Genomic DNA, 63,630 nt, shown 5'->3' with positions numbered 1-63,630 from the left:
GGAACCAGCAGGACCTGCTGGGTGTCCCTTGTAGGCCATCAGCAGGCCGCTCGTGGGTCTTTGTCCTGCCTGCCTACAAAGCCTTGGGAGGTGATCACAGAATAATTTGTGTGGGAAGTGACCTCTAAGCTCTAGTCCAACCCTCTAGACGAAGGCAAAGGGAGAGCCATGTCAGCAGGCACAGCCAGTGATGCCGGCAATAAAGATGGTTGTGACAACAGAGAGGTTTCTGTCCCTGTCCCAGTGCAGCCTGCCAGGGAAGTGCCTCTGCTGTGGCTCCAGCCAGGGAACGTGCAAAGTGGATGTAAGGGAGCTGAGAAGATCCTTCAGCTTTCTATGGTGAAAATTTTGAGGGTATTGACATTTCATGTCAGCTGCATTCACCAGGGTTAATTAAAGTCTGTGTTTTATAGATTGCCCATGGCCATAAGCGGAAAAGCTGCCTCAATTGGAAATCAATAGAGTAATCTTTAAGCTCTTTTATTTTATTAGATATAGAGTTCTAATTTGAAGAAATTGAGGAGCCATAATGAATGGTGCCAGAGAGGTCCTGAGGTACATGTTTAAAGTTTCCTCAGGAGAGTGCTTTGCTGTAGGCAGTGTGCTGGAGGTGCCCAGCATGCTGGGGCACACCACTGAGGCTGGGGAATGCTCTGCTGAGGGAGCTCCCAGGAGCACTACAGAAATACAACAGCAAATCAATAGCCAGCACTCTGCCCAAAAATTGAAGAGAAGGCTGTGAAGGCAGTCCTGCCACCACTGGGCACAGCAGAAAAGCCAAATTCTGGGCTGCTGACAACCAAGGAGTCTCACAGATGCTGCTGATGGCCTCCCTGTCCCGAGCCAGAGAGACTGATGTGCATTATGCCTTTCTCTAAGTCTACTGTGCACTGGTATGCAGTGAAATGATTTGCCCCTCTTCAGTGGGGTGGAGTCATTCCAAACCCACAGATGCCTCTGGGGGTTTTGGAAGGTGAAGTATCCTGACAGTGTTAGTGCTCTGCCCCTTGGAACAGCCTTGCTGGCAGGCCGTACAACTTTCCCACAACAGACAGACCAAGGAATATTTTTCATTTAAACAGCTTTCTAAGCAGTGCCTGTAAAACAATTCTGTCCACAGACAATGGAGTGTCACAGGCCAGAATGATCCCTGTGATCCAATAAGCAAAATAAACCCCAAAAAGACCAGCCCATTCATGAGCAGCCATCATGAGGCCCTCAGCCAAACTTGTGAGAATATGTAAGTACTTAGAAGGCTAATAAGCTGCTTGTGCTTGAAAAGCACTTAATGCCTACCTTTTCAGCATCTACCTTTTAGAAATAATTATTTTCAACTTTTCTATGTTGTTTTTCTCATTTCTAGACCTTTTCACTGTAAATAGTGATGAAAATATTTTTCTTTCTATGAGTCAAATAACTTACTTGATACAGCATCTTAGAGTAGAAAGCCAATTGCCAGTAGAATGTGGCACACCTTTTTCTTGTGCTGCGTTGGCTCTTCTTCTTCAGTGCCCACTTGTCTTGTTTGGGACTGTGTCCAAAATCCCAGCATGCTGCAAGTGGTCACTCCCAGAATATTGCAAATCTTTGTACTGAGCAGGGTTAGACTCTGGGAAGAGGTCAGGGAAATTTTCTGTGCTTGAAGACAGTGACTCTCCTTCTCAAGTTAAGCCTGAGATGAGCAGTGCTGAAAACACTTTCTCCTGGCAAACCTGGGCCCTGCACACTTTGCTGGCAGTGATTAATGATACCCCAAAGTCTTTGCCAGCCAAATATGTTCTGTAGTCTTGGATTGTAACATGTAGATCAGAATCATACACTCGACCTACAAACTTGTTTAACAAGTAACTCATGAGCTGAACTAATTTGTAAGCAGATCCAGTTTAATTACATTTCTATGGGCATGTTCATTCCACAGCGAAGTGGATATCATTCACTTCTTTAGCAAATTAGGACACAGAAGCTGAAGAACATTAAATTTAGATGGGATTGTCCACAGAAGATTTAGTCCAACTTTGGTGAGAAGACTTTTACAAATCTAGATTCATTTTCCTAGTATTCTCATATAGGCAAACCTCACAGTGGAGGATCAACTTAAACTTTTGGGGATTTTTGATATACTAGTGAGGAGAAAAACTCTACTGTCTCTTTTAGACACATATTAACAGTGGAGCTGTTGAGCCAGACAACCTGAATGGATTTTTCATTTCTTTTTCACCTATTTAAGCCATTGCATGTAACTTCTCTAAATACTGAGTTATCTCTGCAGACAGTTCAACATCTCCCATTAAAGGCAAATTCCAGTACCTTCAACTCTGCAGAAGAAAAGTGCCCTAAATATTCTTCCAAATCCTTTCTGTGCTTTACAGATATCCTTCAAGCAAATCTGTCTTCTCTCCTTCATATAAACATCAATTCCCTTGTGATTCTTAAGAACAGAAGTTCATATTGTCTCCCTTTACCACAAGTTTTGTCATTTCAGGGGTTAAGAGGAGCTCAGGCTCTTATTTCTGCTGTCCACTGAACTCACCTCTTTTACTTCATACACACTCAGCACAAGCCAGTCCGTTTGAGAGATGTTTCCCAGCCTTCTGACAAGCGCTTGGTTGTCTGCCATGCCCCTTATCACAAAGAGCACAAACACCTTCCCTTTTTTGTTGTTTTTCACTTTTCCAGTATCATGATTTGCAGAGAGGCCTGTCCTCTTCCCATCACTGATTCTAATGAGGAGGAGTTTCCATTTGTCACCTCCAGCATGCCTTCTGCAAGGTTTCATGGAGCCCCTGCCACCACCATGCCCAGAATATCTAATGTCTGCTCTCCAGGCTTGTCATAAAGGGTCCACCTCATTCTGTGAAACAGGAATGTGGAGTAATGGACAATAGCTGTGCTAGACATGTGCAATGGATTGCATTTCTGCAAACAGAAAAGCATAGCTACTTAATAAAGATAATAAATTTTAATAGGCAGTAAATTTTTTTCTTGACACAACATGGTAGTTTCTGAACAGATTTTGCACAAAAACACAAATAGGTATTTCACAATATTTCTCTGCTTTTCTATACTGTCCTTTCACTATGATACAATATACTACAAAATACCTTGGGTTTTTAATCAACATGAAAATCCACAATGACTACTTTTTTTGGAAGGAAACCTCATCAATCAGGAACCAGAATAGTTGCAGATGCCAACTAGCCTATTTTAGATGGCCTGACCTTTCCAAAGTAGGCATCCAAGACTTCTCTGCTCCCGAGGAACACAAGCTATCCAGGAATACCTGAATGAACCACGTAAGTTCAGCTGCAGCATGGACACTTGTTAGTTTCCCATCTTTTATTGAGCTTCACCAAAAGTCTCTCGTGGTGCCACTAAGAAAGATTATCAGACCCACCAAGGCAGAAGTAAGAGCAACGGCCAGGCACAGGGAAATAAACACTTTTCAGATTTGTCTATAGACATGAAGTAATAAATCTGCTCAATCTCTCACCATCATGCTAAGCAAGTTTTAATATTTCAGAGAAGGAAATTGGAGAGAAAAGTTCCTCAAAAGCATTCTATCAATAGGTATCAAAACTTAGATGATTGTCCCAGATCTCAGCCCTGCACTTAGACCACCAGTTGTCTTCCTTCCATTTCCCAATTTAAAAAAATGTAATGCTTGGAATGCTACAGTCAGTGGATTGAGACTGAGCAGATGCTCACAGTAATACAACTTTCAAACATTTATAGTTCTAGAAAGGTACGGTACATGCAGGCAGAAGCACTACTTGATATTTTGGAACTGCCGGCTCTGTACAAATTAAGAGTGTCTGTAATTAGCACTTGAAACACTCTTTGAACTTCCAGAGTTATTCAATAACCTGCAGGAATCCCATGCATTACTCAGAACACTGGCAAGAAGGTTCATCTGTGAAATTGCTTACCTTGCTGATTCCCACTGTGTGCCTCAGGCTATATGGGAGTCATATTTGCAGCACACAATGCAATTAGCCAAGGAACAGGTGAAAACCAGCTATTGCCTGCTACATTGCAAGGATTATGTTCAGTAATTTACAGAATTTCAAAGAGCCTCAGTGCAAGGTATATTCCTCCCTTCACAGAAAAGGAGCACACACTTCAGCATCTCTGCCAGGCATCCCACCCTGTAAACATTTATGACAAGCAAAGCATGTGCTACAGTGAGGAGTCTCATGCAAATCACTGAATTAATTTTCATAGTGGCTGTCTGCCCAGTCCTGTTTCAAGGGTCAGGTCCTGTTTGTATTCTGCTACATACAACTAAAATTTCCCTAGCTATCATAAGTCCAACAAAGTATTGCTGACTTATTCCTTCCTGTGTGTGCAGAAAACATTTTTAGTAGCTACTATGCGAACATCACCAAATTTTTACATCATCTTCACTCATCTCTTTACATTCTTTTCAACCTTGTTCCCTTGCTTTTACTATATGTGAAAATAATAAATATACATGGTATACCAGTTATTAAGGCATCAAAAAATTACATGTCATTCCAGAAGGGAAAGGAGATGCTTGAAATTTAGAAGTCAAAACCTGGTCATCAACACAAGTGGCCTGGTGGTAAAAAGCTTCAGCTTCTCCACATTTCCCATTGAAACACAACTTTGGTGAGATGTTCTTGCATATTGTGATAAAACAGGCTGCTTCACATCTGAAATGACAAGAGCATCTCAAGATTATTATTCCAGGTAAGGTTGTTCAGGAACATAAGAGTAAGCTAAAATGGAAGACAGAATAAATCCAGTATGGGATAGACAATAAGGATTAAATTTATTGTCCAGGCCCTTGTCCTGGGTCCACACAAAATTGAACCACCTCTGGGTTTTCAGTAATGTAGGCAAAACTCTATTCTGCTGCTCTAATTCAAGGAACAAAGGAGGTCATTTTGTCCTTACTATTGGCATCAGGAAAGCTCAGTCTCTACCTAGGGGAAAGGAGAATAGGTCAAAACCATCAAAGGTGTTCCTCACATTTCTGGCCAACCATGTATTTCTCAATGGAGGCTGATGGGACCCATTCTAGCGGGGCTTCATTCTTCAGTGCTGGGAGGAGTCTGGGCCTCACCAGAGCCTCTGTGAGGTCCATCCCACGCGTGCTGTGACACCCAGTTTCTCAGGACATCCTTGTCCCCTGCCTCCTGCTCCACCCTGGTCATACAGGGCCCTTCCACCGCTGCTTCTTTCTCCCACACTCAGCAATGGACCACAGCTCTCCACAGTTCTCCACAAATGAGAAAAGCAGCTCCATGGGAAGTGGATATTGTGGTGCCTGAGAAAGCTTCATATATGAAGGAAAATTCAGCACCCACATAAAAAACTGTGTTTCAGAGTGCTCTGATGGTCTCTGCCCTCTCACACATAAAATTACCATCCAGCACTTGCTATAATTTAACCACCTAGGATTTCAAGCCATAATAAACCACCTCAATAAAACTCCTGGCTTTTGCATGAAGTGAAAAGATTCAGATTTTTCACAGAAAAAAAAAAAAAAAAAAAAGGAGTAAAAAACTTCTGGTACCAAATTTTTTTTTTTTTTTTTTAAATAGGTATCTGCCCTTAAAAATCTATCATTTCTCACACGAACAGAAAGAAAATTCACCCAGGGGTTTACATCCAGGGAATGCTGAACAGTTAAAGTCACATGCTCTTCCCTATGAATATCTGTCTCTACGAGCTGGCAGCTTCTTCAGCCCCTCAGTTTGCCTGTGAATCTGGTCACCATGGGGTGCTCCAGCTGAGCTTTGTTTAAGCCACTTTTCCTTGAGGCTGCTGCCAATTATAAAGTAATTTCTCTTTTTGGCTTGCATTTTTAACCCTTTTTTTTTTTTTTTGTTACATGGCACAATACTGACACTAAGAAGTATTAAAAGGATTAACAAACACTAATGTTACAGGATGAAAAACAAAGGCAATAAACTTACACATTTATTGCTGAGATGTGAAGATTTGCCGAGTTTTATTCTTCCCGTGAGATGAGTGCTCTCCTAAGAAACAGAAAATACATTTGCATCAGATAAACATGGAAAGACAGATAAATATGGAAATGAGTCTAGCAGGAACACATCACTGACCAGTGTACAAACTAACCAGTCTCCTTGTCAGATTTACTTCACAGCAAAAACTGTTCACAAAATAGATTTTTACCACTCTTCCTATTTTATAGATTATTTCCCCTGTGATTTGCTCATTAATGCTGGGCTGCTACCACAAAGTATTTTCCAAGGCAGTTCTCAAGGGGGTTGAAGAGGAATAAGATTTTAATTAATTTATAGCTATGATTAGAACATTGAATTATAAAAATAAGAAGATAGAACTATACAATTAATTTTTGCCAGTAACATTGACATAAGCTCAGTTCCATTTAAGAACTTGACACAGTTCTCAATATTCCTTCTCTGGAGAAGCCAGAGCCACATGTAACCAGGCATGTGGAAACAGGAAACCCACATATCTCCTTCTGCCTCCCTGCTCACCTGCAGGAGACAATTTAATTTCTCATGTCCACATGAGAGGCAAGGAAATGATGTATTACATTCCAGGAGAAATGAATATGTATTAAAATCCTACAAATGATCAATGGCCTAGGGTTGCAAATTGTAATACAAATTAGGATTATGAAAAAAATCACTGATTAGGCATTTAAATAATTAGCAGCCAAATTAAATAGTTGCACTTCTGAAGACAATGGAAAAGACATCAATAGTTTTCAGACAGTTTTTCTTCACAGCAAAAAAAGGCTCTTTAATTGAGTGCAGCTTTTTGGGGATGAGTAAAAGACTTAGTATCTGCTGAAAACTGTTAAACAATAGTGTGCTGAAATGGTGTTCACTTCCCAAGTGTTCAATTTTGGAAAAAAAATATTTTAAAATAATTTTGAAATGTTGTTAAGATGGAGTTTCAGAAGCTCTTATAATAAATTTCAGGTAGGGCAAACCAAAACACAAGTTTTTGTTAGGAAAAAACTGGAATATCTTAACAAGACATATTTTTGGTAGGTGAAACGTTTTTGCTAGATAAAAATCTTGTACTGAAAAGTTAAAATAAAATGAACCAGCTCAAATATCGCACAGTTTCATACTAGCAAAGGAGTGAGATTTTCAAGAATTTTCGTTTCTTTTTTTATTTTTATTTTTGCTTCTGCATGTTTCTACTTTCCTTTTTTAATATACAGAAATAGAAGATTAAATAGGGGACAGAAGAGAGGAATTGGCAAAACTGTTTAAAAAATAAGGTGTTGGAGAAATTAATTGAGAAATATATTATGATGCAGAAGATAAAATCCAGTAGTAGTAATAAATATCAGTACTTTGTTATCAGTTCCACTCTCAGCTGGTTGTTCTGCAGACAGATTTACATGGAAGCACCCCAGGAAAATTACACATCTAAGGGCAGGCTCCCTAGTAAGGTAGCTCCCTGGGTAACATCCCATTTGTGCCAATAGACCATGGATCAGAGCATGGAGAGGGGAGCAGCACTGGCTGCAGAAGAGAGTGCTTGAGAGGCACCTGCCAGCAGTGGTGGCCGGGCCAGAGGGCTGACTCTGCCTTTCTGAGAGCCTGAGACAGTGGCACACAGACACTCACACGCCCTATCCCGATGTCCTGGTGCTCTACCCCTTATCTCTGGACCAGGGAACTGCCCCCAGCTATTGTCTGGGGCAATGCCCCCTACAATAGCAGTGTCTGCTGAGGGATGGATGCAGGCAGGGGTGTTCTACGTTGCTTTGCTGCTGCACTTCCAAGAGGGCAAGAGCCTGCAAGCCTTGGGAAACAAAAGGAAGTTAAGGCTACTCCATGGTTGCAAAAGTGCCCGAAGACAATTGCATAGTAATATATGTAATATAGTAATTGGTCTGTAATCATTAGTGCCAGCCAACAATTCAGTGACGAAGAGATGATGATTACACACCAGAGAAGGAGTGATCACAGATGCTGTCTGTTCAAGAAATAAAAGGTGGTGGGTGGGTTTAGATACAGGGCTGCAGTACACCTGGAGACTGCACAGAGAAGTGCCCAGATCAATTTTGGAGTTCAATGGTTCAGCAGTTTGATATTCTGCTAAATACCCCGTTGCAACTCAAAGGGCAAACAAAGAACATTCAGATTAGCTGCAAGTAAGAAAACATTTATATTGATCTCAAAACAGCCTTAACTGACACAAATAGATTCCAAGACTGGGATTCCAAGACCCAAACTTGTCCCCTAACCATCACCCACCAAAACAAATGGACTGAACCTTGCTTCCCATAAGGGAAATGAAAAACCAATACTTGTGTTTAGTATTTTGTTAGAACAGATGGCATTTTAGTAGATTGAAGAAATAATTTCACACTGAATTTTTTGATGACTGAGAAAATACAGGGTGTGGTGGAAGTGCTCAACCAGTCCAGATATATCACTGAAGGGGTATTGAGAACACTTAAATGTGATATAGACATTTTATTATTAGAAGGTATAAAAAGACACTTTGTTATTAGAAATCTACAGTTTTTATAGAAATAATGGTGGACTTAATACTTGATTCATCTTTAGGAATTTTGGTGAACTATGAATAGCACACTCTGGAGAACTATATTGATAAACAATGGTTACAGAAAGAGAGATAATAATTGTTTGAATTTTTTCTTTTAAGTTTCCCACAGCTTCTAAACTTCTGGGAGAATTACGTCTCTCTCTGTTCAGAAGATATATAATTACTACACAGATACATTACAAGGCCTTGAAGGCTGTCACAGGATCATATATCTGTTGAGTTTGGAAAAGACCTTTGAGATCATCAAGTCCTACTGTCAACCCAGCAACATCTCCATGTTCACCACTAAACCTTGTCCTCAAGTGCCACATCCACACATTTTTCAAACACTTCCAGTAATGATGACTTTACCACTGTCCTAAGCATGCTGTTCCAATGCTTAACAACCCTTTTTGTGAAGAAGTATTCCCTAATATCAATCTAAACTCCCTTGGCACAACCTGAGGCCATCATTGAAAGAGAAAGGCTATAGTTCCACAAAATAAACCCACAAGAGCAAAATTGCTGCACAACGTCATCAGTAAAAAACTGTGATCTTATTTATTCTGGATTATGCATTTAGGGAAGGATGACACACAAACTCTAGTGTTATGCACCAGGAGATGGAAGATATCAGGAGAAACTTGAACCATCAGCTTCTCACAATATAAGTACTCAGTGTCTTGCATAAGGTAGTAGTTGATCCAATCTGACAGCTTCTATGGCAATAAATTTCCAAAAGGGAATGAAATCTTGAAATTGGAGGACAGAGTTGAACAAATACTCAAGAAAGGAGATATGGTCAATAAAAAATGAAATTGAAAATCCAGAAAATCTGAAATGGAGTGACTACAACCAATTGTACTGAGATGAAATGTGATGCAGGGAAAAGGACCAAAACTTGCCCAAATCATTCCCTTTGAAATCCTTAAGATCAGGAAAGAAATGAAAACATAGACACAGAAGAGAAACAGAAGAATTGAAATTTCAAAAGAAAAAAAAAAGCGATACCAGGTGAAACCAAGGGAAAGCCAATGGGATGACCTGAAGTGCAGGAATTTGGCCCAAATCTTTCCCAATCAATCTTCATTAAAATCACAAGATTTTATTCCCTTTCATGAAAGGGAAAATCAGAAAAAATCAGATTCTGGCATGGAAGTTTTAGGTGACATGAAAAGCCTGCCATTACACCCTATATTCTCTTCCTGATCTTCCAGTGTTGCATCTGTTTGTTGATTTTTGTCTGAAATTGGATTGCAAAAACCAAGGCGTAGGCATCATAAAGTCTCTATTACTGTCATATAACAGACAGATCTGTAGTTAAACTGTCAGGTTTATTGCTGCAAGAGGCTGCAGGTACCACAGCAAACAAGACAAATCTGTGGAATTAATGGCCACTGAAAAGTATGAAACACCAAGGATAACTAGCTTGATTAAGGACGTCTCCAGCCACATGCTGCTGGAAGACTATGGTGCAGGACGCATTTCTGGACTCCTTTTCTGTTTGTCACACTTCCTTTCACCTCATGTGATCCACCCTCTTAAGAAATCCTTTTTGACTGGATTTGAGCCTACAGAGATCCAGGGTCCCAGCAGGTACAGCTGGCTCAGCTGATGGTTCCTTGGCCTCAATACTGAAGGAGGTGGGGCACTGACAACTTGCACAATACAGCACTGATCTTTCATACACACAGCCTCCATGTGGCACCCTTTGAACACTTCTGCCACAGCCTCAGTAACACTGATCCTCCCAAAGAAATTGGCAGTGTGGGCACTGGGTCTGATCCAATATGTCCTGCACACTTCCTCCTCTAAAACATGGTCATGTATTACCACACCTGAGTGGGCGCAGCTGGTGAGAGAGAGACGGTGAATCTTGTTTCTTGAATCAGAAGGCTTGATTTATTAATATATTATATAATATATTATAGTTATACTAAAAAGAATATAGAGAGAGGTTTTGCAGAGCAGCTAGGCTAGCTAGGAAGAGATAGAAAAGAATATACAACAAAGTTGTGTTCAAGGACTCGGTCCCCTAGCTTGCACTGGTGATTGGCCCTTAATTATAAACATAGGAAATGAGCCAATCAAGGTGTCCCTGTTGCATTCCCCAGCAGCTGATAATTGTTTACCTTCTCTTCGGGGGCCTCTGGCCTCCCGAAGACGCAGAAATCTGAAAGAAAGGATTTCTGTGGAGAAATGTCTGCGACAGTCATGGTTCAAAAGGATAAAGACAAGGAAGATGGACAAGAAAAAAATAATTTTACTCATAAATCCTCATCCTTCAACATATTTGTTTTAAGTGCATGGAAAGTACACTTAGTACCCAGCTACTGAGGGCTCTTCCAAGCCGAAAGATAATCAGAAAAGAAAGAATGCTGCAGTGAAAATGTGTTTTCTTCCTAATTAAAATTTTACTTGTGCAGTATTTGTTTTGATTTTTCACTCGCAAATATACTCATTTCCAACTATTACTGTTGCATTCTGATGCCAGTGTATGTGAATAAGTAATGGGTACAATCAGCTGAAATTACAGATTGCAATAAGATCAGTTTTGAAGCTCTGAAACAAACATTACTTTGTCTTACTGTTGTAGAAGGTTATTGTAATAATCTCATTGCAATTTTCCCTCTCCTCTTGCCTCTCCACATTTGATTCAGAATCTGAATATATTATTCAGAATACACATACACTGCAGAACACCATGACATAAAAGAGAGTATAGACTGAGTACTATGAGTACAGAGCGTCTTTGACCTGGGTAAAGCCCTCTGACATTATTGGGAAAGCTGCAAGAAAAAGGATGTAAGAACAGTCTTTCATATAAAAAATAGGTTGTGCAGCATCTCAGATTACATTGTCTGAAAGAAGAAATTAGTTGTGCTCTTATTTCACTGTAATATCTGCTGCTGAGAAATTGCTTGTAAGTGGCAATCAGATTTGGAGCAAAGAATTAAAGCAAGCTTTTAATAAAATCTGATTGCAGAAGCCTATCTTTTATAAAAGTATAAAACTACCTCTGCAGACACAGGAATCAAAATGTCTATTTTTACCAGACTGAAATAAAAGAAAGATGCTGGAGAGCAGCATTGAGTGGGAACCACTGGCTGGGTTTGGTGTGGACCAGTGGGTCCAGCACCTGCGATGTGCTGCAGCTCCCCTGCCACACACTTCACCATTTTCCTGCAAACTGCTCCTCACCTCTGCCAGCACAACAGAAGGGTCTGAACAATCCACCATGGCAAGAGAGGGTGTGTGGAAACGTTCAGGTGAAGTTCAGGAAGGCAATTCCTGCTCAACGGGCAGCAAAGGGCAGGAGATGGCTCCCTCACAAGGAGCATCTCAGAAAGCTGCAGGCTGGAAAGTCAGCAAATGCTTCACAGGGGAAAACATCACCTGACCATCAGCAGGCTGAATGCAAGAGACTGCTTAAAAGAACCCTTGAAAATATGCACAGCTCACAAACCAAATTAGAAATACAGAGGGAAACATATGCTATTTTGACTACAGTTTGACTGTGTTTTTGACAACATTTTTGTCCAAAAGTTTCAGCTGGAAGTTTGTGCAGTCAGAACTTTGTGGTGTGAGTAAACACAAACAGAGTCCAACCACAAGCTAAGAAAGTTTATTCTACAGTTCCTGTGAAGAAGAAACAGAACTTCAGGCTATTATACAACACAAGGTTAAAAAAATAGAGTATCAGCAAATGAGAAAGAAAAGGAGAGGGAGTGAGGTACTTGGTACCTTTCTCTGTGGCAAGGGGACTGTAGGAATGTGCCCCCTGTTGATGGAATGACCAAATTATCCTTTGTCTCCTTAAAAAGGAAAAAGGCCCAGAAGTTTCTCTCCTCAATTTGGTAATAAAACACCTCATAGGACTTTGGGGACTTCACCTCAAACTTAAGGATAGCCAATTGGACAGAAGCCAAAAAGTCTCGACTAGGCAATTTACTAGAAAAAGAGGACAGCAAAAGAATTAATTGCTTTTGTGAGGTGTTTTACCAAGAGCAAGAGCCTCTTGCCCTGGCTCAGTTTTTCTCTGTAAAGAGCTTTGTTATTTTGCCTTTTATTAAAACTTTTCTGTTTCAAACACTGCCACAGAAGCCGTCCTGCTGATTTTATGCCATCTGAGTTGGCTGAGCTATCTCAGGTGTGATATAGATCTCCAAGAACTTACAACACCTGGCTTGAAGAGACCCTTATATCAGGGGACCCTTTTTTATAAAGCAGCTTCTAGGTGTTCCATGTGCAGGGAAAAAACATAAGACCCTGAAACTACATCTCAGACTAGGAAACAGAAATAATCAATATCATAACCCTATCATAACTTTAGCAGGAGCACCTGCTCTTACCACTCCTAAGCACACAGCATGACAGCAGACTGCTCTTCACTGACCTACACTGCTTATCCTGCAAGGAAGTGGAAGAGGCAAAGGGATTTCCATTGACAGAGTGACTCATCTAGGGACTCAGATTCTTCACCTGCTCCTAGAGACATCCATACAGACCCTAGACATAATGAGAAAGAGGTCAAAGTCCCAATGCATGATAAGGAACCTCATGGCTCACCATGGAGTCATGCTCCCTCACAGGGGTAAATTTCCCTGGGTTGGTTCCCTAATGAGGTAAACCCCAAAGATTTCTTACCTACTTAAATGCCATGGCCCATGCCCAGACGTACTCAGCATAACAGGAAACAAGGTCTGCACCAGCTCCTGATTTGTCCCATTGTACCAAAACCACATCTATGGTTTGATGAGTGAGGCAGAACAATTAGTCTCAGCACTTGCAGAGTTGTGGAAAGCAGTGATGAAGACACTGTCATCCCACACTGTTTCAGAACACCACAGGATTTTCCATGTTCAAGCCCTAGCACTGCAGTGGGTTGTCTTGAGGCACATTCAGCTGAAGCAGCAGGTAACATCTTTAAGGCCATCATTACTGTTGAACAGCCGCAGCTTTTGGAAGAGATGTGGAGCACATGGAGAATGCAAGATTTCCTGCTTCCTCAGTTTGTTCTATCTTTGCACTGCACTGCCATCAGAGAGCACCTCTAGGTATTAACTTATCCCTTTCTTCAATGTGATTGCAATAAGTTAAAGGGGTTTCAAATGGAACAGGTTAGGTGTCTCCCAAATACCCATCCTTGCCTGATACATTTTTCCATTTCTGTTTAGTAACAACACTGAATTTTAATTTTTTTGTCCACAGTGGGTATCTCAGGAAGCCCTAATGCAGACATGTGCCACAAATCCTTCTACAGCCACCTTCCATTTCAGGTGCCTCACCAAGGTCTGAGGTACCTCAGCTCTGACGCATTTAACACCCTTTCAGCAAATTCAGTGCAGAACAGGCAATGTCTCTACAAGCCAAGTAAGTCATATCCTACCTTTTCACCTCAAAACAGCTCAGTCTGGTTATAAATCATGCTTTATTGGATTAGCTTATGCTTAGGTGCCAGGGTTATACATAACGTATCTGAGATATTATGTCACCTGCACATCCCTATGAGACTTTACATTGAATATTGAAATGGTGTGCTTCTACTGAAAAGGCCTTTCACACATTTTACATGCTCTAGAATAGTTATTCCAGGCTAGGGCCATACAAGAAAATTCTCAAGTCAGGTATCAATGCTTCTATAACACATCATACACCTGTATGTAGTAGTCTTACCCAAATTTCTATTCACCAGCCTTTTCTGTAACAGCAATTTTCATCCCTCAACATTTTTCATGAGTCCTAAAAAGGTGATCAATAATTTGCTGTTTTTCAGTGTAATACACAAGAACCCTTGCAGAAAAAGTTAGGTCTGTTTTCAAGACAGGCAATACTTTCACTTCATGGCTGATGGTATTGATCTCTTAGTCATCAATTAAAGCCCTTCATCTTATATTCTCAGGAAATATAACTATCACTGACAAGCTAAGTGTGCAATTGTGTGGGCTGTGTTGAATCACAAATCAATATTTTTGCAGGTAGATTTCCTAGAACGCTGTATTGTGAAATACCATTTATTCTCCCTAGAGGGAGCCACCCTAAATTTGCTTGTACCATCAACATGAAATGGCTGCCCAAAGTCCTGCATTTGTACATTAGTGTGAAACTTTTGAGATTATTTTTATCCTAGCTGAATTCTCAAGTAAGATTCAAGAACAGGCACTTATCTTGCATCAGGTGTTGCAGTTCACTGATAAACATGCATGAAAAATGTTCTGAGTCTAGTTTAGTTTTCTCTGGTTTTATACTTTACATCCATTCTACACCAATTGTGCCTTAGAGCTCAAGACAATTAGCAATTCCATCTTTTTAAGAAGAGTTATAAAAAATGACAATATTAAAGCTCCATTTTACCTAGTTCTCTTGATGATACTACTCCATTAAAAACATTACTTTAGTCCAGGCTTAATTGAAAACTATTCTTCTCCTGCATTTTTTCACATTAATTGTAGGTATTTGAAATAATATTCTTGATTAAATTTAATTCAGCTGTGCCTCTGAAAAAGGAGTCTTTCCTTTTTCTTTCATTTCATATTCACAACTTAATTTTAGAAGTCCTAAAATAGGATCTTTCAGGAGTCAGTGGACTGCCACAGGTCAGCCCATTCCAGCTCAAGCTAGATGTCCAAGGCAGATAAACAGCCCTCTGGACACATACATCTCCTTCAACTATGTGCAGCTAGCATGGTTTTTAGACAGATAAAACAGGGCAAGATTAAACTCACCATAACCTTTGATCAAGATCTATGCACAACACTGATACAGGGTCTTTTCTAGGTTGCTTGCTTGAACAGTTTGTAGGTCCTTAGTTGTCCTGCATATATTTTACAAAATTATACAATCTCAAAGTCTTCTGTTTGGAATGAAAAGCAAAAATGAAGGGAAAAAAATAGAATGTATATTTCTAATAAAGCTTAATTTGAATACATATCTGAGCAGAACTTCATTGTAGATATGCTTGACCTTAGGGAGGAGCTGCTTATTGATAGTGAGGGGTGATGTAGCCCTGCCTGTGAAGTTAAGGCTACTGCTCTTTAGATCTTTCTAATTTCAGCCTTTCTACTCATTACTTTTTGTAGTTTTGTTGGTACTTACAGAGACAGCCACAACATACACTTTCTAAACAACTGGACCAAGGAAAAAGAAGAATACTTGTAAAGGAGTTTTATGCAGGACAATTGTTGTCAGTAGTTGTGAGAAGGCCCAAGAGTCAGGCAGTTCTTGTGTCTATACCATGAGAAGCATCTGCATTTATGCCTAAGCTTTTAATAAAGCAAGTAAATCTGATTCAAATGGGGAGGCATCCTCACATATTTTAAATTCCTTTATAAGAGACAAATATTTCTGGAAGAAAGAGACCCCTCTGCCAGAGTGCTTTTAATTTAAGAAGTAAAATGACTCTAAAAACCTAGGCAAAAGCAGGACTTCAATTTCTGTGAAAGCATGTTTAATTTTAAACATATAACCATGCAAGAATTCAAGAGAAAATGGCAGCTAGTTTAAATATGAATTGTATTAATGAGAAGAGGGCAAGAATCTTGTCTTCTAAGTGGTTATGACTTAAACCTTCTAATTATAGCATGCACACATCATAAGTCAGTAAAAAAGAATATCAAGCATTGTCTGGATGGAAGATGTTCAGTTATCTGGTGAACCAGTAGTTGATTAAAAGGGAACCTTGTGGAAAAAGGAAAAAAAAAACACCAAAACTGAGCCTGCGTCTTTTCCATTTACTCTGCTTTAAACCACAAACAATTCTGCTACTGTCAGTGAAGTCACTTTGTTTTTGAAATGTCATGAGGGCAGAATCAATCAAAAATAGTCCGTTAATTAGTTTCTAACTTCATTCAGCTTTCAAAACAAATAAACAAACAAATGCAACTTTAAGAAAACATATACACAACTTGATACTCCAGATAAAGTCCATTCCCAAAGACATTCTCTATAATAAAAAAATTAAATTTCGCAAACCATGAAGCTCTGAAGTGCAGCCTCTGAAGTGCCAAAGTGTAGTTTGCCTTTACCCAGCAGTAGTGGGATGGAACTGATGTGTCCTGTGAAGGAGCAGGCCCTTCCTGTCCCCCTCTAGCCCCCAGCTCTGTGTCAAGAGGCCATGGGGACCTTGCACCCTTGCACAACTCTGGTTTGCTGCAAGGGCTGCCAGAGATGCCCTGTGGGTGTTTTGGATTGCACAAAACTTCTGGGAGTTGCAGAGAAGGCTAGAGACACCAAATTGTGCCTCTCCAGCAAGCAGAGGATAGTTCAGATGAAGGGCTGTATTTCAGTGGACTTCCCAAGGATTTGGACAAAAGGAGATAGCAGCTATTGCTCAGACTAAGAAATGTCAGTAGGAGAAACAGATGGCCAAAAAGCTTAAAAACCAAATAAGAGCATTATACTTAAAAACTAGAAAGTAAGACACCTTTTCTTGAAGGACTTTTGCAGGTGAGGTGGGACCTACATGACTGAGAGAGCATTGGGTGAAGGTGTGAAGTTTCACCATGACTACCTCTACCATGAGAGATTTAGGGGTTTTGCTTGTTTAGTCAGAATTCAATTCTGCCTCAGTCTTATTCTGCGCCACTCTGTTTTTTGCAGAACCTATAACTGCATCCATTGCTTTGCTTTAAGATTTTTCTTTCTTTTGTGTGTGTTATCAGTAACCTTTGTTCCTTCAAGCTTTATTACCACAGATTTTGTAAGAACCTTAAGCAGAGGACAGAGGGATTTGCAAGGAGAGCAGGATTTTGAATGCAAAGGGTGACTGAGTATGGGGCTGACTGAACCCTGCTGACACCAACTCCAACAGAATCCTGATTACATACAGCACTGGCTCCCAAACCTTTTGATCCCTGGGATATTAGCTCAGTTGCTTGGAGCATGGTAATAATAACACCAGGGTTGCGGGTTTGATCTTCACACGGGCCATACACTTAAGTTCACCTGAGGGTCCCTTTCAACTCAGAACATGCTGTGATTCTGATATTACCAGTTTTCAAACTTCCTTGTACAGACAGATCTAGCTGATAAATGCCATGATCACTGTTATTCCTGAAGATCCCTAGATAGATCACTTACCATCAATGATTTAAATAAAATATTTTCCTAAACCAGTCATACTTCTCACTCCCAAATACTGACAGCACACACAGTACAGCTGAACAGCAGCTCTACAGGATCACAGTCTGGGGATTTGCTCTGTAGAAGAATTGTTTGCAGTGACCTTTACCTGACAGGAACTGAAGATGGGTTTGCTATTGGAAATGACATCCCAAAACCTGTTTTTCTCTGAACTCAGACAGGGAAACAGACATACAAATGAAACACTCACCAGTCTCAGAAGAAGTTGTCTTCACAGAAAGAAGTTTGACTCCTTCTTTATCTGACTGGGCCCTGTTGAAGTCAGAAAACATTTAAGCAGTCAGCACACATGTTGGTCATGTCCAAACAAAACTCTAAGATTTTGGTCCTGGAGGAGGTAGCATCTACTCCAGTCTTAACTGGCTTAAATGGGCTTTGCATGGGGTCAGGTAGCAGAAAATACCATATGCCAACATATCTGAAAATACCTTTCTCTTAAAATATGTAATAAATTAGGTTTAATTACTCCAGGTTTAATCTAGGACTTCACAGAAGAGGAGGGAAAAGGAGGAATATTTTTTTCTGTCAATGCAAACCTTTTAGCCATGTTGAATTGCAAAGGACCACTTCAGATGTCCAGGAAGTCAGGGCTACCAAGTAAACCAGCAGCCTAAACGTTGCTTTTGGTCATGCAAGCAGCCACTGCCAGGCTCAATGGCCTTTAGTTTGTACCTTCTAATGGATCTTTCTCAGTTTCCCTCTCCTTACACTCCTTAAGCCACTACTATTTCAACTATGCAAATGATCTAGGGGAAACAAGATGGGACAGAAGAACATGATATAATGGGGAACAGTGAAATATATATATAAATAATCCAGAATAAAAAGGAAACATTAAAAAGAGAGAAAACATGAACAAAAGAAGTGGGGTGGGAAAAGATGTGGGAGTAGAGGCGAGGGATCAATGGGAGGAAAAAGAAAAAAAAAAAAAAGAAAAAAGACTGGGAAAGTGAGTCCTGTGGCACAGCAGAAGCTGTTTATCCCCTTCGAAAGGATCAATTGCAAAACAGTTAAGAGCCATCACATTTCTATCCATGCTGAAACAGCTGCTTATCATGCATACAGGTCTACAATAACTGCAAGTGCAGCACTTTCAGGATATTTCTCTTTGGGGTGGCAACTGATTATGATATTTAAACAGAGGAAGATCAAAGAAGATCCTATGCAAAATCTGCTACATTTACAAGTGCCCTGTGATAGATCTCAAAGCAATGAAAAGGATTCAACCTACTGTTCAGCGCCATTCTCTTGTCTCTCTGGAAGAAGAAAAAAAGTTAATATCATTTTGATTGCTAGAACTCAAACCCCAAACATTTAGACATGACTATTGCAGTTGCTAGCAGAAGGCTCAGTTGTAATTTTGCAGTATCGCATTAAGTTCATAAACACAATCAACCAGCTTGAATAGTAATTGTTATTTTTCTGGTCATCTGTGGAAGTGAACTGATGTTGCTTGTACCAACACTTCTGGAAACCAGGGAGAATGACATTTGACTTGTCCAAGAGCACAACGGGAGTACATTTTTCCCTGCAGCTCCCAAATCCCTGGGTAGCTGGCACAGAGAATATGAGCATGCCATGGCTCTCAAGTACACAACAACTGAGCTAAAAGATGCAGGGTAAGGGGACTGAGGGAACAAGGGTGTTCCTGAGGCTGTACCCCCTGGGGGCACAGCCTGGCATGATGTCTGGGAACAGTTTGTCATCCCCATCAATGAGGAACAGGTTTGTCTCCAAAATGAATCATATGTTAAATGTATCTTATGCTTATGTGCAAGTGTGGGCAGGTGGAAGGGGCCAGGGGGTTACATCAGAGACATGGAGCCAACTCCATGGCACCAAGCACAGGGGAAGTGCACTGGATAGACCTGGGCAAATCCTACAGCAAGCATTACAGATTCTATCTATCTATTCCATCATCCAAATGAGTTTGCTAATAGAGTGATGACATTTGTGCATAGGGGAGGCTGGTAAGGAAATGTTCTTCATCTCACATCTTTATCTCCTGACTCTGAATATTCCATCATTTCCTTAGTAAGGATCACACCTTCCTCTGTTTATCTGGGGTCTGTTTTTCCATGTCATTGGCTAAATTGGTTGTGACACACTGTTTGTCTTGGTTTACAGCTTCAACACCCTGTTGTGATTTTGTATTTCCAAGGCCTGGTGATTTCACAGTGCTGCACAGGTCTCCTAACTCATGCCAGCTCACAGGGACAGAAAAACCAGAGTCTGGTTCAGATCTGGGTTTTCACTTAATGGAAATTTACACTTACCTGTGGCCTACTTGGGCGACCCTGAAACATTTGGCAAATGGACTTTGATGGAATTATAACCCATTATCTTAAGTATTTAATGGACAGCAGAGAAACAGATGCTGACTTTAGCTGCTCTGTCAAAATGACTATTTCTGAAAATACTGTTTTCTCAGGGATTTTGCTCCATGCACATTTTACTGTAACTGGAAAATGTTACTCATGCATCATGTGACTGTGTGTATGTATGTATAAGATATATCCTTTAAAAGCCCACTGATATTTCTTTGCCTGTATCTAGAAGAAAGATAAAATAAATAAAGCGATTTTGTTGAATATCTTCAAATTTAGTTTTCACTGTCCATTTCTATCTGTTTGATTGTGTTAGCAGAAGTGTTTGTTAGCTCTTTGTAGCTGCAAAAGCATGACCAAAAAGGTTTACAGCATGATTTATTCTCAAAAAATCATTTTGGCTCACTCTGGTCTTCCTACTGATTTTGAAAATGAAGTGTTAGTTTCCCACTTCAGGCAAAACAGAAAATACAAAAAGCATTCCCATCAGACTACCACAACAGTGATGGTTAAGGTAATCCAAAAGAGACCTTTTAATAATAAAAAGGACATTGATTTCCCCCCTCCTGCAGAGAAAGCAAACCAAATACCTGGAGTTTTCTTCTGGCACATTTTGTACAAAGCTACCAGTGAGAAGACAGAGAGGGTAATGACTATCAGGGTGATGACAATTGGCAAGATAACATCTGCAAAAGAGGGAGAACATAATTTTGGCTGCTGCCTCTGACTTACATTGCCTCAGTGTATAGGTACTTGCACACACTAAGGTGAGAGGCACCTCCAGCTCCACTTCACCAAACACTACCCATTTCTCCAGAGAGGATAACCTACTGCTCCTGTTATTCTTCCTGCCACCACTGAGCCTCAGGCTTGGATGCTTTGTGGAGGGAAGACAGGCTTGTTCCTTCTCCCACCCTTACTCCTTCCCTGACACTCATGCTGCCCTGTGGAACTACTTTCACCCATTTTTCAGTAAAAGAACAAGGTTTCAGCACCTGCTCCACTGGGCCCACCTTAATTTTGAAAACTCTCATCATTCAACCCAGTGCTGATGGCCTCCAAAGGTTTTGTGAGAAATTTGTGATCTAGAAATAGTTTTCAAACATGCAATTTATTTTTTCCTCTTCTTTTTTTTGAAAAAAAAAAACAAAAAACAGCAGTCTAAAATTCAGCAACTGAAGCAATTATTTTGCTTTTAACATTGTGCACCCTGAAAGACACCAAGGAATTACATAATTCAGTAACATTCCCCACAGCACTTAAAACCAGGGATAGAAAATGCAAGATCTCCTTTTAAAACGAGGACATTTCTTTCCTTTTATTATTTCCCACCATCTGTCATTTCCTGACAGGTGTTTCCCAGCCAAGAAGCAAAAAAAGGAAAGAATTATGTAATGAAGAGAAGCTTTCCCTGGGAAATATATAAGCCGAGCTTCTCCCTTTTTATCATTTCTCTGGCAGCAACTGGCCATATTCAAATTCAGCAGGCACTCTCTGCCTGCTGGCCTAAGCCCTGTGTCAGGGGGAGGCTGCATTCAATGGCTCTTGATGCAATTAATATTTAATGTTCATATAGATGCATCCTTGCATCTGTGGAACTAGAGGGAGACAGTTTACAGTGGGAAAACATCAAACATACTTTGCTTAGTCAGTACTCTGGCTTGGAAACAGCAAAGCTGCAGCACCACTCTTGCCCCAGAGATGCATAATATTAAAATGAAAGATTAACTAGCATGCATCATGCAAATATCAAGTCCTTAAAGAGTCTGCAGAAGACTGCCTCCTAGACCTTTTTTCCTATGACAATATGAATAATACATTCATATCATACATTCATAACAAGACATTCATATAATAAGTACAACATGTACATGAGCAATTTTTTGTATGTTCCCTCAGGTCGTCTCTCACAGGGGATAACTATTTCTGGGATTTTTTTTTCAATTTCACCACTTTGAATCAGTCCTTGGGAATAATTTGTGCTGCTCCACAGTGAGAGCAGTGTCAGCTTATTGAGCTCTGTTTCTCTCTGAGAGGAGTTTTATAACCAGCATTTAAATTTGGTTTGTAATAGGGCCCAAGTCTGGTAAGGCTAGAAATAAAACTGCCAGTTCCATTTGTCCGCTACTCCAATCACTCATCAAAAGCAAAACTGATCAACTGAAAACTCAAAATCTGGACAATTAAGTAAGAATACTCACTAGAATAGCTGATATTACTCCCTGTATGAGTCTGGTTTCCAGAATTGCTTTTAGGACTTTCAGAAGTTGGCTCTGCAAAAGAAATAATGCCTTTCAGGTAAAAATGTATTGCCAGAATTCCCCAAACAACTTCCTCTTAAAAATTACCCTCACAAAACAACTTCTGTGTCCCCAGTTCTGGAGCTTCACTCGCTGCTTCACATCTATATTTCTTTTCAATAATACATGGATAACTCAGCAAGAGGGGTGGAAAAGTTTGTCTAGGGTGGCCTAAAGAAACACACACTTTGTATGGGTGCAGATTTCCCTAAGATCCCCTGCTTGTCCACTTACAGGTTATGAGCTACAAACTTTTTCCACTTTAGGAGGTTATGGTACTTTTCAACATTACAAGAGAATTTTTAACAAGTAAATAAACAAGAAAGCAGGTGAAAATTAGACCTGTCTCCAAGAGAAGAAAGACCAAAATATTTCACTGCTAATTTAAAAAAAAAGTGCTAATAGTAGATGAAGAAGTCTGAGGTGCAATATTAGTAGATAGCAAGTTTTCTTGAGTGTTGGTATAGAGGAGTGTGCCTGCTCTCTGCCCCATTTGGAGACAGTAATGTTGTGAGTCTCTGGGCCATCTTTTAGGGCTAGGTTTAAAGGAATGTATTTCTACCTTCAGGTGCTAATCTGAATTTGAGTCAGGTATCAACAACACAAATTATTTCTCACCTTGCTGCATACAGCCTATGAAGAAACAATCACTGAACTTCCAGAGAGAAAATGCAACCATTGGCATTTCCCTAGGTACATTATATAGCACACGGGACTGCATTCCATATTGGATGGAGGCCTGAGTGAACAAGTGCTCACTGCCTCTGAAGGAGCCACTGGCTGGACAGATGTGATGCAAGGTCAAGCATTTCCATTGCCTGGCCAAATATCAGAAGTGGCTCTCAAACAGAGGCATCTGGGGAAGGTGATCTGTTAAAAAAGGGCCCTAGCAGAGCTTATGGCTCCATATATATGTAGTGAGAACATGGTGGCAACCACTGAGGTTTTGTTGGTCAGGTACCTACTCACAATCCACACCTGAAGGATTGCATGGTTCTTCCTCCCAAGAACGGAAGAGGGCTCAAATTGTAGGGTGGAAGCTATGAAATTAATTAAGTCATTAAAACCAATATCCTATGGTCATTTTGAGGTCTAGAATACAATTTTGTTCTACTAAGTCTCTGAAAGACATGTCCCTGTTTTTACAGAAACTCTTACGTAGGCAGTACTTGTAACTCTAATCCATGGAGTTACAGTAACAAGATTTGTTTGTCCCAACCACGTAGGAATTCTTCTTCCTTGCAAAACTGATTTTAAACTCATGTCCACTATTAAAAATATTTTGGTGGTTGCTTTCTTTCCCCCTTCCCCACTCCTCCATTTTCATTTGTCTGGACACAGACAGAAGCCTCCTGGGGAAAAATGATCACTTACTAAGTGCTTGTGTGATGCCCAAACAATACAGTCATAGCTGAGACATTCTGATGCTATAGTGCAGGAAACGATCATTGTCCAAGACTTTATCTCTGAAAAATCACTGTTTCTTTAAAGCAGAAGTTCTCTTTCCCTTGGTGCTGTCTGCTGAGGGGTGATAATGTAAGGTTGGAAGCTGAGCCATCACCAAGTGACTAAAATAATTCCTATGCATTCTTAATTCCCTGTGATTGATTCAGATTTCCCAAGGAAATACTCCTGCCTTTTTGTTACCTTATCTGGTATACTACCAATTGCCAGGACAAGCAGGCAATTATCACGGCAATGAGTTACCCTGGATACTGACTGGAAATGTCAACAGAAACAAACTGCACTGAAAAACAGGGATGTGTGTCCCCACATTTGTGCAGGAGATGTGTGCCTCTCCTCAGGAAAAAAACTGAGGACTGAAATCCACTGTTGCTTTTTTTTTTTTACTTGTTTATCTGTTAATTGACCAAGATGTGAGTAATAAAGGAAATAAAAATCCACAAATTAACATTTTAACTACTTGTGACCATCAGTAAGAAATATGACAGCTGAAAAGAATCATTACTGAATAAAACCGAGTAAGGAACTAAAACCTTAAGCTCATTTCCCCACTTCTTTCATTAAAGTTTCCCACAAATCAGCCCCTCCTGTCTAGTTTGTCCAGATCTGGAAGCTATTTTCCAGTTATGGAATAATCTGGGATCAGAATAAAAATGAATTGGAAAAATACATCCATCATGGTAACAGGAGGGCCACGATTTTGCAGGCAGCAGCAAGAACTGCAGGGACCAGTACAGAAGAGACTGTTTCCTGATAAGCCCAGAGAAAGGAAAATAGGACAATACAGGTTCATTAGCACAGGAAACTTGCCTTACTCTGGGATTTGCTGCTTCTCGCTACAGGACAAGGAATGACAGCCACTGACAAGAACAAGCTCCTTGGTAAACACTCTATTTATAACAGCTTCCCATTGCATCATGTAATATACCAGGCCTGATTTTTTCTGTGGTCCCACTCTGTTTTCTTTCCAGTATCTGCCAGTCCAACATGGCATTCAGTTGAAATCACAGCAAATTACTCAATGCTACAAGCTGAACATCACTCTTCCTCTGGTCTGTGTTTCAGGTACATTATTCCCCTAGATCCTTCTTGCTCCCTGAACATTTCCTTTCCTGAAGCTGTCCTCCTCCCATCCCACACCAGCCTTTTTCATCACTGTGCATAGAGCAACCTCTTCTATTGCTCTTACTTGTTGAATGTGTTGGAGAGCTCACGGGAAGGCCTGCAATAAAACAGAAAGAATAGGTTTGTTAGTGTCTGCTTTAGATGTCCAGAGTCTTCACATCATGCAAACTGGCAGACTCTAGGAACATCCTCAGTAACACCCACAACAAATGCTGCCCCAGGAGTGACAAGCTTACACTGTTCCCAAGCCCAGAAAGTCTGAGCTGTAAAAGTCTCCAGCCATCCCTTATAGATGGGAGCAGAATCCAAAGTCTATGCTAGGTTGTTATTCTGCTCAAGAGAGGAAAATACTGAATTAATTGATATATTCCTTAAAAACTCCTCCTTCCAAAATTGAAAAAGTGCCTGGGAGTGAATAGCTGACATTTAACTGGCAAGTAAGTGTTTTAATAAAAGAAACTAATTGAGACACATTTTCAAGAGTCACAAAACCCTTTAAAAAGGAATCTTTGTTTATTTTCTTGGTGCTTTTGGCTAGCAGACTGCCAAGCAGCAAAAGCAAGAGGCACTGCTAATGAGGAAAAAATTGACCTTATGGAGCACTGGGCACAATGCTTACTGGCTCTACTGTCAGCTTCCCCCAGCTACTTCAGAAGTTTTGGGTGCACAACATTTTTTGTTGTTGTTGTTGTTGTTAGCACGCTGCTGCTCTTGCATGTCTAGACTGTAGCAGGCTTGGAAATTAGAGTGGCTGTGTCCTCTGTGTCCCAGCTGTGCCCAGGGTGGGGGATCACAGAGGCAACATCATGAAGGCCGCTGTAACTCCAGGCAGGCATTAAGCCTGTCCCCTGCCTGCCCCGGTTCCTCCTGCAAACCAGTTTCCCCTGGGAGCACAAATCCATTCTCATGCCCTCACTACACCTTCTGTGCTGTGCACAAAGACAGCTCCTACCAGCAGAGCTATAACACACATTGTTCTATTGCTGTGAACATGCTCTTTGAAAACCAGAATGCTGCTCTTGTTTTTCCTTCTCTCTACCCACAATTAAAACCATGGATCACTTCAGCCGCTGGGGTGCAAATAACCGCTTTTGCTAATGGTACATGTGACGAAACTTAAACTGCATTTTAATCACCAATGTTCATGAAAAGTATGTTTAGGTTGAAAAGCTAAGTACTTAAAAGTCAACAGTAAGAGCTCTTCTTGAACATACTAAATATTTGTAATGCTAAGTATCCCGAATGTATACAGTTACCTCACCCTGGCTTCCTAGAATGCAGATGAGACTGTTTTCCTAAGCTTGTTGTCATCTCATCAATCCATCTGCAAACAGCAATATCACTGTGCTCTAAGAGGATCTCTGTGATGAATCATTAGGCAATGTTTATAGCATGTTTGGGCAATATTACCAAGCAAAAGCCTTCAGGAAGTTAATAAATCACTTGTCAAAGGAGCACCACACAGTAGACAATGCAGGAGGACACACAACTGGCATTAAGGAAACATCCAAATATGATATGATTGCTTATTACCAGAATACTGCCTTTCCTTCAGCCTGTAAGGTGTGGGATGCCATGATAAAAACACCATGTGATCACACAGCATCTGGGCAAACTAGCAAACTGTAAGGCCCTGTGTATGCATATTCTCAAAGAAAGGCGGAAGATTTTGTCAAGTCTTACAAATAGATCACTTCTCTATGAAGTCACTTTGAACCTTGTCTCTCAAGTCTGTGGAACTTTCCTTTGAAAGAGCTCCAACATTATAGCATAATTGCACATTTTGCCTCACATTCACTCTTACAAACAAGATGAAGCATCTTGGCTCAAATTGAAACAAATAAATAAATAGAAAAAGCATACTAAGCCCAAGACTGATATCCAAGTTCACCTCAAAGAGTTAACAGCGTTTCAAACCTGAATGCTGGTGACATAAGCACAGGTGACAAGTCTATGCAAACAGGAAGGGCTGGGGGACATGTGCTTCAGTACCCACTGGCACAACCAAAAGCCATGTAGCTGTCCTGGCCAAACCTTGCCTCTTTGATAAACCCAGAGAGCAGAAATTATCCCAGGGGAGAAATATTACAGCAGCTGCCTGCCCTCTCTTTCTAGGCCTCTATTATTTTTTAACAACTGCACACACCTACACACAATAATACTACCAGCATCTTTCCAGAAGGTATCTCACCCAGGTTGTGCTAGAGCATGAAAAATTCAATTGGAAAAATCTCACGCCTTCCTCTCTCTTCCTGTCTCCAGCATGCAAGCAAGGCACCAGTTCACCCTCTGTTCAGAGACAGCTCAGTCCTGCCATGCAAACAAAGCTGTGCTTATCCGAGTGATTCAGCAGGTGCTTTCAGTTTGCATTTTCGAAATAACCATCCAGTGCCCTTCTTGGTGTGGGCCTCACATACTGCTGTTTCCAGAAAGAGAAGGGCAGAAGGAAAAGCAGCATTTCACTTGGTAACAGTTACTGTAGTTGCTCTAGCTGCCTGTACAGAGCTTGCTACCCCCTTTGGGGCTGCAAGCAAGATGCTCTGCATAAATAATCTGGGAAGATTTCCAGATTCATCATGAAAAGTGAGGTGTGCAACACTGGCTGTGCTGGGTTCCTCCTTGTGCAGTAAGGAGGACAAGGATAAAAAATTTGGCATATGACCATGGTTTGTTTTGAAATTACCTGCCTGAGTCAGTTCAGCACTGGTGAGGAGCTCGACAGATGGAGGAAGAGACCAATAACTAAACTCTCCCCACTCTGTTCTCCAACAGCCGCTACCTAAGCAGCCTGGATACCCTACAGTTTGCTACTTCTGTGTTTTGGAGTGCAGCCACATCCAACTGTGCTCACTGGCAAAACAAACGAATACATTTGGCTGATTACTCTGAGGGGATATACCACAATATAAATCAAAGCAAAATTAAAAACTTGAAAAAGCCTTTCTTGCCTTGACCACACCATAGATCTGTAATAGTGTTAACTGAGGCTTTGCTATGTTTTCTATCTCCCAGAAACTTCTGGTTTTGTGTCTCTCTCTTTGTGAAGGAGCTGAAGATACAGTGGATAATTTTTATCTAATATCACTATCCAGAGTTCCTGCAGTTTGTGTACAGATAGAGTCAAACCCTACTAGTCTTACTCATAAAAATTTTTCTTAGGGAGATGCCTCCTGTGAATCAAGTGAGTAGGATTTATAATTGGAGGAGAGCAATAAAGATATCAATAGATGAAGCAGGCTGATTCATCTGACAGTTTATTATAATAGATCGTTTAATCTTACCACCCTGCTGGGTGAACTTAGGCTCATACTGCTTTATGGATTTTTTCATTGTTTAGATCACAGAATAAAAAACCACAATACTTGCAGTTTCCCAGATGTATTTAGACTCTAATATCCAATTTTTCATTAATTAAACAAAAGGAGAAAATGAAATATTAGCAAGCAATCCTCTGTGGAGGTGGAGGAGGAGTGGGAGGTATATTCTGCATGACAGCCAAAGTTAAAGAAGTGCAGCATGTGTCAATGGCACGCATTTAGGTGGCTCTCTTTGCTAAAAACAGCCCTTATTGCCTCCCCTAGCCTGGGTGAGCACAACGCAGCACCTCCTCTGTGGCTGGTGCTTTCAATCTCCTTTAATACAGCAATTCTGTTCTCTGATGTTCCTACACGTTCTTTCCCAGGCTCCCCCACTCTTCTCAGTCGCTCTCCAGCTCTCTGTAGCACTCCTCCCACACCCTGATCTTTTGATACGGCTGATTGGAAATTTCTCTGCAAAATGTGCTTTCTTCTTTTTCTGCATCAAGAAAGGAAACTTTCACCAAAATGGCATTTTTTTTAAAAATGGAAAATGGTCTCAAAACTAAACATATTTAGCCAGCTGAATAATTTTGGTTGGGCATACCAAATAGAAATGTTCTGGTTTGGATCCATTTCACATTAATTTGTCTTCTCCTGAGCTCCCACGCAGAAGACGTGGCTCAGACACCTCCAGCTTGCAAGCTATTCTATCCCCAAAGGGCTGCAGCCTTGGCACACACAGCCCCCTGCTTTGGTGAACAAAAGGCACCCAGCCCCTGAATGTGAAATTCTGGAGACCCAGAAATAAATAACCTAATGGCAGTCAGAGAGGTGGCATTTCCTGTAGTCTCAGCACGGGATGAAACAACTGGCTTCACACTTGCATTGCCTTAAAGTCATTAGGGTGCAGCATATGGCTTTCCCTGGGCCTGAGCAGAGAGGAGAAGAAATCTGTTTAGAAGGAACCAAGACATTTTTCTTTAAGCTTTTAACACATACAGAGAATGAGGGAATAAGGGAGCAAGGGTGGTCTAAGCCTTAACCATTTGGAATAAGCTACCTAACACATCAGGATGAGAAATTATGATTTCTTGTATATACAGCCTTCAAGAAAGAAGCCAGAGGCTGGTGCTGTGAGGAGACAGGAAAGGTGATAGTGTGGAAATCCTGGCCTGGGCAGAAGTGATTTTGAAATGGCATTTTTATGGGAACTTGGAGCATTGGCTATGCCAATGATACCTAGACTGACTGACTGCCCCTGGATGGACGGGTTCTTTCTGTCTCAGCCAGGCAATTATAGTTCTGGCATCTTGGGTAGTCTCTGAGCTCAAGAAGATTTATTGGTTTTACAGCAGAGTAAGCTGAGTAAGATGATGACTTTTGCAAACAGACCCCAGGAAGGTTGTAAAACTTCCTTGACAAATTTTAAGTGTAAAATGTAATTATATACACAGCATAGTAGGTAATTCAATACACATGATGCACAGTCAGATATGCATTACAATTTAATATTAACCTGGGGAATTTACCTGAGTGAGAGACCTTTTAATTAAAAGTGTTATAATTTAATGTTTTATAGCAGTATAGCAATGATGAGGTTTCTGTGCTATGCCTACATTTGCCAAAAGACATGAAACCCAACAGGAAAGTCAAGTTAACCACAGGTCACAGTATATGCGTTATGGGGAATGGGCTTATTGAAATAATTCAAGGACTTATCTCTGAATCAGTGGCCATGGGTTTACTTTAACTTCCTTAAAATGCTTATAATCTTTTTGCATGCTTCCAGGCATTTCAGTGCATAGTGAGCATATTGCTCCACTTTTGTATCCAATCCTCTCCTTTATGAGGAAAAATCACAGTACACACACATGCTTATCTCCCACAGACACAATCCAGAGGTTGCAAAAAGAGTCTTGTATCCCTTGGGGGATGTTAAGCACTACCATTAATAATAGGGATATGTAAACAAAGAGACTGTCCTTGTTGGATTTACACACATGTAGTTAAGAGTAAGTACTAAAGGAAGGGAAGGCCCAAGAGACCTTAAGCAAACCTGAACAGGTGGTTCTTCAAAACCTAGGGAAGTTAAGCCAGCTAGAAGTATAATAAATGATCATTCATATGACCTGGCATCTGCATTCACCACAGCATTTCTTAGTGAATACATACACCAAAAGACACTCAGAAAAACAGTAGCACCAGACTTGAGCTGAGAAGAATTGATACATTTTTGACCTTGCACGCGACCATGTTGTACTTTGAACAACATAATTTAATTGGTGATATGCATAGAATTTCTCTCCAGATTTTATAACAACTGCAAAAATTATAGCTGCTTTCTTCTTTTGTCTCCTCTGCCTTGCAGCCAGAGAATTTATCTTGATGACCTCCTCTGACAGCCAATGCTACACAATGACCTCACACAGCATATATGAAGATTACTATTATCATTTGTAATTTATATCCTCCTGTAATGACACCGTGTATCTCAACTGAGTGTTTGGAAGTTCACCCATCACTCAACACAACTTCAAGGCTAGGTGACATGGACACACCATACCCTGCATGAATAAGGAGATGTGGCCCTCATTCCATCACAATGCACAGCAAATGAAGAAAACACTCAAAATTATTTACATCTTTTAACTGCTTGTACAGAGAAAGAAAGTGCATGTTTTCAAGACTTACCTGAGGTTCCAGAAGCAGAAGTGTTTGTTTTAGGAGAGACCGTAGAAATAAAAGACTGTCCCGTAGTAGGTGCAGCACCCAAACTCTCATTTTGTGGCAATTGTGCTCCACTTGCTTGTGTAGCTGAAAATGAGAGAGATGTTCAGGGAAGAGGCACCTACACAAGCATTGTCTTAGATCCTGGAACATCCCTCAGACAAAAGCTCTGGCCATCATAGAAAAGACTAAATGTAAGAAAGCACTGCATGTTCTGGTAACTGTCTCCCAAGGAACAAACCATCCCTATGGAATTGTTACTACTGGCATAGCTGAGGCACCTTCAAAGCACATTGTAGCAAGACAAACAGCCTCATATCTGTGCCAGAAAACAACCCTTGGGACCCTAGAATAGTTAGACAGTGTTGTACCAAGAGCAACATGAGCAGGAGAAGCTCAATTTACTGCCCTCTATGATTTTCCTTCATTTTAAAGTCAATCCATCAATCAATCTATCAAGCTTCAGTTACAACTGTCACATAATGTGATACAGTATAAATTTTAGGGATTGCAATTAAGCATAGAATGAATTATTTCATTCTGTGCCATTAAGCCCTAGGAAATAACATATCCCTGAATATTAATGTATGAAAAAGAAATTGTCTTTTTTCTCCTCTCACTCAGCCAACAGGAGATCAAGGCTATTGTGTCACAAGATTTGCAGCCTAAGGTGAGGCCAAGACAATGGTGTAGGACATGACCTGCACCTGTGGAACTGAAGGTCACAGAATGACCAGAAAAAATTTGAGATATTCCAGCACTGCCCATAATTCCTACGTCTGTACTCAAACCTCAGAATAACAATAGGCAAGAGAGTGCCTACTGAATAAAACATAGAGGTGTTCAAGAGTAACTTTCTAGTTCATGTCTGATATAAATCAGAGAGGCTACTGAGTTGTAAACTGTTTTCAGTGCTTCTTCATATGAATTTTAAGCACTGGAACTAAAACAACTAAAACATGTTTCAGTCAGTGAGCAACAACACACACATGCAATATGAAAATCTTGAAGAATGCTTTATCACACACTTTATCTAGAAACTGATTACCTATTTGGTAATCAAAGAACCCAAAGCATCTTATTCTACAACTACACACCTTTAACTTGGCCTTTCCCTTCCCCTCTTGTTCAGTTAAGTGCAGTACCTTAGAAAGACAAGCTTCAAAAATCAGTAAGAGAGAGTGAGCCAAAGCCATTGGAGTTGGGGGATTCATACAATGTTGGAAACTAAGAAAAGCTAGGCAGCCAGGCACGGTGTCTTTTGAGATTGAGGCATGAACATGATGAAAAACAACTTGATCCCCCCTTTCACTGGGATTCTAGTGAGGAGAAGCAGAATTTCATGTCAGCTTCCTTCAGGAACTTCAGCATTGTACCCCTGTTAGTACACAGGTCTGCCTGCAGTAGAAAAGAGTGTAAAAATCCCCTCTACCTCATTTTATACTATGGTAGAGTACAAGGATCTGATAATGTTAACAATTCCTACATTCTCTTAATGGAAGATTTGAATCAATCTTTAGAAGCAAACTTTTTCCACATTTGATTTTTACTGTCATGGCCTCAGACTCAAATTTTATATGTTGAATTTTATTCTGAGATCAATTTTTCAAAAAGGAAAAAAACCTCAAACTGAGGTACCTCCCTCTCCCTATAAGATGCACAGGCTTGCAGCAGTAACAGCAACCATCTTGTGGCTCCCTTGTCATAGGTTAGAAAAGGATTGCATGGGAAAATGAAAAGTAACTCAGAATAACAGTGCAGAGATACTCAAACATAAATATACTTTGTGAACACTGCAAAACAATCAGGTGTGTGGGAGAGAGGAAGAGGGAGGCAGCCAGTTACCCTTTAACCCCACAGAGGGCTGTTTTCCCATGGGGATCACTCGTTCCACGCATCCTATCAGTCCTGGCAGCAACCCAGCCTCGGGTGCTCCTCTTGTGTTTGGGAGCTGTGAGAACAGATTGTTCTCAGGAACATGGGCTGTGCGCTGGATATGCCTTGGCAGGGGATCGGGAGAGGAGGGATGATGGCATTTCCATTTTATTTTATTTTTTTAATTTAGCCTGGATACGATTCTCCCAGTGACCCAAGTAGCACCAGGTATGACTTGCACCTTTACCTAGGGCTTGGCACAAAGGTTGTTGCATTTATTTTGCCAAACTGCAGAACAGCCCCAGTCAAGGGGTAAAGTAGAGGTGCTACAGGGCAAAAATCCGTGTGCCAGTTTTCACCACTTCCAAGAGGGAAAACGCGACCTGGTGGGTAAGGCTCCCTTAATTCCGCTGCAAGATTAAATCCTAGCAACCCAATTCTCTGCTGACTTGTGGCTTTGAAGCAGCATCCAAACCTCACGCCCAACGCACAGCACAGGCTCTACCACCAACACATTTAGCAGATGAGACAGCTTCTGCACCAAAGCCCGTGGGAACAGGAGCATCCATACCCAGCCACTGCTCATGTACTCAACAAAGATGAGCCTTTTCGCTAAATCCCGTAACTCGTGTCCCTGCGAGCTTTAACTGGGTGCCGGCGGCAGGAGACCGCGGCAGCCCAGGCTGCGGGGCCCGTGCTCCGGCGGGGACAGGCGGGGGCCGGGCGGGCGCGGTGACTCAGTGCCGCCATCGCCGCTGACACATCGCTGCAGTCATTCATCACGCCTCGCCTCCGCCGGCTGCAGCACCGATCCCTGCTGCTCCAGGGGGAGGCCTGGCCTTGCAGGAAAGCAGCACAGCGCACAAGGGCGGCTGCTGCTGCACAGCTCGCATCATCGGCTCATGGGTCTGCTGTTAACAGCTGATTACGAATAAAAATGGTAAAGCAGTACAGAGTGTCTGTCCAAATGGGGATGATGGCTGGGCGGCAGAACTCTGGTGGTGATGCAGCTCTCCCTGCTGATATTTTGATAAGATAAATGACAGTGTGTTAACACGTATTTGGCAAAGGGATAATCAACAACAGGGAACCTGAAGCTGCCTTGCAAAGCTGCTGTCTGGGCTTCAGGAATTTCCTTACTCTCTATGCTTTGAAAACCCTTAATTTTCTTTAACTAGCTGAAATTCGACACATATCCTCACTTGATCCTAGCACGGTTTTCTGCTTAACCTACGTATAATCCACATACATTTTGGCATTTCCAGACAGTACTTTGAATTTTCTTTACAGTAAGCTGCTACCTAATTAGTTTTGACATTTTAAGATGCTTCAAGTAACCCACAAACACCCTGCATATATTCTGTGCTCTGCAAAGAATATGGACATCCTTATGTGTGTTGAAACCTTCCTTGACCAATAAATCAATCAAGGAAACATTTGAAGGGGCAAAATGAACTCCACCTAAACCATGTTAAAATACCAGCACAAAAGCTCCTTTAAATGGAAGACTAAAGCTTTTCCTTTGAGCTTGTATTTTTAGCATTAACACACATGCAGGCCTTGCCCCCATAATCAGTAACCTGAAAAGCCATTTGCATGAATGAGTGCACAAAAGCTTTGAAAAAGCCATTGTAGCAAATCCAATGACGTTTTTGCCCATTCAGAGGAATGAAAACTGGCTAGGGAGGTAACCAAACAGATCTCAGTTTTAATGTTTACATCCATAGTTGATTGCAGGTGCTTCGTGTTTTCTGGTAAGCAAAACCCCAAAGTATTTCAAAATACATATTTTAAAACTTCTCTCGGCATGAAATGTCTCGGCAGCCAGTGTTTACCTATAGCATGTGCTAACAAACCGAGGAGAATTGAGCAATGCCCGTTACAAGAACGCTTTTCTGGTAGTGTTCCTGAGGTAAAACTTACTTTTTGATTACCAGTAGTTTGATTAAAAAAAAAAAACCTCCACTGTTTCCCTTTGTCACTTTTTAATATTTAATATACCACTGCACCATAATGTATCATCATCCAGGAGAGTGGTGTAACTCAGAAACACAACAGTCAAAAATCCAGTCTTATTTATCACATAACACCTTGAATACTGATCTTACATAAGATGCTTGCTCCATATCCAAGGGAGGAAGAACAGAAATTTTCATTGCATTTCATTTCTTATTCTATTTGATAACTTCAGGTGTCCCAGGATATGAAATCCTGATTGCAGATGCAATTTTCTGTGGTGTGACACACTACAAATTCTTGGTTTAAGGGCCTGAACCGCACAAGTGAAATCACCGACTAAATGTGAACTCTTGGATTTGACACCTTATATTGAAAATAAGAAGGCTAAGGAGACCAGTCTGATGTTGACTTCTAACACAATAAACAGGGTAGGAAAGCAAGCAGGAGAGATTGTACTTGTTGCCTACAGAGGAAAAGAACACTGAAGTCTTATTAAAAAAATAAAGGACAAAGATGTTTGCATGATTTCAGTGTATGAAGCACTGGGGGCTTTTCCTGAATCTATAATAAAAGGTGACAGCAGCCACAGAAATTGCAGCAGTGACAGAAAGCCCTGTCAAATCTCAGTTGTGTGAATGCAATCGTTTGCTGGAGCTTTTAGCAGGGATTGAAGCAGAGAAAGGGATGGTTTCCATTACAAAACTACAAAGGTGCCTGCTTTTTTATTAAAGATCAGGTGTAGCAAAAGTAAATTTTGACGTGTCATAAAGGCACCACCAATTTCTGCCTCACACAACCAGTGCAGAAACAGGGAGAAATGAGTGCTAGTGAAAAAGGAAGAGAGACAGCAGCCAGCTTTTCCCTCCTGTCCATTCTGAGAGCAGGAGTGTTGCTGTGCCTGTGCTGGCTCCAGGCAGCACAGCTCTCAGGGTGTGGCAGGGGCAGGGAAGATGCAGGGAATGGAGCCAGGGCCACCCCCACTGCTGTGCCCGTGCTGGGCTGGGAATGCAGGGTGGCTGCAGCCAGCAGCAGGATGGTGGCCAGGGGCTCTGAGGGTTTTATGCAAGGCTGATCACAGACACAGAGCCCCAGGGCCATGCCCTGTCCCAGCACCAACACCTTGTGCCCCATCCCACTCCCTTCTGCTGAAGCCAAGGCTAGGATTTTCTTGACATGTAGAAATGTAGACCACAATTTTATCTTAAAAAAACCCACTAAAATTGGCTTTCACATACAGACATTCCCAAGTACTACTTTTACATTAAAAGATGATACAATTTTTTTTTTTTTAAATGCAGGGCATTTCTAATGCCCTGGACATGCTGTACCAATTTTCTTTCTTACAAAGGGGACTGAGAGGCAGGAAAGCCCTGTTTTTAGATTAATTTACCAAGCATTTTTTTACCACAAGTCTGGGGGGGGGGGGGGGGGGCAGGAAGGCTTAGCTAAAATGAGGAGTTTTAAAACCAAACCACAACACAAGCAGCTAGGGACTGAACCCTACCTGGTGGGAAGAGAATTCAAGAGGAATGGAAAGGAAGCTAGAAAGCTCCCTGCCCAGGCCCATCACACCTGCAGCAGCAGTTTTGCAGCACAGAGCAGTGGCTGGAGCTAAGCTGCACTGGCAGGCATGCCTTTCCTCATTAGCTTTCCTTCCCCTGCCGGGAGCTCTACCTGTCACCAAGGTTTAGTTCCAGGTGGCTGTGCTGCTCTGGTAGCCATGAGCCAGGAACCTCTGCCAAATTGAAAGGAGCAGGAATTACATCCATAATGCAATGTGCCATGCTGTGGCTTCTGACAGGCCTGCAGTGCCACAATTGCAAGTTTTAAGAGATTTTTGGGGGCTTTGGTATCACAATGGCCAAGCACAATGCTTGTGCATTGGCCAGGCTGTGTGTAGTCTGTGACTCATTGACAGTGGCATTTAAATGCCAAGCCAAAACCCCAAAGATTTTGGGCTGACAATCAGGGCACTCCTTACACAACACACAGCGGGAAAGCTGCATCAGTAGAAAATGAAACCATGGAGTGAAAGGGGAATAGCTCTCCAGGAAGCTTGGCAGGCTTGGGCCCATGAGGGGTGGCTTTAAAGGAAAATTTGCACAAAAAAAAAATGCAGACTGCTTCACAGGAGTACCTTTCCAGACAAATAAGCCAAGGGAAGAGAAGTCATATTCTAATAATTTGTAACAGTTCAGTATGCTGTAAACATCAATTCTGAGTACATTGGTGTACCACTGACTGCTGAGGTAATTATCTGGTGTATTTCATTTTTTTAGCCAATTAAAAATTTAAAAAATGGAGCATTGCAAAGCTCTGGTTCATCAAAAGACTGGAGCAAACACTTACAGTGCATATCATAGACAAGGGAGATTGAATTTTATCTTAAGCTTACTGGATTCCTTTGGGATGTTATTATACTATTTAAAATTAACCCAACTACTTGCTGGATATGTGGGCTTAATTTTTTTGTTTGGGGTTTTGTTTGGGGGTTTTGTGGGTTTTTTCATTTGTTAGGGGTTTTTGTTTGTGTTTGCCTGTTTTTTTTTTTTTTTTCCTAAAATCCAATCTGATATTCCAGGCCAACACACATGCTATTCCAAAGACTTATGGGAAATAAAAGTATCTCTCTAGATTGATGCAGAGTAATTAGTACCACCTCTCTTTCAGTACTATGGCTACCAATAATATGAAACATAATAAGCATAGTGTTCTAACACATACAAAAATAAGAAACAAAGGAGTATTGTTCTGCCAGCTTTCTGATCACATAAAATTATTTTTTATTTCATACTTATTGAAAAAAAAAACCAGAGAAGAAAGTAAAAAATTAAAACCCTTCCAAATACATCTCTCTGTTACAGGGAGATGAACACCCTGTGTAATGGCTTCAGATCACCTCCATTACAAACTACAGATATATTATTCTTTGTGGAGGATTCCAGGACAAGTTTCATTTAAGATATATAATATGTTAGGATGAATAGCTCTGATTCCCTAAACCATCAAACAACTCTTTTTGACCTCCTTTTATTGTTTTGCAGAGTTTTACAGAAATGTAGCATAGAATGACTCAGAAATGGCTCAGTGAAATCATCACTTACTGGTTGTTGTGCTGAGACTTGTACTTGCTGTTGAAATCACAGTTGATGGTTTTTCTGTTGTGCCTTGTGCTGCTTGTGATGTAGCATTAGGTGAAGAAGACATGGGGCCTTAACACAGGAAAGACATTCCATTTATTTCCTTGATTTGGTAAACACTCATAAAATACACCTACTGCCCTGCTTGCAGACTAACTTTAAATTATCAAAAGGATATTTAATTGAAATTCAAGGTCAACAGGGGCAGGGCCCCATTGACAGCAGGGAAAGCCACTCCCTGGCCCATAGCTGGGTCATCCCACTGCAGACAAGCCTGTGACAATGCAGCTGGAAGGTGCAGCTTGGAGCTGCTTTTAAGCCTGACCAGAAGGGAGCTCCTGCACACACCTGTAAGGTTTCACCAAAGGGTACACTCCCTGTAAAACAAATTCCCAAGCCAAGAAGTACTACCTAATTAATTTCCTCAGTGACCACTAGAGCAGCATCAATTAACTCAGAGATTTTCACTTACTGCTTGTGGTGGTTTCATTTGTAGCGTTGACTGCAGTTGTTGTCAGCACTGGTGCTGCTGATGTTGTTGCTTGTGAAGTTCTTGTAGTCACAGATTCCCCTTCTGCAAGAAAGGCATTCACATCATTATGGATTTATTTAATCATGCCTAAATAAACATCACATTGTTTTATCTGTGTTCTCTTACCAAGACAGTGAATTTCTGTTTAAAGGCTGGCCCTCACAGAGCTTTATAACCCACACATTTTGAAAGAGGATTCAAAGTACATGCATTTGGTTTCAGAGGGGAGGTTTGGCCTGTGAACAACCTGCAAGTGCCTAATGAAAGGGAGCAATTGTACCTTCCAGCCAGCCCCAAAGGAGAGGCACATGATCTTTGGGGGTTATACAGAGGTGCTTGGCTTCACTTCCAAGGGAAGAAGTGAGGGGAACAGAGCCTGGAGTGGATGGATGGGTTCAGTGTGCTGCTGGACTACCCCTCTGAGCAGCACTTTGCTGCATACCTGCTGAGCAGGAGGAGGGATGTAAAATCTCCATAAAGAAGTGTGAGTGGCACACAGGAGCACAGTTTATAGATCACAGGTAAAGAGCTGAAGGGGAACAAACTCCCCTTGTCTTTTGGCAATTTTTCCCTGTGTTTGTCCACTTTGAGACATGTTTGAGTCTTCTTCATTGGCCAGCTTTCCCAGACCTTCTTGCTCTGCACCCAGATTTCTGGGGAAAAAGGAGCCCCCAGCAGGCCCTCCTCTTTGGAGTACAGTAGAGCTTAGGACATTGTGGATGATATGAATAGTATTCTCTAGTAAATTATATTTCTTGGGGTGAACTCGGTGCCCTTTGTAAGGTGACTCCTAGTTCTGTCCTCAAGAGGAGTGAGACTTGGAGGCTAAGGGGAGGGGAAAGGGCTCCTGCAGGCAGCAGGGATCCCTTCCCAGCCACTGCTGCTATGAAGAGATGGGAGCAGAGTTGCCCAAACATCACTGATAGCAAGGTTTAAATCACCTTGTCTTGCTGTGCATGAATGGCCTACTGCAGGTCCCATGAACCTCCAGTACTGGCTCAAAGGAATGGATTTACCAAATTACAGCCAGGGAATCTGGACTAAAAAACCCTATAACCAATCAATTTATGAGTTCAGCTTTAAATTCTGTCATCTAATGCAAACAGGAAGTGCTACTGCCAGCTAAATAGGCTCAACTAGACACCTGACTACTACCTCTACCTACATACTACCTCTTCTAGCATTTTTAATGGATGATATATGTGAAAGAATAGGAATAAATCATTGCACCCCATGTAATTTTCTCTCATAAGACTCTAAGTACTCATTAGTACTTCTAAATGCAATGTTGACACTGGAACTTCTGAAATATAACTTATACATCCTTTCTCTGTTCTCAGTTTTATGGCTGTTCACCTAGAATAGCAATGCCTCAAGGAATGTGCCTCCTTGTTCCACACTCACAAATTGTTTTAATCTCATACTTGCTTTCTAATGCTTTTCTCCTAGTGGCATAAATACCAACACTGCTTTCCCTTACATGAAAAAAACTGCAAGAAAAATTTCAGTGAAGCATTCAAAGAGTTAACTCACTGTGAGGTACATTTATGAAGTGTCTTTTAAACTGACATAAACATCAGGATTTTTGAGAACTGCATGAAAGAGCTGCAACACAATTTGAACAGGTCAAAACCTTTGCTGTAACAAACATAATATACACATATTTCACCTGGTTGCAACTTATCCAGCTCCATTACTAGCACTTCAAGTGTATACTTCATCATCTCAGTGCTTTCAGCTCCACAGCAGACTCATTAATAACCCCAGTTATCAAAAAATAGAACAATCTCTCCATGTTTTCTTCTCTCATATGTATAACTTATTAAATGCAACAGTCTTCAATATTCAGACTAATAAAGAAGTTCACATGATTGAAATATGGTAAGTATTGATTTTTCATACATTTTCATAACAAAGCTGCAAAATAAAGAGAACTGAATGTGACAGTGGAAGATGTAGACCAGAATCACAGACTTTTAACATGTGAAGCATGTATTTTCTCTGTTAAGTCCTCTTGAACTGGAAGTCTTTGGTAATTTATGAATCTCTGATCTCACTTGAACCACTCCTTGAGAGCACAGGAACTCAAAGAACCTTTTTCACTGCAAACAAAAAGTGCAGCCTGCACAATTAAGTGTCTCCATACTAAGATCCTTCAATTCTTTCTTTGCAACAGTGTTTCATAAGAGAAATACATTGCTCTATGATTACCCTTCATGAAATAATTCACCTGGTTTCTCCCAGAAGCTGGAAAAGCTGAAAGCTAGAAAGACAACAGGATCTTCAGAACACCAGATAACAGCAAAATGGAAGTCTTACCAGCTTTTGATGCTACTGAAGAAGTGGCTGTCTTGACAGTAGGGGTTTGAATGCCATCTTCTGAAAGAAACACAGAAAGAATCATATCACTTCTGTACCTTCCAGATCTATTCAGCACTACGCAGTCATAATAACAGAGAGCAGCGTGGACCTTCCTGGAAAATCAAGTTCAGAAGTTTATCAGCAGAAGCAACCAAATAATATAACTCTGCTACCAACATTTTCAAGCTATAGCCTAAATCTCTTCATTTTGCCCTGACTGCTGTAATGGGAAGCATCTGCTGCTGCCTCCCACCTTGGACTGCATGCTCTTTTCCCAGACCAGTTGGGAGGGGGAAAATGGAGACAATTAAAGTGGTTTTTGCTATCTCCTCCTCTCCTTGAATACAACCACAGCTGCTCTGAGTCTTCATGGTGGAGGATTAACTAAAATAACTGGCCACAGGAGTAAGCAGCCCTTCTCCTGCCTTGCAGTAGCAAAATTGTACCGGCTCCCTGGCTAGTACAAGCACTTCAGGAGGGCTTTTCAGCATCACCCTGATGCCTAAATGTGAGAGGAAGAGGAGAATTCCCAGAACATGGCTCAAGAAGCACCACATTGAAAGACTGACTTTCCCCGTTGCCCTCAACACAGTGATCCAGCTGTTGGGGTTTTACTGCCATAAATGATGCAGTCTTAAAACATTGTTAGTAGGTGGCACTTCAATATAAACAAATAAATAATCCAAAAAAGAAACTTCAACAAGAAAAATAATTTCTGTCTCTTCTTACTGTGCTGCAAGGTTGTAACATTATAACTCAAAAAGTGTTTTGGCTTCAAGCAAGATTTTCAGTCTTATTGCTGTGGTGTTCATATTTTTTTTACTAAAAGAAGTTAGGGGGTGTTGAAAGGGGTGAAAAAGCTGCACTGACTCAGAAACAGGCATTTCTCAACCATTTTAGACTGCTGTGAGACAAGTATGGGTACATTTGTGGAGGAATAGATCAAGTCTGTAACTGAATGGGAGAGGAAAATGGCACAGGCTAATCCCTATGTTCTGTCAGGTTTGAAGCATCCTGTCAGGCTGCATTAGCATGCTGTAATACAGACATGCTAAACTGAGTCAGGACAGCATGTCAGTGTTCTTGTGTGACTCCATTCATGGTAATATCTGCTGGCATTCTCTCTTTTTTTTGGCTACAGGGCAGAACAGTCAGTTTTGTTCCCTTTTTTCAGTGTACTGAGCTCTGATTAAAATTTCACGAGCAGCACCCGAAGCCTGCAAGAGCCACAGACCTAACCTGGAAAAAACCCCCACACAACATAATACAACTGCAGGGGCTCTGCAGAAATGTATTAAGGTCTAACCAGATGAGCCCTTACAACTCCTCTCCAAGCAGTGTGTTATCAGTGCTCTTGGCACCTGCAGGTTTCTAACGGGTCTCAGCCCCTTCCCAGTGAGCCCCACTTTCTTGGGCATTTTTTCTAGGTATGCTGCTGCCTCCATAATGCCTTTTCAGAGCACATGCTGGTCCAGTTTGATATGGGCATATCCTATATAAAATTAAATGAGCCCCCTGTGGGCCTGCTGCTGCCCCAGCTGTACTCCCCAGAACACGTGGACACTCACACCTTGCACAGACTCGTGCACACTGCATTTAAAACACAGGTTTTCTTGCCACGTGGTTACCCAGTCAGAGTGATGCTTCATAGCCCACACTTGAAAAACTTGGAAAACAAATTTTATCCAGAGAGACCTAAAGGCAATCTTGTTTCCCTAAACAGCAAGCATTTTTCCATCTCTTCAATCTCATTATGTGCTGCTGACAAAGCTCCTGTAATCCCCCACACCACAAGGCCACAGCACTAGAACAGAATGTTTTTTCAACAGTGCCTACATTTCAGCTGGTTTTGTTTTAACAGATCTCAATAGCTACCATGTCTGTAATGCCAGCTAAATGTACCAGCTGGCCAATCAGCTCGTTCCCAAACTCACTCTTCCCAAAACTCTCCCTCTAATTCAGCATGACTTTGTAGGAGGCTCATTGCAATACTTAGATTATTCATCCTTTAAAGGTGTTCCATTTAATAACCGTGTTGATAGGCCAAGGTTTCCTCAAAACTAAAAAAAAAAAGTGAATATAAGTCACAGTTCTATTATGATTCAGCATTTGTTGATTTTATCACAGGTTAGAGATAAACTAAGATAAATTCAATTAACAGAGTACAATAGAGTTTTATGAATTAATTGTTTTCTTAAAATGTTGAATAATTAACTATACTTTAAAATTAAGTTGAACACATCATGCAAAAATGTTTAAACCTTGACAGGATTGTGGGGGGAACTGTTTGATTAAAAGATATGATAGAACTGGTGGTTTATTATGCTCTTATTTGCAATGTTAAATTGTAACTACTGAGAATCCTATGGGGGAATAAAAGCAAGAGATCAAAAAAATGATAGAGAAAATAATTTTCACCATTAGAGATGGCTGATAGACAAAGAGAGGGACAGAAATCTTCATTCTTCTGCTCATGTCAGGTTGGCTGCAGGCTCAGATGATGGACAACTAAGTAAAGTTACAATTGCCTGTTTTTTTAGCAGATTTGAATGCAGTGATCCCTCTGATATGAGAGCACATGGATGTACTCTGACATAGGAGTAGCCAAATCTACTCAGCCACTGTTTCCACACAGAAACTACTGCCGTTTGCTGGCAATAAACCCAGCTAAAGGAGGATGGGCAACCTTGTGTCCAGAGAACACACGTGGAGCTAAAAGGCTCTCAGACACAACACTGTGCTGAGTGAAGGGGGGATGCTGGGGGTGGTAAGATCCAAAAAGAAAAAAAAACCAAAACCCACTATGTTTTAAAGCAGATAATAAGGCAAAAGAAATCCAGACTGGGAGAAACATAACAAGAGAGGAAGAAGAGAAGGGCAGAAAGGTCTAGAGACAGTAAGACAGGGTCACAGGGAAAAATATGAAGGAATTAAGATCCAAGAACATGTGACACATGGCCACAAGACCAAACTGAAAAGAGAGTAACTGTTGTGTCTTGTTTGGGGTTTTTTTTCAGGTTCACAGAATTTCCATTTATTGTCTTTCCTAGGTTGGATTTAAATGACATATTTGTTCTAAAATGAAAGCATTAGTCTTCAGATTTTGAAATGGATGAACCGGAACACTGAACTTACTTTCTCCTTTTAAATTCAGAAGGAGCCCTTGAATTTAGACAGGACTGACTGATGGCCACAGTTGTCCTCAGACTGCAGCTTTTGATGTAGGCTTCAGTCTCTAAAATCTGAGTGTGGAGTACTCATAACCTTTTCTCTCTCTCTTTTTCTTATTATTGTTACCTTTACACTGGAAAGATAGACAGGTTCTGACCTCTTATTAATTGGGTGCCTGTTAGTGCAATAATCAAAACATTAAAAAAAGGGAACAATTGCATGTTATTATATCAGTACTTCTGTTTACACCCTACAGGATACCACAGGTTATGAACCACAAAGTTTGAAACATCACATGAACGAGATAATACAAAACCAAATGCCAAAGCAAAAACATTTTTAAAGATTAATAGATAGTTCAAAATATATATTGATTATATTCATTACATGAGTTACTGAACTTAAGTGCTGTCTGGTTTGGCATCAGTACCTAATTTTGAAAAGAAATTATTTTTATGGAAAAGTCACTCTTGTTACAGACAACAAGTGGAATGGCCTGTTTGATATTTCTTTCACTTGACAGTGCACTAGATAGCCAAAACCACCTGGCTAAATCCTTTCATTCAGATGAAGTACTTGTTCTAGCTTCAGAAGCATGTGAAAAAGGATGTGGATTTCTGGAGGTGGGGGGTTAGCAGAGAACCATAAAAAACATCAGGAGTCTAGAAAAAAAAGACATCTCAGGAAGGATTGTAAAAATTACATTTGCTTAGCCTAGAGAGGGAAGGGTTAGCAGAAGGCAAAACAACAGCAGTCAGTAGGTGCAGGAGGAGCTGCAACCAAGGCAAAGGAATAAACTTATGTCCACTGCAGTTTGAATGAGAGGTAATGGACAAGGGATTTGGACTATAAACCCTGCAGGTATTTCAGTGCCTGTGTCAAACTGTTGGCATAACAGCCAGCAGCTGGTGCTTTCACCACTTTGCTGATGAGGATGTGATATATTCCCACTCAAAACCTGACCAATGCTCTACAGGCTCCACCTGGGAGCAATTACCAAAGAGGTGTCCTGGGGAAAGCCGCACATGATAATTCCTTGCTTTAAGGTTATAAAGCAGAACCTACAGGTGTTTATATTATGTTTGTGTATTATGTATTATCATAGAATCACAGAATGGTTTGGGTTGGAAGGGATCTTAAAGATGATCTAAGTCCAGTCTCCCTGCTGTTGGCAGGGACATTTTCCACTGGACCAGTTTGCTCAGAGCTCATCCAGTCTGGTCTTGAACACTTCCAGGGAAAAAGCATCCACAGCTTCCCCAGGCAACCTGTTCCAGTACCTCACCACCCTAACTAATTCTACTCTAATTCTAGTAAAAAATTTCTTCCTAATATCTGATCTAAACCTACTCTCTTTCAGGATGTTATATTATGGGGTTTGTTGTGTGACCCTGGGCCTTTGCAACTACACACAAGTTATGGAGAAGTCAAAGTTGCTTTTTTCATTTCTGTTTTTCGACACCATCAGGAATAAACAGTGATCTCTTTCTAGTCCATGATAATTCTGCCAGCCCTCATGACCATGAAAGAGCCTCCTGTAACCACAGTTCCAGTAAAAAGAAAAAAAAAAGTCCTTTTTCAAGAAAGTGATAGCTGTCCTTGTAGACACTCTGGGACTGATCTGGGAACTCAGAGGTCCCAAGAAATAGCTGCTGCCTGACACCAAGTAAACAACTTGTTTACTCTTACTTTGGAGCTCTGTTGTCTGTTACCTTTTCTCTTTCATTTAATGCTGCTTCATCTCTACATTCTCTTATCTCACCTTTCCCCAGGCCCAGTACAGTCCTTGCACTTCTCCTGTTTCTGTTTTCACTACTCATTTGTCTTTCTTTCCAGTGCATGACCATTTACCCTAACTCTTGAGATAAATTTATTTTTTCTTTTGTAGTGCATTTTGTATAAAGGTTCATACATTATCCAAAGAACAAAAATACAGATACACTAATAGAAGAGGTTTAAGTGCAATTTTAACAGTGCTGTTTGGAAACATCAACTCCCATCTTGCTATTCAAAATCACAAATAAAAAAAAACATTGAATACTCCAGAAATAAATTTTTAGGAAAAAGGGAATAATCCCCCCCTCCAGATATTTTTTCTGAAAAATTAATCTTATAGAAGTAGTACTGATTTTAGTATTTAATAGTTTCTAGTGTTTCATCCTTAAGGACTTGTACTTTAGATTTTCCTTCTATAGTCACATAAACTAGATTTTAAATGGGAACCAAGGTTCTGATGTAATCCTGTGAATGGCTGAAGCTGATAACAGCTGACACAGCAGATAAGTATGTGGAAGGATATTAAATTAAACAAAGCCATTTGCAAACTTCATGAATTTGAGGCAAACTCAAAAAAACCCACAAAGTTTGTGTTTCCACATGTCTTTAGTACACTAAGCAATACCCAAAGTGTGGCATGCCTCACACACACATTCAGCTGTGCCTGTAACAGGATCTGCACACAACCACTCAGGCTGTGACAGCCCCTGGTGAAAGGAAAGCTGTGTCCCCAGTAACAGCCCCATGCTGGTCACTGCCACTTCACTATCACCAAAAGCCAGAATTGCACAGTGTTTTTCCAGCCTGGTCTCACAATGGTTTTGCACTGCTGCAAAAGGTCTTAACACAGCCTCCTGCAACATAAGGCATTTTCCATCTCAGGATTTTCTCTGCTGTGAAATTCTCACATTGGCAGCTGGAAGGACAATGCAGATCCTGAGCAGAGTTGCACTGGCCATGTTTGAGGTGAATCCCTGTGAGGTGTATTTAGATACTGCAGGCAATGCTAAAACCATAAGGCAGGGAGAAAGGCCACATCCTTTGCTGCCTGATGCCAACCAGCTGGAAGCCTGAGATTCCCGCTGCCTAGGGAGGTGGGAAACCACCTCTGGTTTGCCAAGCTGTCACCTTCCTTCCAGTCACGCCTCTCTTCAGCAACAAACTAAAAACAAAGTATACAAATCCTACATGGGGAGATTTTACACTCAAGGTCAACTTTCTACTTCTTCTCTGTAGCTGCTGGTCCTGGTTTGCAGGCTGGTGTCACACGACAGAGACAGTCTGCTGCACCAGAGTGGGGAAAACATACAGGCGTGAGCATGGGGAAGACACAAGGGCAGGGAGAAATTCCTGGGCCAGAGACACATAACACTCTCCCCACAAAGGGCAAAAAGCACCTGAAAACAGCCAAAAGAGATGGATATTAAGGAAGGGAGAGCATAAATGTGAAGCCCCATAGCTGGAAAAGGAGACAGGGCCAGGGCTCCTCCTGCATTGCATGGGAATGGGCAGCAGCAAATGGGGCAATGTGGGATTTGGTTTCTGCAGAGGAAACATAAACTGGGTGGGCTGGAGGCAGCCAGCTGTAAGAACTGAGGGGAGGAAGGAAAGGGAGGTAGCTGCCACAATTTTTCCAGCAGGGAACAGAGAGAAGGCAGGAAATTCAGCTTTTGTGCCAGCATTGCCCCAGAGCTCCTCCTGCTCAGCCAGGCATGGGGCTAGCATCCCAACACTAAGCACTGGCAGAGAGTTCCTGGGAATCACCAACCCCCAGGCAAAAGGCTCCCACAAAGCCTGCTCACAGACCCCAGCAAACAGCTCCTGCTTAGGGACCTGCTGCACAGAGAAATATTGACGAGGCAGATGCCAAGGACCAGCCTCAGCCAGCGTGGCTGTAGGTTGGTGAGGCTCCCCTCCTCAAAACATTAATGTGAAATGTTGGATGAATGCCCTGAGTTACTGAGTATTTGAAACAACCCAAGCACAGCGTGATTTGCCTCTCTGCATGTGTGGACATGGAAATCTGGGCACTTAAATAACCAGTTTTAAGGGGCCTTTTTATTGCCTTAGAAGAAAAGCAAACTCCCTATGAAAGGCTTTTAATCACAAGTTTTCTCAGTGTGCCTTCTGCTGACGTGAAGGTTGGTGGATATCTCTATTGCTGTGTACTACAGAGGGATGAGTACATTGTTTGCACTCCATAGAATGATAAATGTGCTCAACATGCTCATCAGCACTCCAGCCCTCCTTGAATGAAGGCTCCAAGCTCTGCTCTTCTTTTTATTTAAACATGTTAAAAGTATTTAATAGGTTTTAATTAAACCCCTTAAAGCTATTTAAATCACCAGATTGTCACCCTTTGATTATGATATATTTGTTTGTCCACATGTAAGATAAAAACTAGGAGTTTCTAAGGACTATATTATAGTACAGAAAATGAACTGCCATCCCCTCCCCTTGTGTTAGTCAAGCTAAATAAATTTGAAAAATGTCCTTAGAGGGTGCAATTTTATATAGAAAGCTTTATACATATTGTGCATTGCTGAGCAGAAGGAGAAAAATAAATAAAGGAGAGCCCCTTTCCTTGCAACAGGAAGGGATAAGTGTTGATGCAATTCACCCCCACCCAGAAGGCAGAGAGAAAATTGTAATTATTTCAATGCTTTTTCCTTAACGTGCTATTGGCAAGCCTATTTTTGTTTCCCATGAAAGAGCACGTTTGGGTAGGGTAGATACAGAACAGCCAGAGCGGAAGCTGAGCCCCGGTCAATCAGCAGCTCTCCCTTTCCATGTGCTGCAGAAGTTAGGAAAGTCATATAGCTCTGCGCTATGTTTGTGACCCAAGTGCATCTCCAGCAGCATGACTAATTGTATAATGCAGGAAAGGGTCACTGCAGTGTCTGCTATGATGTATTTATTTTTAGAACATCCGGGATCAGCCCAGACACCCATTTTAGCCACACCCGCCCATGCCATTCTGTTCCTGACAAAGCTCTGAAAGCCTCTGGAACATCAAAAAGCAGTTCCTGTCAGAAAACTCTGTGGAAACACTGTAAATTCCTTCTATAATTAATGTAATTCCATGCTCACTGGTCCATTGAGACGCTCTTCATCTTTTCCACACTGCCTGGAACAAAGGTTAAATGGTACAGAATATCCCAAAGGGAAGGCCCCAAATGGGCTTTTGCAAGCCCTGCGTGCAGCACAGTCTCACTGGAGTTACTTCATATGCAAGGATGAAGGGAACACTTTGAAAATCTCATTTCTCTAATTGGCACATACAGCTGATGAAGACCTTCTCTTGCCTGTCTCTATCTTGCCAAGCTGATTATAACTCACGTTGTTCTGAATTTCCACCAATCTTATACAACTGCTAAGGTCAGATGCAAAACTGAAAATCTTCTCACATGCTTTATGTAACGAAGTATTCCCATTTAAAAACAAAGTTACTACAAAGAGCACTTGAAACAGAGTGTCAGCACTGAGGACTCATCCTACCAAAGAGCAGTGGGAACTGCTGCATTAGCCACGCTGGCTCCCACTCAGAAAAACAGCTTCCAGGGGGAACAGAGAGGCCCACATCCAGGATTCCCGGGCCTATCAAAATCCCAGCTCCCAGTTGGTGCCCTGGGAAGCCATGTTGAGCTGGGAGCTGATCCCATCACACTGGTGAACAGCCATAGACACCCCTTGTACTTTCATTGGCAATTAGAGCAATTGTATTCCCAGGACAATTACAACTATTACATTACAATTGTAAATAAGCTGTTCCCTTCCTACACAAACCTTTCTGCTCTTCTTCAACCTTTCCTCCCATGAATGATCAATCCCCACTTTCCATTTTGCATCTGGAAACAGCAGTTCCTGCCAGCTCTTGGAAATGCAAGGTGAAAGCAAATAGGGAAGAAGCAGACTGTGCACTACAAGAAAGCATCTCTAAGTCAGTAAGATAAATTGTGCACTAGTTCACCTAAATTAAAGAGCATTAAGACATGCCAGCCACATGACTCCATTAGCACTGGGGATGGCTTGCAAAAGTAGTGGAATCCTCTGGAGCCATTTGAACTAGACAGGATAAAATGTGCAGAAAACCAAAAAACCACTGTGCACTGGAAGGATTTTTTTGTCTCTAGTTCATGTGCTGTGTCCTTCCCTTGCACATCTCAAGGACTGGGTTATTTGGCATAGATCTTGAGTAAGTAATTTTTTTTGTTGTTGCTGGCATGTTGGAAACTAGTGAGTTGTTGCAAGCCCAACACTTTTTAAAATACATTTGCTATCTTCTGAATAACAGCAAATATATTTATAAACTACACTTACAAGAAAAAAAACTTCCTAAACAGAACCTAAAATTGCTCTGCTGGAAGAGCCTTTCTGGGCAGCCTGCCCTTGGTGTAGCTACAACTTCCAAGGGTTATGTGATCTGAGTCAAAACAGAGGATGTCCAGACTCCATCTGGACTCTATAGGACATCCAGAAAGCTCCATAACTCAAAGAATTCAGTAGTTTTCACAAAGAGGTTTTAACAGTCCTTTGCAAGAATGAATAACAACAGTGGAATTGCACACTGGTCCCAAACATTTCCTTCAACACACCACACATTTCTGACTTTATGAGCATCTGTAGGAGTTAGGGGTAGATGAGGTTTGACAACTTGGCAGGAGTTTCAGAGTGTCTAGAATTCCTGGGTAAAGAAAACCCCCAAATTATTGCTTTTGTGCACTTTGAATGGTGATGGAAGCATCAGCCATGTATCATGTCAAAACCTGCCCCTCTCTACTGGACATGAGACCTGGAATTTGGGTGGAAAGGATTTGAATTACACATTTCTTTGCAGAGTAATCATCACCTATTTTTGCCATTTTGTATAGAAATACTTGGTGATATCTTTGCTTCTATAACCTTTGAATGAGTTTGCAAACACCTATATTTACATCATCTATATTGTTGTGATATATAACCCATGCTGAGATGAAGAGGAGTAATTCATCTGTCTAGGAAAGATTATTCCAGGCTATCCCCACAATGGGATAGATAGCACCCATATTGTAATGTTTAGAAGGTTATCAACACTGTATTTAAAACAAAACCTTAGACTCAATTTTGTGCATGAGAAAAAGTAGGAAAAGTAGCAAAAAATTAAGGAATATATGGGGTTCTGATCACTTCAGGTAATTAATATGAAGTGGAAAGATGCCTCAACAAATAAGTATTTTGTAGAGGAAAATAATGCAAATTGGCCAAGAAGGTTAGAAAATCTCCTGGCACTGTTTTCCTCAAAACAACTAAAATCCAAAGTTTTTGCCATTCTTATCAGTTGTTGCTTCAATAGCTGAATTTCTCAAGCCCAAAACCAACATTAATCTCCTGCTAAAGATTATGAAAGAAGAAATCTGCAGGAAGAACAAACATCTCATTAATATCATAATGTTAATTAATTTAACCCTAAAGTTACACTGACACTCCTCACACCAAGTAAATCACACCATCAATCACACTGAGAAATCACACCATTAAGACAAATTGAATGCGCTTTTTAGAATGATTACTTATCTTGTAGAAATCTTCAGACAGAAAGGCTAGTGTAGTGCTCCCATCCCAGCAAAAGACATAATTTTGTCAGAGTGATAAGGCAGAATGGTTACAGCAGAAAATTGTGATGCAAAATTATGTGCCACTTGCTCTGTGGTTTCAGAAACCTGAGATGCATTGCTATCTACAACATGCAGGTAACACCCAGAAGCACATTACTGCCATTGCAAAAATAAAAGAAAATAAAAGAAAAAGAAAAGATTCAAAATTGTTGTAAAACTACTCTACCGATCTACTGATAAACAGTATAGAATTTGCACTTGTACCAAAGGCAAGTATCCATTTTCCACATGAAAGCAGCCAGAAAATCCTTGTCCTGTTCCTAGTTTGAAACATAACCTTTGGAGCACCAGCTAGTTAGTCTGGCCAGAAAGGGGTCGTTGGCCACTCTGACTGCTGAGAAAAACAGTATATTGAAATTAATTTGGATCCTTCCAGACCAGCCTCTAGTACATGTGTGGGTGGCAGCAGAGAGCTTTCTAACCCTTCCTACAACACCCCAGCAGATAACACTTGCTGAATTTTATTCCAAGTCATCTTATCAGCAAGAGATCATCAGCTCAGTCTTCTCTCATGGGGAGGTAGGACCAGAAGGCACAGTGTGGAGAGAACATCATATTAAATTCTCTCAAACCCCTTTTCCTGTGGCAGGTAGGTCTGGCTGATACCACATGCCACTGTTAGGGCATCCAAGGATCCACTTTCACAAGAGGAGTGCCAAGGTATTGCTACACGATATGCCAGCTGCTGGAACAATGACAGTGACTTGCAGGGCTGCAAATCAGAGTTTTGACCTTTCTGTTTTAAAGGGATACCTATTTTAATAGAGAAATCCATTTTTAGAGTGCTAGTTGAAACCAAAAGTAGTTGTTTGTCTTCCAAAGGAGCCAGGTATTTAATTCTTCACTTGTATTTGGAAATAACACCTGCTACACACAAATCAAACTTTGTGTCTCTGTTTACAGAATTGCACAATAAACCCATTAATGAGTCTTCCTTGAGTTGCTGCAGCAAAAATTACAAACAACATCACCTTCTCCCCCCACCCCCTTTCGTAAGGGCCATAAATAAAAATTACGGTTTTCCATGAGATTTCACTAATTTTACATGTTGAAGTTAGTCTGGCTATCAAATAGTACCAGTTAAATGTACTCCCATCTCAAGGTTAAGAGATTCTTAAAGATTATTTTCAATTTTTACTTTTGCAGTACAAATTATAGTACCAAAAACCAAAAAATGTTCAAGTACTTCAGCAGGTTTTTCCACACAGGACTGAGATGTATAAACAATTTGAGTCCAAATTCAAGGTACTTTCCTAATTAGGAAAAAAACCCCCACAAAACCAAACCAAACCTCAGCAGATCTTTTTTTCCTAATTTATAAACTAGTGAAGATTAATAAGAACTCTAGTTTTGAACACAGATAAAAAGAGTCAGCTCAAGAAAAGATAAAACATTCTGGTAAATTTTCAGAAAAGACAATAAATTTTTGGGCATGTTATACAGCATTATGTTTTCCCAGGTTTGGAACTGAATGCTGTAGGCAACTTGCCCTTCATACTCAGTCTCCATTTATTTTGGCTGTAAATCATAACCAAGCAGGTATCAAGCCATCTGCTTCTATCCTCAGTAAATGCACTAAACTTGCTTTCAGGTTTGGGGATACAACATGCAGTTTACTTCTGTCCAGGAAGGAAACTCCATTAGTCAAAAGCTGCCCCAAAATGCAAAGGATCTAATGAATGAAAGGAATGTGGCAGCAGGGGAAAAAAAAGAACAAAAAAAATCTGCACAGGGATAAAAATTCAATATTCCATTAAAGGCTATCATAAGTTCCAGTGCTATAATTTGATTTTTCACAAAACTAATCTTGACAAACCGCTAGAAACAGTGAAAGCACCAAATACAATTTTTTTTTTTCACAACAGGCAAATTCTCAAGACATCCAAACTTTTGGTTCCAGCAAGTTAAAGGTGTAAGAAAGTAATATCTAAACCCCATTCACATTTCTCAAATTTTCAGAAATGAGAAAATGATCCAACTTTGGCTGTATGTGCCTTGCTAGTTTTCCAGAGAACAAACATGAATAGTAACCCAGAGTGAGGTGAGACCATTCTCAAAAGCTTTCACTGCTCAAAACAGTTTAGTTAGTATTAATTTTAAAAATTAATTTTTAAAATACTTGAGGGCTTGTGAGCAGAGAGCACAGAAGCTGGGAAAGGAAAAGGCTATCCATCTCCTCTAATTTACATCAACAAGAGCAGCATTCAGACAGCTGCAAATGTGTGTAGTAACTACAGGAGCCCTGGCTCAGTGGAACTTTTCTCAAGCTATCAGCTTGGGAGTCAGGATTAATCAGCTGTGCTATAGGTTTGGGATGCTACACAGCATCCCCATAATGAGGAAAGGGGCTGGGAAACTCATATTTTAGGGCTGATCCACACTGAAACAGAGCCGCTCCAAATTACTTCAGGGGCATTTGGACCAAACTCTCAATGCCAAGATTTACTCCTCCCTTTCAAAAAAAGAACTCCCTTGTTTCTTTGTGATGCCATCAACACTGACGCAGCACTTGGATAAAGCTACTTCTGGCTGTCAACAGGGGTCAACAATCTGGTGTTAACACCTCAGCCCTGGACATGTCCAACACAGGGTGATTCATTCCAGCCCCTCTGCTCGGGTGCACTACCTGGACATGCCCAGCCCGATGCCAGGAGGAGCACAGCCCTCTGTCCTCTGCCACCACTTCTGCAGGACACCAGCCAGGGTGCCTGGGTGAGAGGGATGCAGTGCTGTGCTACCAGCACTGTGGGGAGGATGTTTGCTGTGCTGTGCAGCCACGCCATGCTGTATTCCAAGACCAAGGCACAAGAAAATGCAACATCTAAACACTTACATTATAAGCACATGCCAAGGCTTCTCCTCTCATCTTTTAGAAGGAAACAAGTTCACCTTTGCGCATTTTTAAAGTAATTACATCCTAAGGCAGATTCAAGAGCATTCATATTTGATTACTATAATTTGACATTGTATTTTTTGACACATTCCAGTGCTGCCTGTTTAAAGCTGAAAATGCTATGAACCAACCTAGAAAAATGCTAGAAAGCATTTTTATTTGAGCTACATTTTGGAACAGGTAAGAATAAAGAGCAATATGCCAGGAGAACTGAACATCTTGAGATGAGCATGCTCCTATTTTTAGCATGCCATTTAACTCCCAGAGGGTTGAGAAAAGTCTAGGTAGGAAGAACAAGTTGTCAGGAGGCTATCAGCCTCCACATCTGTACTTAACTGAGCCTGTAGTAATGTGCTGACAGAAGGCAGACTCCGCTGAAACATTATGGGCTTTTGAGGATGCAAGATCCCAGGACAAGTTAGAAAACTGCAAAGAAAAGCACTATGAGCATACAGCTGAAGAAAAAGCATGAAATTTGGAAGCCCCACAGAAGATCAGGTATATTCTTTACTAGCCACAGTGGAAATGTCCTATGTATGATATACAAAAAGTACACAGACAAACACCTTGTGTGTAGCAAATGAAAAAGTTGGAAGCCCGCACATTTGTCTTGGTGAGCTTTGAAAGCAAACTACTCCAAAACCTGGGGAAGGGAGATTAAAACACTGGGATGAGATTTGGCCTTCTCTAAAAATCATATTATATATAAAAACTATATTATTTTTTATCATTTAATAATAATAAACAGCTGGAGAAAAGTCTTGTTGCTGTCTCCAATGCTCAAAAAAGGGAGACTGTCGTGAGTCTCCTCACCATCACTTCCCAGCTTCAGATTACAAGATTCTGCTGTTATAGCCCAGATGACCAGAGCAATTTGGAGATCACAAAAAGTGGAAATCCAAATAATCTGGTCCAGCTTTGCACAACAGACAATAAAACCTCTTCTTAAAACTTCTGTCTTAACAGGTTGGTGCATGTGGCTGCCAAAAGCAAGCTTGACCAGAGCGCATAACTTTATTTCACAAGGTAGAAAAAAACATACTCCAAATTTCCCCATAAATTTTCTTAATTTTCTAGCATGAATTTACCAATAGAATTTCACTACCACATCTACCTTGCAATTAAGTGTTAAAAATACTTTTTTTCCTGTTTTACAGAACCAAAATTGTTCAGAACAAATGTATCATATATAAAATCTGCTTATTCACTGTCATAATTTCTGCCATGTTCATATCATGCAGAGGAGGAAAAATCCTTTTTTAAGAAAGGACTGTACAAAATTAGCAGGATTCCTCCCACCTTTGCATGTTGCTTTCTGGTAAGCTTTATGGATTGTTGTGTTAAACATGCTCTTTTTGATGCAACTCCACTTTGCTTTTCAGAAATTGTGAAATTAAAGCTTTGACAATGACAGGAAGACTATTTTTACAAGGAGTAGCAGACAGAGAATAAATAGCACCTCAAGACAGACTTTTGGGGCTTGTACTTAACATAACTTTAAAAGCAGTTCTTTCTGTGGCACAGGTTTATTTTTAATCTCCTTTATTGATCTGTTTTCCTAACAGCAATGAGCCCAAGCAATAGAATAAGATACACCACAAAATACTAGATTTCAACACATAACCTGAGCAAAAGTTGATTAACTTCATTTAGATCAGGTAATCTAGTGTTATCAAATTTTAATTCTGGTTAATAGATCCTTTTCAGGAAATGTATAGGCATTTGTGGAAGCTGTAGCCCAGAGAGATGGGAAATGAAAGTACAGATAAAAGGTAGATTTTACTTCAAATGTATCTTTTGGCAAAGGTGATGATAGACTCTGGCCCTTGTTGCAGGTTCTTTCACCCTTTCAGGTTTTACTAGTTAATTCCATTTTAAAAGCTGAAGAATCTTTTAAGCTGAAGAATAATGAAAACATCAGTTCAGTGACCACCTGAACACCAAAAGTTGTATTAAATCTGTGCATTTAAGAATCATATCTAAAAGATACTGTGCCCTGTAACCAATGTGACCCCTAGGCTTGCACCCCTCATTATCCGACACTTGACAGATGTTTTAAGTCCCTATATCTTTGGGGCCAAAACTAAAATAATTTCTTAAAGGCATTCTTGGCCAAACCTATGGCTGGTATAGTGCAAGGGAAATCTATCAGGATGGATCTAACTTGCAAGCGCAAAAATTGCAACATCTTTCAGGCATTTCAATTGTCCCCTTAAAGCCATCTTTGCAAAAAATGCTTTAACATGTAGAAACTGCAAACTTTTGTAAATACACCTCTGCTTTTGACTCCTCTCAGATTTAGGAGCTCCATGACACCTAGAAAGAAAACTGTCACAAAAATACAATGGCAGGAAAGTTTTTCACAGAGCACATATAACTCAGCTGCCAGTTAGTACCTTCTCCTCCAACACACAGTCTTTCAATCACTGCAGTAGGAATGAAGAAAAAGCACACACCGACTGACAGCTCAGCTTTTGTTCACAAGCCACTTGAGAGATGTGACAAGTCTATCCAAAAAAGCCAAAGAACTTACCTCCCACAGTGCAAACACAGAGTACAGCAAGGAAAAAGAAGGCAGTCCCCAGGAGCTTCATGCTTGGTGGTAGCGCTGTCAGCTCTCCCTTGTGCAGCTGGGCAGGGAGTGCTCTCACTCTGAGGCAGGCCTTAATTACTCCATGGAAAAAGGTGTGTGGTGACTGTGCCTGGTCACTGCCCATTCCTGCTTATTTTGGGGACTTTGATAAAGAACAGGAGGAAACACAACATACTCCCTCTGGGAGTTCAGTACAGAGGAGATTTATTGTTTCAGTCCTTACAGGAACTCCTTTTCTTTGGCAGTGAACCATGTTTTTGTTAATACATTATTTTGTTCTTCTTCAGTCATGAGGTCAGGAAGGTTTCTGAACAGAGGCAAATCTTTCCTTAGGATATATTATACATCACCAGCTTTCATACTGGAGCTTGGGACACTTTTAAAGCACATGTTTGTGAGCAGTGAGTGAGCCCAGGTAGAGGGGGATAACACAGCCAGGAACAGAGGAGCAAAACAAGCAACAAGAGCCACCCTCAGGTGGCTCTTTTCTGGGCTGTTAAAGTGGCCCTGCTGAAAATCACAGCTGCTTCATGTTAAAGGCAGAGAGTCTCCCTGAGAGAGCTGCCATCCTGCAACCAACAGGATGCAAGGGCCACCAGAATAGGGAGAGGAAGTGGCCCCAACAAGGTGCCCCAGCAGTGAGAGGCTCTGGGCTGTGCAGAGTTAGAGCTGGGGTGGGGGGGTTTTCTTTACATGAAAATGGGTACTTTTTTTTTTTTTTTTTTTTTTTTTTTTTTACTTTGAGAAGTTGCATCTAGCCTTGACTGTATCTGCTCCATTTTTAATGGAAAGGATTTTTTAATTCTTCTGTTTAGGTACTTGCTGTGCCATGGGATGGGAGTACAGACCCCCAAAGCAAGCCTCTTACCTGAGCTGTCTAATCAACCAGCACGGATTCTCTCTCTTCTCCTCCTCAGGACTGAGTGCAAAATTTTACTTCTTACAGCAATTTCTTCAATGTCTGTGGAAGAAATCTTAGCAAAACTCTAGAGCTGAAGGCTATCAAAACATGATCTTGTAATAGTTCTGTGCTCTGCCCCTTAGAGATTCAATGCAGCTGAAGGCAATTAATCATAAACCTTCAACCACAATGAGAATAAAGTGCAGTATGTTTGCTCTTCTCCCTCTTTGTCAGCTCTCAGGAAAAACTGGAAAAATTGACCTCATAAACAGCCTGACTGATTAAATATCCAACTCTACTTATTTCAGTAATTAACAACTTTTTTCTTTGTGACAGGTTCTAGCTATAAGGGGAAATTTTGGAATGGCTTCACATGCAGGAACTTCCAATAGCTAACCCACAGTGCTTCCAGCCACAGTGCTGCTTTATCCATGGGATGAGGAAAATGGTAGCAGCTTGGCATTATGTGTGGAATCACAGAATTGTTTAGGCTGGAAAAGACCTTTGAGATCATTGCACTCAACCGCTGACCCAACACTGTCAAGGCCACCACTAAACCCTGTCCCAAGGTGCCACATCTACACATCTTTTAAATATCTCCAGGAATGATGAATCAACTTCTTTCCTGGGCACCCTTTTCCAATGGCTGACAACCCTTTTTGTGATGAAATCTTTATTATATCCAGCCTGAACCTCCCCTGGTGCAACTTGAGGCCACTTCCTCTTGTCCTACTGCTTGTTAGCTGGGAGAAGACTGACACCACTTTTGTTTAAATAAATTACATTGCTACACCTTAAGACTCTGACACATCCTCTGCAGGTGACAGAAGCTGGTGCTCAACAGAAATCTGATGGCAGGCAATGAATTTCTGGCACTTCATTTGGACAAACTTGGGTATTTGCACCCATGAGAGATGCAAACATGTAAGTTCTCCATAGCTGGACTGTGTTCTCAGCATTATTGAAAAGGATCCCATAGAAATAAAAACTTGACTCACAAAGTGGTGGGCCACACAATGACTTTTGCCAAGTTCATCAGAGCTTATGCAAGGGAGTTGCACCAGTGCTCTGTTTTTATGCTCATTTTCTGCTGACGTAGGACTAAAAGTTAGAATGGCCTAGGAAAGCAATAACTGCTGCAGCAGAGAGCCTTCAATAAAGATGACAAATCTGAACACAGAGAGTGAATTCATCCCAGGTTAGTACTGTTCCTAATGTAATAAGAGTGACTCTAACCTTTTATTGCTACCACCTGAAATGTTAATGCAGAAGAAGGATACAGAAAGGGATATTATTTTATTGACTGAAATGAAATCTCTGCAAGATCTAGGAGGCATGAAGGTATGAGGACAGAATCCTTTCCTTGGGTTTTGAGACCCAGAGAAACTGTCTGAATGCCTAAATGAGTAATGGTTTGCTGTTTATCTGAACAACAGCTCCCCAAGGAGTTTCTGCAGCTTAAGATGGTGACTGTGGTGGTTCCTTGCAACTCATTGAAGGCAGGCATATTGTAGGTACAAGTGTGGAAAAGCCTCCCCAGCCTCACACAGGGGATTGAGAGGGAGAGAAAGAGAAAGAGCCAAGTCTCTTTGCCTTACACCACATCATGCACCTCAGGTGCTATGTCAGAAAGCCCTAACACAACTTTCTGCTCCCCGGAACATCATGAGAACAATGTCCCTCTCAGATGCTCATGTCAATTTCAAAGGCAGCAACTTCTGCTAGATCAAACTTGGGCAGCAGCAGGAGCATACATGTAAGAAATAATAGGAATAGAAGAGGGATGGCTCAAATAACTCACTGAAAGAAAAATTCTGGCTAAATCTGAGTTGCAGCTTCTGGCTTGGATTATCTGAGCTGCAGAAGAGATTCTCACAACTCTTGTCAATGGAAACAGTTTTTTTTCTTTAAGAAGAAATAATTTAAGGTTTCAAAAGCTTCTAGAGATCTTTGCAGCAAAAGACTATTCTTCTATGTGTTCACTGAAAAGAATTCTTTTTTCCCTTCCTATCAGCAAATAAGTTTTCTTCTATTGAATAAATGTTTTTCTTTCTTTCCTCAAACTGCGAAACTTAGCTTCAGTGCCAACGTGTTCTTTGTTTCACAGAGAAATTTGGTCATTGGTACTCCTGCCAACTGTGGTGTTCCTGCCAGTGCTGGGATATCTGGAGTTTCACTTCAGGCCCCAGAACAAGTGACTGTATGACTCAGTTTCTACATCTTTTCATGTAAGATTTTAGCCCTCCTAGTTGCAGAAGAAAACTTGACCAAAAGAAACATGAAGAAGAAACATGACCAAAGAGCACTCTAGAGAATGAAAGGACTCTCTGTTTTAAAATACCATTATTTTGTAGTCCAATTAGGGTTGGGGTAGCATGAGTTATACATTCATTTTTGCCACTGTGGTATTTCATTATTAAAGGGAAACCATTTACAGCCACAGTGGATTTGCAGTTACAGCTTTATTGGTCTCTGGCTGTATTTATATATTCTTTCTTAGTTCACATTGCTTGGAGCATAACACTGCCTTTTCATGCACAGTTTTCCTATGAGGTTCAAATAATCCCCTTCAGATTTAGAGAATGTAAAAATTTTACATATTGTTCAATATCCTTGAAGCACCACCGCATAAAACAGGTAATAACGTGGACAGCAAAGTGCTACCTTGCTGTGGGCTGCTGACAATTTTCAGTGTGGGTGTGAAGAGTCAATTTGTCAAAGTCTTTACAAAAGCAAAAGTAAAAAGGTACAAAAAATATAGCCTTTGGTGTTTTACTAAAGTGAAGAAACAACCACACTAAGTTTTTCAGCCTTTCCCACTGATGGTTGCTATCCTTTCCATTGATGGTTATTTTAACTCTTATAGCAGAATGATATAAAAACAGCAAACTAACCTCAAACTCTATTGTTTTGCTCCATCTGTATTTTAGCAAACACACCCAAAGCAATATTGTGCGTGTTTGCTAAAATACAGATATTTGCTAAAACCAGAAATTACCTATGACTTACCTTATATATTTCATTATACTTACTTCTATAAACAGGGTAAATTTGCATTGAAAAATGCAGTTGTAACAGTGTAGGAATATTTTGTTTCATTATGCTTTCTGTTCTTTTAAAAATTGTTTTTAAAAGTACTTGGGTTTTGCCTATTACATATAGTAAAATTTTTACATGAAAGTAGAACTTCAAAGAACTTGAATTTAGCAGTAGAAAACCAAGATATTTTAATGCTATGTATAGAAGTTTCTCTAAAAATTCATGCTATTGGGCCATATTAAAATGTAGATATTTTGTTCTGAACTTTTTAATGGAAACACTGGAATATTTAATGGACTAGAAATGTCAGTATCCAAATCCTGCTGCATAAAATAATATTAAAAATATTAAATACTAGGCTCATAAATGTATTCAGGTGCTTTAAAACCCAAGCTAGCCACCTTTTCTTTGTAGGATGGAACTGCTTCAATCTCAGTGACTTGATTTAGAGACAGCTGCTAATGTAAAAATTCTACTAAATCTCTAAGTGCCTTTATGTAGGCAACTAAAGACAAAAACACATTTAGCCTGTTGGCTTTTTTTTTGTTTTTTACAGAACATGTTTTCAAGGCCAATAGAACTACTGCATCTCTGGCTCTCAGAGGATTGTTTATTTGCTCTACCAACAGACTCCGTAACAATATCCATTACCAGAGAGCGTGTTTTTCCTGCTCTTTCCTACTCCATGTCTTTCCCACTCTTACACACCTGGAACCCTACTGATTCACCATAGGGACTCAAAACATGCTTGAAGGATCTGGCTGAATGGTTATTCACTTTCAGCAGGTATAACTCAGGCCCATATTTGTAGAAATGGAGTTGCAATATGCAGCTTAACAGCCAAGGTCTTTCCAAGGGCACCATCCAAGGTCCATTCTTTCACTGTTGGTGAGCTACTGGTGGGTCGATATTTGATTTTGTTAGTCAGATGGAAGCTTAAGCAGAACTACTGTGGCTGAGAGAAGGAAGTTATGAAGGGAAACGTTACTGCAGTCCTAAGTCATATTTCATGCTTAGATATGGGCAGTCAGAAGAGCTGGAAGAGAGAGACCATAAAAAGTTGTTCTAGGGATATGAAAAACAGTGGGTTTGCAAACTTAGAGCAAGGAACTCTATGCCATGTAAAGCCTCACACGGAATGTGTTTATAGGATCTGCATCCTGTCCTGAGCTAATGAAATGGGAAACAGTGAGTCAGTCTCAGTTTCTCATGTTATTCGAAGCACATGGAGCGATTATTATGGCTGGCTGTCTCAGAAGAAACAAAACATAAATATGTGTTTGAACCATGCCTTAATTTTCCAAAAGGATGGACAAAACCAACTGCTATCTATCCAGAGAGATATCTCATCTTTATTGTGGTAAACTGAAATGAGCTCATTCTTCTTGAGCCTGGTTAAAAAACAGGCAGTAGTATGAGACTGCAGTGGACCACAGAAATGAAAAGCAAGATGTGTTTTCTGTTCCAATAGTACTTGTCATTTTTACTGTGTAAGATGTTGTTAGACATTAAGCTGCTGAGCTGAGTTTCTGTGGTTTCTCCTTTCCATTTGGTTTCCTCTACACAAGCAATGGAAAAATGTATCAGATTTCTTGGCAGTCTTATGAGGGGATACTCTGTGCATTGGTCTCTCTAAGCTACAGTTTCTAACAGTGTCAGCTTTGTTTTTAGGCCACTAACATCAGAAACATCTTTGAACATTATAAAATATCTGATTATAAAGAGCCTATTGTACTTAAATACAAGCATTTATAGCTTTCCTAGCAGCCAAACTGTTATTGTGCTAGTATCCCAGCATGTATTATAAACCTAAATTTTCATCCACTCATTAAAGGAGTCACTGATAAAAATGTGTCCAGATTCCTCATTGCTCAGTTTTGTTCCTGTTCATAAACATTGTGGATATGGAGGGCTTGAGCTACTTAGAAGACCCTGGGAGCTTCTGAGCTGCAGGTCATGGGGCTGTAAAGGGAGAGTTACAGGAGATTTGGCAGCTGCACGGAATTTAACGTTGGGCAGATAGAGAGTATGCAGGAACAGCTGGGCCAGAACGCTCATTTCCTGCATCTCTTATTCCATCAAAAAAGTGAGGTAAAGGGATGTTTCATAATGAACAGCTTCTTCTGGAGCTTACAGCAAGAAGCCAGAATTCACATATCATGAATCTCAGACTAAGTTATACTCCAAAGCAATATCTATCAGACATTGTTTTGAATAGAGCCTCTCAAACTAAGGCAGCTCTTCTCTGCTTGGCATTTTTCCTTGTACAATTTTTTTTGTTTGTTTGCAGCTACCTACAATCTCCTGCAATCCAACTGACAGCATTGATAGGCTTGAACTCTTTGTGGCTTAACGTCCTTATCCAGAACAGCTATTACTGCTGCTCCTCTGTGTCTGGCTTCCCAAGCCTTCATTCCTTTGGTGTATTTCAGACTTCCTGTTGTCGCTATCAGAATGAGTCCTGCTGGCAAGCACTTTTTGACACATGCAAAATACAATGCGTGCCTGGTCTGATAAGGAAACAACGTTGCCAAGAAAAGTAGGTAAAATCCCTGTGCCAAAATATACCCCCAGCATTCCAGCTTCCTAGAAGACTGCGTATCTGCCCCTTCACAGATAGCAAACATTTTCCTGTTCTCTGCATTTCTAGTTTCCAATTTATTCAGCAATCCAGTTGGGAATAAATGCTTTCCACAGCATTTAAGAGTTAGGCAGTAAGTAGCCAACTGAAAATAAAAGCATCTTGGGCACCTGCTAGAAGCAGGTCTTTTAGATCATCTACAAATAGCTGGAAAACACACAAAAATATTTCACACTTCCA

The 63,630-nt window shown here is 40.8% G+C and overlaps 1 protein-coding gene across 2 annotated transcripts; it reads right to left on the bottom strand.

The window, feature by feature from the left end:
* Nucleotides 1–2,944: 2,944 nt before the first annotated feature.
* EMCN (endomucin) lies at nucleotides 2,945–57,008 on the bottom strand. 2 transcript variants are annotated; one of them, XM_059470590.1, is made up of 12 exons: nucleotides 56,810–57,008; nucleotides 40,741–40,800; nucleotides 38,362–38,463; nucleotides 37,854–37,961; nucleotides 30,880–31,002; nucleotides 24,954–24,986; nucleotides 22,202–22,273; nucleotides 20,591–20,686; nucleotides 18,905–18,929; nucleotides 17,864–17,925; nucleotides 5,943–6,005; nucleotides 2,945–4,673 (listed from the first exon to the last, which is right to left on the bottom strand). In XM_059470590.1, exons 1-11 carry the CDS (start codon nucleotides 56,991–56,993, stop codon nucleotides 5,947–5,949), a joined length of 924 nt encoding a protein of 307 aa, XP_059326573.1. In that variant the 5' UTR covers nucleotides 56,994–57,008; the 3' UTR covers nucleotides 2,945–4,673; nucleotides 5,943–5,946. The 2 variants fall into 2 exon arrangements, with proteins under 2 accessions (XP_059326573.1, XP_059326574.1); XM_059470591.1 differs by having other exon boundaries at nucleotides 40,741–40,797; nucleotides 56,810–56,901.
* Nucleotides 57,009–63,630: the final 6,622 nt, after the last annotated feature.

Source organism: Ammospiza nelsoni, chromosome 4, assembly GCF_027579445.1.
Source record: "Ammospiza nelsoni isolate bAmmNel1 chromosome 4, bAmmNel1.pri, whole genome shotgun sequence".
Classification (NCBI taxonomy): Eukaryota; Metazoa; Chordata; class Aves; order Passeriformes; family Passerellidae; genus Ammospiza; species Ammospiza nelsoni.
Note: the sequence above shows the minus strand (reverse complement) of the source record. Positions and strands in the feature narration are given on the sequence as shown.

What these genes read in the sequence shown, in the direction of transcription:
- EMCN (XM_059470590.1), bottom strand. Translation starts at nt 56,993, where the DNA reads ATGGGCAGTGACCAGGCACAGTCACCACACACCTTTTTCCATGGAGTA. An exon ending in AAGTCTCAGCACAACAACCA is followed by an intron (nt 31,003 to 37,853) that starts GTAAGTGATGAT and finishes TCTCATTTTCAG; the next exon opens with CTACACAAGCAAGTGGAGCA. An exon ending in GACAACTTCTTCTGAGACTG is followed by an intron (nt 6,006 to 17,863) that starts GTGAGTGTTTCA and finishes TCTGTTTCTTAG; the next exon opens with GAGAGCACTCATCTCACGGG.